We start from the raw sequence: 72,089 nt of genomic DNA, 5'->3' as shown, positions 1-72,089 counted from the left end.
AGGAGTAGTGTTAGGGCCTGAGTTGGGAGTAGTGTGAGGACATTAGTTCGGGACAGTGTCAGTGCCTGAGTTAGGGGTCGTATCAGGGCCTTAGTTACGGACAGTGACACTGCCTGAGTTAGTTGTAGTGTCACGACCTTAATTAGGGACAGTGTCAGTGTTTCAGTTAGGAGTACTGTCAAAGTCTTAGTTAGGGAAAGTGTCAGTGCCTGAGTTGGGAGTAGTGTCAGGGCCTTAGTTAGGGACAGTGTCAGGGTCTGAGTGAGGAGTAGTCTCAGGGCCTTCGTTAGGGACAGTGTCGGTGCCTGAGTAAGGAGTAGTGTCATGGCCTTACTTAGGGATGTGACAGTGCCTGTGTCGGGAGTAGTGTCAGGGCCTTAGTTATTAACAGTGTCAGTGTCTATGTTCAGAGTAGTGTTAAGGCCTTAGTTAGGGAGAGTGTCAGTGCTTGAGATGGGAGTAGTATCAAGGCCTTTGTTAGAGACAGTGTCAGGGTCTGAGGTAGGAGTAGTTTCCGGGCCATATTTAGGGACACTGTAATGCCCTGAGTAAGGAGTAGTGTCACGGACATAGTTAAGGACAGTGTCAGTGCCTGAATTAGGTGTAGTGTCAGGACCTTAGTTAGGTACAGTGTCAGGGTCTGAGTGACGAATAGTCTCAGGGCCTTAGTTAGAGAGTGTCAGTGCCTCAGTTAGGAGTAGTGTCATGGCCTTAGTTAGGGACTGTGTCAGCGGCGGTGTTGGGAGTAATGTCAGGGCCTTAGTTAGCGACAGTGTCAGTGCCAGAGTAGGGAGTAGTTTCAGGGCCTGATTTAGGAGTAGTGTCAGGGCCTTAGTTAGGGACAGTGCCAGTGCCTGTGCAAAGAGTAGTGCCCAGGCCTTATTTAGGGAGAGTGTCGGGGCCTGAGATAGGTGAAAGGTCGCGGCCTTATTAGAGACAGTGTCCGTGCCTGTGTTCAGAGTAGTGTCAGGGCCGTTGTTAGGGACCGTGTCAGAGCCTGAGTTCAGAATAGTGTCAAGGCCTTAGTTACGGACAGTGTCAGTGCCTTAGTTAGGAGTAGTGTCAGAGCCTTAATTAAGGATAGTGTATGGCCCTGAGTTAGGAGTAGTGTCAAGGACTTAGTTAGGGACATTGTCAGTGCCTGAATTAGGAGTAGTGTTAGGGCCTGAGTTGGGAGTAGTGTGAGGACATTAGTTCGGGACAGTGTCAGTGCCTGAGTTAGGCGTCGTATCAGGGCCTTAGTTACGGACAGTGACATTGCCTGAGTTAGTTGTAGTGTCACGACCTTAATTAGGGACAGTGTCAGTGTTTCAGTTAGGAGTACTGTCAAAGTCTTAGTTAGGGAAAGTGTCAGTGCCTGAGTTTGGAGTAGTGTCAGGGCCTTAGTTAGGGACAGTGTCAGGGTCTGAGTGAGGAGTAGTCTCAGGGCCTTCATTAGGGACAGTGTCATGGCCTTAGTTAGGGTCAGTGTCGGCGCCTGTGTTGGGAGTAGTGTCAGCGCCTTAGTTACGGACAGTGTCAGTGCCTGAGTTAGGAGTTGTGTCAGGGCCTTAGTTAGGGACAGTGTCAGTGCTTGAGTTAGGAGAAGTGTCATGGCCTTAGTTAGGGACAATTTCAGTGCCTGTGTTTGGAGTAGTGTCTGTGCCTTTGTTAGGGGCAGTGTCAGTGCCTGAGATAGGATTAGTGTCAGGGCCTTAGTTAGGGACAGTGTCACTGCCTGATTTGGGAGAAGTGTCAGGGCGTTAGTTAGGGAAAAGTTCAGTGCCTGAGTTGTGAGTAGTCTCTATGTCTTAGTTAGGGACAATTTCAGTGCCTGAGTTGGGAGTAGTGTTAGGGCCTGAATTACGAGTAGTGTGAGGGCCTTAGTTTGTGACATTGTAAAGCCCTGAAGTGGGAATAGTGTCACAGACTTAGATAGGGAAAGAGTCAGTGCCAGAGTTAGGAATCCTCTTAGAGCCTGAATTTGTAGTAGTGTCGATCGTTAGTTAGGGACAGTGTCAGTGCCTGAGTTAGGAGTAATGTCATGGTTTTAGTTAGGGACAGTGTCAGTGCCTGAGTCAGGAGTAGTGTCACTACCTCAATTAGGGACAGTGTCAGGGCCTGAGTTAGGTGTAGTGTGAGGGTTTTACTTACGGAAAGTGTCAGTGCCTGAGTTAGTAGTAGTGTTAGTGCCTGTGTTAGGAGTAGTTTGAGGGCCTTTGTTAGGGACTGTGTCAGTGTGTGAATTAGCAGTATTGTCAGGACCTTAGTTAGGGAGAGTGCCAGTGCCTGTGTTAAGAGTAGTATCAAGGCTTTAGTTAGGGAGAGTGTCAGTGCCTGAGTTAGGCATAGTGTCAGGGCCTTACTTAGGGACAGTGTCAGGGCCTGCGTTAGGAGTACTATCATGGCGTAATTTAGGGTCAGTGTCAGTGCCTGAGTTAGGAATAGTGTTATGGCCTAAGTTAGGAGTAGTTTGACGACCTTAGTTAGGGACAGAGTCATTGCCTGCGTTATGAGTAATGTTACAACCTTAATTAGGGACAGTGTCCGTGCCTGACCTAGGAGTAGTGCCAGGGCCTTAGTTAGGGGCAGTGTCACTGCCTGTGTTAAGAGTAGTGTCACGGCCTTAGTTAGGGACAGTGTCAGTGCCTGAGTTGAGAATAGTGTCAGGGCCTTAGTTATTGAGAGTGTCTGTGTCTGTGTTCAGAGTAGTGTTAAGGCCTTTGTTAGGGAGAGTGTCAGTGCTTGAGATGGGAGTAGTATCAAGGCCTCAGTTAGAGACAGTTTCAGGGTCTGAGGTAGGAGTAGTCTCAGGGCCATAGTTAGGGACACTGTAATGCCCTGAGTAAGCAGTAGTGTCATGGACTTAGTTAGGGACACTTTCAGTGCCTGAATTAGGTGTACAGTCAGGACCTTACTTAGGGACAGTGTCAGGGTATGAGTGAGGAATAGTCTCAGTGTTTTAGTTAGGGACAGTGTCAGTGCCTCAGTTAGGAGTAGTGTCATGGCCTTAGTGAGGGACTGTGTCAGCGGCTGTTTTGGGAGTAGTGTCAGGACCTTAGTTAGCGACAGTGTCAGTGCCAGAGTAGGGAGTAGTTTCAGGGCCTGATTTAGGAGTAGTGTCAGGGCCTTGGTTAGGGACAGTGTCAGTGCCTCTTCTAAGAGTAGTGCCCAGGCCTTATATGGGAGAGTGTCGGGGCCTGAGTTGGGTGTATTGTTAGGGCTTTACTTACGGACAGTGTCAGGGCCTGAGTTAGGTTTAGTGTCACGACCTTAATTAGGGACAGTGTCAGTGCCTGAGTTAGGCGTAGTGTGAGGGATGTACTTTCAGGAAGTGTCAGGGCCTGAGTTGGGAGAAGTTTCAGGGCCTTAGTTAGGTGCAGTGTCACTGCCTGTGTTAAGAGTAGTGTCAAGGCCTTTGTTAAGGAGAGTGTCAGTGCCTGAGTTAGCAGTAGTGTTAGGGCCTTAGTTAGGGACGGTGTCAGTGATTGTGTTAGGAGTAGTGGGAGGGCCTTAGGTAGGGACAGTGTCAGTGCCTGAGTTAAGAGTAGTTTCTGATCCTTAGTTAGGGACAGTATAAGGCCCTGAGTTAGGAGTAGTGTCACCATCTTTGTTAGGGACAGTGTCAGTGTCTGAGTTAAGAGTAGCGTTAAGGCCTAAGTTAGGAGTAGTGTGAGGGCCTTAGTTGGAGTCAGTGTCAGTGCCTGAGTAACGAGTAGTGTCATCCGTTAGTTAGGGAAACTGTCAGTGCCTGAGTTAGGAGTAGTGTCATGGCTTTAGTTAGGGACTGTCTCAGCGCCTGTTTTGGGAGAAGTGTCAGGGCCATAGTAGGGGACAGTGTCAGCGCCTGAGTAGGGAGTAGTTTTAGGTCCTGAGTTAGGAGTAGTGTCAGGGCCTTAGTTAGAGACAGTGCCAGTGCCTGAGTTGGGAGTAGTGTCAGGGCCTTAGTTAGGGACATTGTCAGGGTCTGAGTGAGGAGTAGTGTCAGGGCCTTCGTTAGGGACAGTGTCAGTGCCTGAGTTAGGAAAAGTGTCATGACCTTCGTTAGGGCCAGCGTCAGCGCCTGTGGTGGGAGACGTGTCAGGGCCTTCGTTAGGAACAGTGTCAGTGCCTGAGATATGAGTAGTGACTGGGTCTTAGTCAGGGACATTATCAGTGCCTGAGTTAGGAGAAGTGTCATGATCTTAGTTAGGGACAGCTTCAGCGCCTGTGTTGGGAGTAGTGTCAGCGCCTTAGGGACAGTGTCAGTGCCTGAGATAGCAGTAGTGTCTGGGCCTTAGTCAGGGACAGTGTCAGTGCCTGAGTTAGCAGAAGTGTCATGGCCTTAGTTAGGGACAGTGTCAGCGCCTGTGTTGGTAGTAGTGTCTGTGCCTTATTTAGGGACAGTGTCACTTCCTGAGTTTGGAGAAGTGTCAGGGCGTTAGTTAGGGACAAGTTCAGTGCCTGAGTTGTGAGTAGTGTCTAGGTCAGAGTTAGGGACAATGTTAGTGCCTAAGTTAGGAGTAGTGTTAGGGCCTGAGTTACGAGTAGTGTGAGGGCTTTAGTTTGTGACATTTCAAAGCCCTGAAGTAGGAATAGTGTCACGGACTTAGATAGGGACAGAGTCAGTGCCTGAGTTAGCAATACTCTTAGAGCCTGAATTATGAGTAGTGTCTATCCTTAGTTAGGGACAGTGTCAGTGCCTGAGTCAGGAGTAGTGTCACGACCTTAATTAGGGACAGTGTCAGTGTTTCAGTTAGGAGTACTGTCAAAGTCTTAGTTAGGGAAAGTGTCAGTGCCTGAGTTGGGAGTAGTGTCAGGGCCTTAGTTAGGGACAATGTCAGGGCATGAGTTAGGAGTAGTCTTAGGGCTTTAGTTAGGGACTGTGTCAGTGCCTGGTTTGAGAGTACTGCCAGGGCGTTTTTAGGGATAGTTTCAGTGCCTATGTTGGGAATAATGTCAGGTCCTTTGTTTGGAATAATATCAGTGCCCGAGTTTGGAGTAGTGTCAGGACATTAGTAAGGGATAGTGTCAGTGCCTGAGTAAGGAGTGGTGTCAGGGCCGTCGTTAGGGACAGTGTCTGTGGCTTAGTTGAGAGTATTGTCAGGGCCTTAGTTAGGGACAGCGTCAGTGCCTGATTTGGGAATAGTGTCAGGGCCATAGTTAGGCACAGCATCATTGCCTGAATTGGGAGTAGTGCCAGGGCTTTAGTTAGGATCAGTGTCAGTGACTGAGTTGGGACTAGTGCCAGGGCTTTGTTAGGGACAGGCTCACTGCCTATGTTGGGTGTAGTGTCATGGCCTTAGTTACGGACAGTGTCATTGCCTGAGTTGGGAGTAGTGTCAAGGCCTTAGTTACGGACAGCCTCACTGCTGGAGTTGGGCGTAGTGTCAGAGCCTTAATTAGGGACAGTGTCAGTGCCTGATTTGGGGGTAGTGTCAGGGTCTGTGTTAGGGACATTTTCAGGGCCTGAGATTAGAGTAGTTTCAAGGTCTTAGTTAAGGAGAGTGTCACTGCCTGAGGTAGGAGTACTGTCAGGGCCTAAGTTATGGATAGTGTTAGTGCCTGATTTAGGAGTAGTGTGAGGGCCTTAGGGACAGTGTCAGTGCCTGAGTTGTGAGAATTGTCAGGGCCTTATTTAGGGACAGTGTCAGTGCCTGAGTTGTGAGAATTGTCAGGGCCTTATTTAGGGACAATGTCAGTGGCTGAGTTGGCAGTAGTGTCATGGCCTTAGTTAGGGACAGTGTCTGCTCCTGAGTTATGAGTAGGGTCACAGCCTTAGTTAGGGACAGTGCCAGTGTCTGTGTTGGGAGTATTGTCAAGGCCCTAGTTAGAGACACTGTCAGTTCCTGATTTGGGAGTAGTGTCAGGGCCTTAGCTAGGGACAGTGTCAGTGCCTGAGTTTGGAGTAGAGTCTGGGCCGTAGAGCAGTGTCACTGCCTGTGTTGGGAGTAGTGTCAGAGCCTAGTTAGGGACAGTGTCAGTGCCTAAGTTGGGAGTAGTGTCAGGGCCTTGGTTAGGGACAGTGTCCGTGACTGAGTAGGAGTAGTGTCAGGGTCTTAGTTAAGCACAGTGTCAGGGCTTGATTTAATTATTGTGTCAAGGCCTTAGTTAGGGAGAGTGGCAGTTCTTGAGTTAAGAGTAGTGTATTGGCCTTAGTGAAAGTGCCAGTGCCTGATTTAGGAGTAGAGTCAGGGCCTTAATTAGGGTACTGTCAGTGCCTGAGTTAGGAGAAGTTTCAGGGCCTTAGTTAGGGATAGTGTCAGTAACTGTGTTTTGAGCAGTGTGAAGCCCCTATTTAGGGACAGTGTCAGTTCCTGTGTTGGAAGTAGTGTTAGGGCATTAGTTAGGGACAGCATCATTGCCTGAATTTGGAGTAGTGTCAGGGCATTAGTTAGGGAAGGTGTCAGTGGCTGAGATGGGAGTAGTGTCAAGGCCTTAGTTACGGACAGTGCCAGTGCCTGATTTGGGATTAGTGTCAGGGTTTTCATTAGGGCCAGTGTTAAGGCCTGCGTTAAGAGTAGCGTCAAGGCCTTTGTTAGGGAGAGTGTCAGTGCCTGAGTTGGGTTTAGTGTCCGACACTTCGTTAAGGACAGTGTTAGTGCCTGAGTTGGGAGTAGTGTCAGGTCCTTAGTTAATGACAGTGTAAATGCCTGAGTTCGGAGTAATGTCAGGGCATTAGTTAGGGACAGTGTCAGTGCCTGATTTAGGAGTAGTTTCAGGGTCTAGTTAGGGACTATGTCAGTTCCTATGTTTGGTGCAATTTCACTGCAGTATTTAGGGACAGTGTCAGGCCCTGAGTTCGGAATAGTATCAGAAACTTAGTTAGGAACAGTGTCAGTGCCTTAGTTGGGAGTAGTGTCAGGGCCTTATTTAGGGACAGTGTGAGTTTCTGACTTAAGAGTACTTTCAGGGCCTTAGTTAGGGACGAATGTCATTGCCTGAGTTAGGAATAGTGTCAAGGCCTTAGTTAGGGCGAATGTCAGGGCCTAAGTGAGGAGTATCATCAGTGCCTTCGTTAGGTATATTATCAGCGCCTGAGTTAGGAGTAGTGTCAGGGCCTTAGTTATGGACATTGTCAGTGCCAGAGTTGGGAGTAGTGTCAGGGTCTGGGGTAGGAGTAGTGTCAGGGCCTTAGTTCGGGACTGTGCCATTGCCTGAGTTAGGAGTAGTGTCAGGGCCTTAGTTAGGAGTAACATCAGTGTCTTCGTTAGGTATTGTATCAGCGCCTCAGTTAGGAATAGTTTCAGGGCCTTAGTTAAGGACAGTGTCAGTGCCTGAGTTAGGAGTTGTGTCGGCCTTAGTTAGGGACCTTTTCAGGGCCCTCCTCAGGTATTGTATCAGCGCCTGAGTTAGGAATAGTGTCAGGGCCTTAGTTAGGGACATTGCCAGGACATGATTTAGGAGTAGTGTTAGGGCGTGAGTTATGAATAGTGTCAGGGCCTTAGTTAGTGAAAGTGTCAGTGCCTGAGTTGGGAGTAGTTTCAGAGCCTTAGTTAGGGACCGCCTCCGTGCCTGAGTTCAGAGTATTTTCAGGGCATTATTTAGTGACAGCATCAGTGCCTGAATTGGGAGTAGTGTCAGGGCCTTAGTTATGGATACTGTCAGTGGCTGATATGGGAGTAGCATCAGGGCCTTAGTTACGGACAGTGCCAGTGCCTGATTTGGCATTAGTGTCAGCGTCTTCATTAGGGCCAGTGTCATGGCCTGAGTTAAGAGTAGTGTCAAGGCCTTAGTTAAGGAGAGTGTCAGTGCCTGAGTTGGGATTAGTGTCCGACCCTTCGTTAGGGACACTGTCAGTGCCTGAGGTGGGAGTAGTGTCAGGTCCTTAGTTAAGGACAGTGTCAGTGCCTGAGTTGGGAGTAATGTCAGGGCGTTAGTTAGGGACAGTGGCAGTGCCTGATTTGGGAGTAGTGTCAGGGTCTAGTCAGGGACTGTGTCAGTGCCTATGTTTGGTGCAGTTTCAATGCAATACTTAGGGACAGGGTCAGTGCCTAAGTTTGGTTTAGTCTCAGGGTCTTAGTTAGGAACAGTGTCAGTGCCTTAGTTGGGAATAATTTCAGGGTCTTAGTTAGGGACAGTGTCAGGGCCAGAGTTAGGAATAGTGTCAGGGATCTAGTTAGGGTCACTGTCAGTGCCTGAGTTAGGACTACTGTCAGAGCCTTATTTAGGAAGAGTGTCAGGGCCTTAGTTAGGAGGAGCATTAGTGCCTACGTTAGGTATTGGATCGGCACCTGAGTTAGGAATAATGTCAGGGCTTTAGTTAGGGACAGTGTCAGTGCCTGAGTTAGGAGTAGTGTTAGGGCCTTAGTTAGGGACAGTGTGACTGCCTTAGTTAGTAGTACTGTCAGGGCCTTAGTTAGGGAGAATGTCAGTTCCCGAGTTAGGAGTAGTGTCAGAGCCTTACTTAGGGACAGGGTCAGGGCCTGAGTTAGACGTAGAGTCAGGGCCTTAGTTAGGGACAGTGTCACGGCCTTAGTTAGGGCGAATGTCAGGGCCTAAGTGAGGAGTAGCATCAGTGACTTCGTTAGGTATGTTACCAGCGCCTGATTTAGGAGTAGTGTCAGAGCCTTCATTAAGTGTCGTGTCAGGGCCTTATTTTGGGACAGTGTCAGTGCCTTCATTAGGAATTGTATCAGCGCCTCCGTTAGGATTACTGTCAGGGCTTTAGTTAGGGACAGTTTCAGTGCCTGAGTTAGGAGTAGTGTGAGGGCCTTAGTTAGGGACATTGTCAGGGCATGAGCTAGGAGTAGTGTCAGGGCCTATGTTTGGAATAGTGTCAGGGCCTATGTTAAGGACAGTGTCATGGCCTGAGTTAGGAGTAGATTCAGGACCTATGTTAGGGACAGTGTCAGTGCCTGAGTTAGGAATAGTGTCAAGGCTTTTGTTAGGGACAGTGTCAGTGCCTGAGTGAGGAATAGAGTGAGTGACTTAGTTAGGGAATGTCAGGGCCTGAATTAGGAGTAGTGTCACGGCCCTAGTTAGGGACAGTGTCATTGCCTGAGTTAGGAGTAGTGTCAGGGCCTTAGTTAGGGACAGTGTCAGTGTCTGAGGTAGGAGTAGTGTCAGGACCTTACTTAGGGACAGTATCAGGGCCTGAGTTAGGAGTAATGTCAGGGCCTTAGTTAGGAGTAGTTTCAGGGTCTAAGTTAGGGACAGTATCAGTGCCTGAGATAGGAGTACTGTCAGGGTCTTAGTTAGGGAGATTGTCAGCGACTGAGTTAGGAGTAGTGTTAGGGTCTTAGTTACAGGAACTGTCAGGTCCTGAGTTAGGAAAACTGTCAAGGCCTTATTTAGGGCAAATGTCAGGGCCTAAGTGAGGAGTAGAATCCTTGCCTTCGTTAGTTATGTTATCAGTGCCTGAGTTAAGGGTCGTGTCCAGGTTTTAGTTAGGATCTCTGTCAATGCCTGTGTTAGGACTAGTTTCAGGGCCTTATTTAAGGAGGGTGTCAGGGCCTTAGTTATGAGAAGCATCAGTGCCTACGTTAGGTATTTTATCGGCGCCTGAGTTAGGAATAGTGTCAGGGCTTTAGTTAGGGACAGTGTCAGGGCCTGAGTTAGGAGTAGTGTCAGGGCCTTAGTTAGGGGCTGTGTCAGTGCCTGAGTTAGGAATAGAGTCATGGTCATAGTTAGGGACAGTGTCAGGGCTTGAGTTAGGAGTAGTGTCAGGGCCTAAGTTAGGGCCAGTGTCTGTGCCTGATTTAGGAGTAGCATTGTTGTCTTTCTTAGGTTTTGTATCAGTGCCTGAGTTAGGAGTAATGCCAGGGCCTTAGTTAGGGGGAGTGTTAGTACCTGATTTAGGAATACTGTCAGGGCCATATTTAGGGACAGTGTCAGTGCCTGTGTTAGGTGTTGAGTCAAGGCCTAAGTTAGAGACAGTGTCAGTGCTTGAGTTAGGAGTACTGTCAGTGCCTTAGTTAGGGACAGTGTGATTTCCTGACTTAAGAGTGCTTTCAGGGCCTTAGGTAGAAACAGTGTCATTGCCTGAGTTAGGAACAGTGTGAAGTCCTTAGTTAGGGCAAATATCAGGGCCTAAGTGAGGAGTAGTATCAGTGCCTTTGTTTAGGTATATTATCAGTACCTGAGTTTGGAGTAGTGTCAGGGCTTTAGTTATGGACACTGTCAGTGCCTGAGTTGTGAGTTGTGTCAGGGTCTTAGTTAGGGACAGTGTAAGGGCCTGGTGTAGGAGTAGTGTCAGGGCCTAATTTAGAGACAGTGTCAATGCCAGAGTAAGGAGTAGTGTCAGAGGCTTTTTTAGGGACAGTGTCAGGGCCTGAGTTAAGAGTAGTGTCACAGCTTTATTTAGAACCAGTGTCAGGGCCTTAGGTAAGACCAGCATCAGGGCCTATGATACGAATCAGATTGGGGCCTGTGTTACGAGTAGTGTCAGGGCCTTAGTTAAGGACAGTGTCAGGGCCTGAGTCCTGACTTACTCCTTACTCTCCTCACTAATGACTTTTGACACTACTGCTAATTCAGGCTCTGAAAATGTCCCTAACTAAGACCCTGACACATTCCCTGACTAAGGTCCTGAACTTTTCCTAAGTCAGGCCCTGATACTGTCCCTAACAATGCCCCTGACACTACATCTAACTTAGGACCCAACATGATACCTAACAAAGGCTCTGTTGCTAGATCAACCTAAAGCCCTAAAATTGGTCCTAAATAAAACCTTGACACTAATCCTAAGTGTCCCTAAGTGTCCCTAACTAAGGCCCTGACAGTATGCCTAACTCAGGCCCTCATACGATTCCTAAAAATGGCTCTGATGCTAGTCCAAACTAAGGCCCTGAAATTGGTCCTAAATAAGGCTTTGACACTAATCCTAACTCCGGCCCTAGCACTGTCCCTAACTAGGTCTCTGACAGTACACCTAACTCAGACCCTGACACTGTCCCTAAGCAAGGCCCTGACACTACTCCTAACTCAGTCCCTTACACTGTACCTAACAAAGTCTCTGATGCTAGGCCTAACTCAGGCCCTGAAACCGTCTGTAACTAAGGCCCTGCTGCCATCACTATCAAAAGTCCTGACATTATCCTGAGCTAATATCCTGACCTATGTCTTTCCAAGGTCCTGAAACTGTCCCAAAGTAAGCCCTGACGCTGTCCCTAACTCAGGCCCTGAAACTTTCCTTCACTGAAGCCTTGAAGCTGTGACTAATTCAGGCCCTGATCATGTACCTAACGAAGACCTTAATGCTGATCCAGCAAAGACGCTGATGCTGCTCAAAGTCATGCCCTGACAGTGTGCCCAGCTAAGGGCCTGACGCTAGGCCTCATTCAAGCCCTGTCACTCTCTCTAAGTCAGGCCCTGACACTGTCACTAACTAAGGCCCTGACTCTACTCCTAATTCAGTCCCGTACATTGTATCTAACAAAGGCTCTGATGCTAGTCGTAACTCAGGGCCTGACACTGTCTCTAACTAAGGGCTGCTGCCATCAACATCTAAAGTCCTGACCTTATCCGGAGCTAATAACCTGACCCATGTCTTACCAAGGTCCTGAAACTGTCCCAAAGTAAGCCCTGACGCTGTCCCTAAGTGAGGCCCTGAAGCTTTCCCTAACTAACTCAGGCCTTGATGCTGTGACTAACTCAGACCCTGATCATGTCTTTAACTAAGACCCTAAGGCTGATCCAACAGAGGCCCTGATGCTGTTCCTAAGTCATGCCCTGACAGTGTCCCCAGCTAAGGGTCTGATGCTAGGCCTCACTCAGACCCTAATGCTCTCCCTAAGTCAGGCTCTGATGCTGTCCCTACCTGAAGCCCTAACACTGGTTCTGAATAAGGCCCTGAGAGTCTCAGTAACAAAGGTCTTCACACTATCCTTAGGTCATTTCCTGACACTATCCCTAGATGTTAAACTGACACTGTCACTACCTAATGTCCTGTCTCTTATGCTAACTGAAACCCTTAGGCTGTGCCTACCTCAGGCACTGTATTTAGTCCCAAGACCGTGAAACTGTCCCGAACTAAGGCCTAGATGCTCGTCCTATATCCGGTCCTGACACTGTCCCTAACTAAGGCCCTAACACTATTGCTAACTGAGGACCTGACACTGGCCTATCAGAGGTCTGCTACTCCTAACTAACGCCTTGACACTGTCCCAAACTTAGGCCCTGCTACCATCAATATCTAAAGTCCTGACATTATCCTGAGCTAATATCCTGACCCATGTCTTACCAAGGTCCTGAAACTCTCCCAAAGTTAGCCCTGACACTGTCCGTAAGTGAGGCCCTGAGGCTGTCCCTCACAGAGGTCCTGATAATGTCTTTAACTAAGACCCTAATGCTGATCCTACAGAGACCCTTATGCTGATCCTGTCATGCCCTGACGCTGTCCCTAGCTAAGGCCCTGACTCTAGGCATCACTCAGGCCCTGTCGCTCTCCCTAAGTCAGGCTAAGACTCTGTCCCTACCTGAAGCCCTGACACTGGGCCTAAATTAGGCACTGATGCTCTAATTAGCTATGGTCTTGACACTATCCCTAGGTCATTTCCTGACACTATCCCTAGATCTTAACCAAAACTTGTCTTTAGCTATTGTCGAGCCTCTTATGCTAATTAAATCCCTGATGCTGTCTCTAACTAAGAGCCTGAAATTAGTCCCGAGGCCATCAACCTGTCCCTAACTGAGGCTTGGAGGCTCATCCTGAGGTGCTGACACTGTCCCTAACTAAAGCCCTGACACCACACCTAACTCAGTCCCTGACACTGTACTTTACAAAGGCTCTGATGCTAGTCCTAACTCAGGCCCTGACACTGTCTCTAAGTAAGGCCCAGAATTTGCCCCTAATATAGGCCCTGCTGTCAGCAATAACTAAAAACTGGACACTAGCCTGAGTTAATATCCTGACATATTTCTAACCAAGGTCCTGACACTGTCCTTAAGTAAGCCCTGTTGCTGTCCCTAAGTTAAGAACTGAGGCTGTCCATAACTCAGGCCCTGAAGCTTTCCCTAACTGAGGCCTTGACGCTGTGAGTAACTCAGGCCCTGATCATGTCTGTAACTAAGACACTAAGGCTGATCCAACAGAGGCGCTGATGCTGTTCCTAAGTCATGCCCTGACAGTGTCCTCAGCTAAGGGCCTGACGCTAGGCCTCACTCAGGCCCTGTCGCTCTCCCTAAGTCAGGCTCTGATGCTGTCCCTACCTGAAGCTCTAACACTGGTTCTAAATAAGGACCTGATACTCTCAGTAACTAAGGTTTTTGACACTAAGCCTAGGTCCTTTTCTGACACTATCCCTAGACCGTAACCTGATCCTGTCCCTAGCAAATGTCGTGCCTCTTATGCTAACTAAAGCCCTGCTGCTGTCCTTAACTAAGGCCCTGAAATTAGTCTCAAGGCCGTGATCCTGTCCCTACCTAAGGCATCGATGTTCGTCCTAAGTCAGGGCCTGACACTGTCCCTAACTAAGGCCCTGTTGCCATCAATACCTAAAGTCCTGACACTATCTGGAGCTAATTTCTTGACCCATCTCTTACCAAGGTCCTGAAACTGTCCCTAAGGAAACCCTGATGCTGTCCCGAAGTGAGGCCTTGAGGCTGTCCCTAACAGAGGCCCTGATAATATCTTTAACATAGCCCCTGAGGTTGATCCTACCGTGGCTCTTATGCTGCTCCTAAGTCATGCTCTGACACTGTCCCTAGCTAAGGCCCTGACGCTAGGCCTCACTCAGGGCCTGTCGCTCTCCCTAAGTCAGGCTCTGATGCTGTCCCTACCTGAAGCCCTGACACTCAATGGTCCTTAATTAGGCCCTGATGCTCTAAGTAACTAAGGTCTTGACACTATCCCTAGGTCATTTCCTGACACAATCCCTAGACCTTAACCTGACCTTCTCTTTAGCTAATGTAGAGATTAGCTAAAGAGATTCTTTAGAACGAGATTCTTTCATCTTCTGAAAATAGTTTTCCTCAAAACATAATTTTTATAGTGTTACTAACTTTAAACAAAATGTACTCAACTGCTGTGGAATATTCCTTCATCGGAGCATGCATGGTTCACTTCTGCATCTGCTTGTTTTGGTGTTCTGGTTGCTTTCAGCTGTAGATCCTCTTATGCTAGCTAAATCCCTGATTCTGTCCCTAAATGAGGCCCTGAATTTAGGTCCAAGGCCATGAACCTGTCCCTAACTGAGGCCTGGAGGCTCATCCTAACACAGGCCCTGACACTGTCCCTAACTAAGGCCCTGACACTACACCTAACTCAGTCACTGACACTGTACCTAACAAAGGCTCTGATGCTAGTCCTAACTTATGCCCTAACACTGCCTCTAACTAAGGCCTTGCTGCCGTCAACATCTGAACACCTGATATTATTCTGAGCTAATATCCTGACCCATGTCTTACGAAAGTCCTGAAACTTTCCCAAAGTAAGCCCTGACGCTGTCCCTAAGTGAGGCATTGAGGCTGTCCCTAACAGAGGCCCTGATAATATCTTTAATGAAGACCCTAATGCTGATCCTACAGAGGCCTTTATGCTGATCCTAAGTCATGCACTGATAGTGTCCCTTACTCAGGTCCTAAAGATAGGCCTCACTTAGGTCCTGTTGCTGTATCTTAGTTAGGCTCTGACGCTGTCCGTACATCAAGCCCTGGCAGTGGTCCTGATTAAGGCCCTCACGCTGCTGCTAAGGTCCTGATGCTCTCAATAACTAAGGTCTTCTCGTTATCCCTTGGTCATTTCCTTTCACTGTCTCTGGCCTGGAACCTGACTCTGTCCCGAGATAATCTCCTGCATCTTATGCTGACTGAAACCTTAATGCTCTCCCTAACTAAGGCCCTGACTACTCCTAACTGAGGCCATGACACTGAATCTAACAAAGGCCCGGAATCTGTCCCTAATATAGGCCCTGCTGCCAGCAATAACTAAAATCCTGACACTATCCTGAGCTAATATCCTGACCCATTTCTAACCAAGGTCCTGACACTGTCCCTAAGAAAGCCCTGTTGCTGTCTTTAAGTGAAGACCTGAGGCTGTCCGTAACTCAGGCCCTGAAGATTTCCCTAACTGAGGCCTTGACGCTGTGACTAACTAGGGCTCTGATCATGTCTTTAACTAAGAGCCTAAAGCTGATCCAACAAAGGCACTGATATTGCTCCTAAGTCATTCCCTGACAGTGTCCCTAGCTAATGGCCTGTTATTAGGCCTCACTCAGGCCCTGTCGCTCTCCCTAAATCAGGCCCCGATGCTGTGCTTACCTGAAGCCTTAACACTGGTTCTGAATAAGGCCCTGATATTCTCAGTAATAGAGGTCTTCACCCTATCCTTAGGTCATTTCCTGACACGATTCCTAGCCTTTACCCTAACCCTGTCCCGAGCTAAAATCTTACCTCTTATGCTAACTAAAGACCTTATGCTGTGCCTACCTCAGGCACTGAATTTAGTCCCAAGGCCGCTAGACTGTCCGTAACTAGGCTCCATGTGCTTATCGTCACAATGTTCTGTGACCACTGTCATCACAATGCTCCACGCCCTTATCTTCACAATGCTCCATGACGCCTTTCATCACAATGCTCCATGACCATTGTCGTCACAATGCTCCATGCCCCTTTCATCACAATGTTCCATGACAACTGTCATCACAATGCTCCATGCCCCTTGTCATCACAACGCTCCATGGCCCTTATAATCGCAAGGCTCCATGACCGTGTCATCACAATGCTCAATGAGCACTGTCATCACAACGCTCCTTGACCACTTTCATCACAATGTTCCATGCCCCCTGTCATCACAGAGCCCCATGAGCTATGTCATCACAATGCTCCATGACCTATGTCATCGCAATGATCCATGACACATTTCATCATATTGCTCCTTGACACCTGTCATCAGAATGCTCCATGGCATTTGTCATCACCATGCTCCATGGCCCCTGTAATCAGAGTGCTCCATGACCCCTTTCATCACAATGCTCCATGACCCCTGTCATCACAAGGCCCCATGAACCCTGTTGTTACAATTCTCCGTGGTCCTTGTCATCACAGTGCTCCATTACCCCTGTCATCACAATGCTCCATGACCCTCGTCATCGCATTGCTCCATGGCACTTTTGATCACAATGCTCAATGACCACTTTCATCACAGTCCTCACTGACACCTTTAATCACAATGCTCCATGGCCTTTGTCATTGCAATTCTCCAATACCTCTTTCATCACAATGCTCCATGACCCCTATCATCACAATTCTCCATGACCCTTGTCATCACAATGCTCCATGGCCCTTTTTATCACAATGCTCAATGAACACTTTCATCAGAATCCTCGCTCACACCTTTCATCATAATGCTCCATGGCACTTGTCATTACAATTCCCCATGACCCTTTTCATCACAATGCTCCATGACAACTGTCATCACAATACTCCATAGCTTTTTTCATCACAATCCTCCATGGTCCCTGTAATCACATTGCTCCATGAACCCTTTCATCAAATTGCCCCATGACACCTGTCATCAAAATGCTCCATGGCCATTGTGATCACAATGCTCCACAATCGTTGTAGTCAGAATCATCCAGGACTCCTTTCATCACAATGATCCATGCCCTTTGCCATCACAATCCTCCATGCCATTTGTCATCACAATGCTCCATGACACCTGTCATCACAGTGCTCCATGATTTTTTTCATCACAATGCTCCATGGCCCCTCTAATCACAATGCTTCATGCCCTTTGCATGACAATGCTGCAGAACCCTTGTCATCACAATGCTCCATGCCCATGTCATCACAATGCTCCCTGGCTCCTTTCATCACAATACCCAGTGATCCCCTTCACCACAAGGCTCCATGACTCCTTTCATCACAATGCTCCATGACCATTGTCATCACAATGCTCCATTATACCTGTAATCACAATGATCCATGACCCTTTTCATCACAATGCTTCATTATATCTTTAATCACAATGATCCATGACCCCTTTCATCACAATGCTCCATTAATCCTTTCATCACAATGCTCTATGACCATTGTCATCACAATGCTCCATGTCCTCCTCATCACAATGCTCCATGCCCCATGTCATAACAATGCTCTATGCTCTTGTCATTTCAATGCTCCATGACTGTGTCATCACAATGCTCCATGACACTTTTCATCACAATGCTCCATGACCCCTGTTTTCACAATGTTGAATGACCCGATTCATTACAATGTTCCATTTCCCCTTTCATCACAAGGATCCATGGCGTTTGTCATCACAATGCTCCATGATCCCTGTAATCACAATGATCCATGACCCATTACATCACAATGACCGATGCCCCTGTCATCACAATACCCCATGGCCCTTATAATCACAATGCTCCATGACACTTATCATCACAATTCTCCATGGACTTTGTCATCCCAATGCTCCTTGGCCCCTGTAATCACAGAGCTCCATGACCTCTTTCATCACAATGTTCCGTGACCACTGTCATCACAATGCTGCACGACCTTATCATCACAATGCTCCATGATGCCTTTCATCACAATGCTCCATGACCATTGTCGTCACAATGCTCCATGCCCCTTTCATCACAATGCTCCATAACAACTGTCATCACAATGCTGCATAGCGCTTGTCATAACAATGCTCCATGATCCCTGTCATCACAATGCCCCATAACCCCTTTCATCAAAATGCTCCATTGCCCTTGATATCACAATGCTCCTAGGCGCTTTTCATCACAGTCCTCTCTGATGCATTTAATCAGGATGATGCTTGAACCCTTTCATCACAATGCCCCATGACCAATTTCATCACAATGCTCCATGTCCCCTTTTCATTAAAATGCTCCATGACCCTTGTAATCTCAATGCTCCATGGCCCTTGTCATCACACAGCTCCACGCCCTTCTCATCACAATGCTCCATGGCAACTTTCATCACAATGCTCCATGGCAACTTTCATCACAATGCTCCATGATCCCCTTCATCACAATGTTCCATGGTCACCTGTCATCACAATGTTCCATGAACCATGTCATAACAATGCTCTATGATCCGTGCCATCACAATGCTCTCTGAACATTTTCATCACAATGCCCCATGACCCCTGTCATCACAGTGCTCCATGACACCCCTCATCACGATGCTCCATGGCCTTTATAATCACAATGCTCCTTGGAGCTTGTGATAACAATGCTCCGTGAACCCTGTAATCACAATGATCCATGACACTTAGATTACAAAGTTCCATTACCCATTTCATCAAAATGATCCATGGCGATTGTCATCCCAATGCTCCATGGCCCCTTTAATCACAGTGCTTCATGACCCGTTTCATCACAATGCTCCATTACACCAGTCATCACAATGCCCTGTGACGCCTGTCTTCATAATGCTCCATGGCACTTGTCATCACAGTGCTCCATGAACCCTATCATCACAATGCCCCATGAACCCTTTCATCACAATGCTCCATGGCCCTTGTCATCACAATGCCCCATGGCCCCTTTCATCACAATGCTCCCTTAACCCTTTCATCACAATGCTCCATAACCATTGTCATCACAATGCTCCATTATACATGTAATCACAATGATTCATGACCCCTTTCATCACAATGCTCCATTAATCCTTTCATTGCAATGCTCTATGACCATTATCATCACAATGCTCCATGTCCTCCTCATCACAATGCTCCATGGCCCTTGTCATCACAATGCTCCATGCCCCATGTCATAACAATGCTCCATGCCCTTGTCATCTCAATGCTCCATGACCATCTCATCACAATGCTCCATGACCCATTTCATCGCAATGCTCCATGATCATTGTCATCACCATCCTTCATGCCCTTTTCTTCACAGTGCTCCATGCCCCTTTAATCACAGTGTATGATGACGCCTTCCATCACCATGAGCCATGACCCTTGTCATCACAATGCTCCATGAACCCGGTCATCACAATGCTCCATGCCTAATTTCATCACAATGTTCCATGCCCCGTGTCATCACAATGCTCCATGGCCACTGATATCACAGTGCTCCAAGACCCCTATAATCACAATGCTCCATGCCACTTGCCATCGCAATGTTCCATGGCCCTTGTCATCACAATGCTCCATAGTGCTTGTCATAACAATGCTCCATGATCCCTGTCATCACAATGGTACATGACCACTTTCATCACAATGCCCCATAACCCCTTTCATCAAAATGCTCCATGACCCTTGTCATCACAATGATCCTAGGCACTTTTCATCACAGCCCTCCGTGATCCCTTTAATCATGATGATGCATGACCACTTTCATCACAATGCCCCATGACCACATTCATCACAATGCTCCATGGCCACATTTCATCACAATGCTCCATGACCCCGTTTTCACAATGCCTCATGACCCGATTCATTACAATGTTCCATTTCCCCTTCATCACAATGCTCCATTTCCCCTTTCATCACAATGCTCCATGATCCCTGTAATCACAATGATCCATGACCCATTTCAGCGCAATGCCCCATTACTCCTGTCATCACAATGCTTCATGGGCCTTATAATCACAATGGTCCGTGACACTTCTCATCACAATTCTCCATGGCCTTTGTCATCCCAATGCTCCATTGCCCCTGTAATCACAGAGCTCCATGACCCCTTTCATCACAACGCTCCATGAAACCTGTCATCACAATGCTCCATGACGCCTGTCATCTCAATGCTCCATGGCCCTTCTCAGCACAATGCTCCATGACACCTGTCACCACAATGTTCCATGGCCCTTGTCATCAAAATGCTCCATAACCCTGTCATCACAGTGTTCCATGACCCTTGTAATCTCAATGCTCCATGGCCCTCATCATCACAAATCTCCACACATTTGTCATCAAAAAGCTCCATGACCTCTTTCATAACAATGATCCATGACCTCTTTACTCACAATGCTCCAGTACCACTTTCATCACAATGCTCCATGCCCCCTGTCATCACAATGCCTCATGACCCCTGTCATCACAATGCTCCATGGCCTTTATCATCACAATGCTCCATGACCCCTGTCATCACAATGCTCGATGAAACTTGTCATCACATTGCTCCATGCCGTTGTCATCACAATGTTCCAGAACTCTTGTCATCATAATGCTCCATGCATGTGTCATCACAATGGTCCATGAAACTTGTCATCACAATGTTCCATGGCTTTTGTCATCAAAATGCTCCATGCCCTAGTCATCACAATGCTACATGATCCCTGTAATATCAGTGCTCCATGACCACTTTCATTACAATGCTCCATGTCCCTGTCATAACAATGCCCCATGACCCCTGTTTTCACAATGCTCCATGACATCTTTCATCACAATGCTCCATGACCATTGTGATCACAATGCTCCATACCCCTATCATCAAAATGTTCCATGACCCCTGTCAATGCAATGATCCATGACACTTTTAAACACAATGCTCGATGACACGTGGCATAACCATGCTCCATGGCTTTCATTACCACAATGCTCCATGGCACTTGCAATAACAGTGCTCCATGACCCATTTCATCACAATGCTCCATGACCACTGTCACCAAATTCCCCATGACCCCTTTCAGCAAAATTCTCAATGACACCTGTCATCACAATTCTCCATGACCCCTGTCAACACTATGCTCCATGATCCCTATAATCATAATAATCCATCACACCTTTCTCACAATGCTCCATAACCACTTACATCACAATGCTCCTTGACCCTTGTCATCACAGTGCTCCATGGACTATGTATTCACAATGCTCCATGGTCCCTGTAATCACATTGTTCCATGATCCATTTCATCACAATGCTCCATATCCTTGTCATCACAATGCTCCATGACCCCTGTAATCACCTGTCAGCACAATGTTACATGACAGATGTCATCACAATGCTCCATGACTGCTGTCATCACAAGTTTCACTGCCCTTGTCATCACAATGCTCCATGGACCCTATAATCACAATGCTCCATGCCCTTGTCAATGCAATGCTCCAGAACTCTTGTCATCATAATGTTCCATGCCCGTTTCATCACAATGCTCTATGACACTTGTCATCACAATGCTCCATAGCCTTTGTCATCACAATGCTCCATGGCCCCTGTCATCACAGTGTTCCATGGTACCTTTCATCACAATGCTATATAACCACTGTTACCACAATGCCCCTTGACACTTGTCATCGGAATTGGCCAAGGCCCTTGTCATCACAATTCTCCATGAACCATGTCTTCAGAAAGTTCCAGGACAGTTGTCATCACAATGATCCATGACCATTTTCAGCACAATGATCCATGACTACTGTCATCACGATTCTCCATGGCCTATATATTCGCAATGCTCCATGGCCCCTGTAATCACATAGATCCATGATCCTTTTCATCACAATGCTCCATGACCACTCTCATCACAATGCCCCATGATGTCGGTCATCACAACGCTCCATGACCCCTGTCATCACAATGTTCCATGACAGTTGTCTTCACAATGCTCCATTAATTCTGTCATCACAATGCTCCATGCCCTTGTCATCACAATGCTCCAGAACACTTGTTATCATACTGCTCCATGCCCATGTCATCACAATGCTCCATGGCACTTGTCATCACAATGCTCCATGACCCCAGTCATCACAATGCTCCAGGATACCATTTATCACAATTCTAGATGACCACTGTCATCAAAATGCCCCATGACACCTGTCATCACTATTGGCCATGGCCCTTGTCATCACAATGCTCCATGAACCGTGTCATCACAATGTTCCAGGACACTTGTCATCACAATGATCCATGACCAATTACACCACAATGCTCCTTGACACCTGTCATCACAATGCCCCATGACGCCTGTCATCACAATGCTCCATGGCCCTTTTAATCACAATGCTCCATGAACCCTTTTATCACAATGTTCCATGGCAGTTGTCATCACAATGTTCCATGACAACTTTCATCAAAATGTTCCCTAACCTTGTCATCACAACGCTCCAGGAACCCCGTAATCACAATGCTCCATGATCCCTGTCAGCAAAGTGTTCCATGACACTTGTCATCACAGTGCTCCATGAACACTGTCATCACAATATTCCCTGCCCATGTCATCACAATGCTCCTTGTCCCCTGTAATCACAATGCCCCATACCTTTGTCATCACAATACTCCAAGGCCCCTGTCATCACTAATGTTCCCTGCTCTTGTCATCATAATGCTCCATGGTACCTGTAATCACAATGCTCCATGCACTTATCATCACAATGCTCCAGAACTCTTGTCATCATAATGCTCCATGCCAGTGTCATCAAAATGCTCCATGACACTTGTCAGCACAATGCTCCATGGCGTTTGTCATCACAATGTTCCATGGCCCCTGTCATCACAGTGATCCATGATGCCTTTCATCACAAATCTAGATGACCACTGTCATCACAATGCCCCAGGACACTTGTCTTCACAATTCGCAATGGCCCTTGTCATCACAATGCTCCATGAACCCTGTCATCACAATGTTCCAGGACACTTGTCATCACAATGCTCCATGAACCCTGTCATCACAATGTTCCAGGACACTTGTCATCACAATGCTCCATGAAGCCTGTCATCACAATGTTCCAGGACACTTGTCATCACAATGCTCCATGACCCCTATCATCACAATGCTCTATGGCCTATGTATTCACAATGCTCCATGGCCTCTGTAATCACAATGCTCCATGATTCCATTCATCACAATGCTCCATGACCACTCTCATCACAATGACCCATGGTCCCTGTCATTACAATTCTCCAAGGCCCCTCTCATCACAATGATCCATGATCCTTGTCAGCAGAATGTTCCATGACACTTGTCATCACAATGCTCCATGACCACTGTCATCACAATGTTCCCTGCCCATGTCATCACAATGGTCCATGTCCCCTGTAATCACAATGTTCCATGTCCTTTTCATCACGGTGCTCCAGAATTATTCCCATCACAATGTTCCATGATCATGTCATCACAATGTTCCATGACCCATGTCTTCTGAATTCTCCAGGACCCTTGTTATCACAATGCTCCATGACTCTTGTCATCACAATTCTCCATTGTGTTTTTCATCACAATGACAACTTTCATAACAGTGCTCTATGCTCTCTGTCATCACAATGCCCCATGAACCCTTTCATCACAATGCTCCATGGCCCTTGTCATCACAACGATCCATGACCACTTTCATCACAATGCTCCATGACCCCAGTCATCACAATGCTCCAGCATAACTTTCATCACAATTCTAGATGACCACTGTCATCACAATCCCCCATGACACCTGTCATCACAATTGGCCATAGCCCTTGTCATCACAATGCTCCATGAATGGTGTCATCACAATGTTCCAGGACACTTGTCATCACAATGCTCCATGACCACTTACATCACAATGTTCCTTGACCCTTGACATCACAATGCTCCATGGCCTATGTATACACAATGCTCCATGGCCCCTGTAATCACATTGCTCCATGATCCCTTTAATCACAATGCTCTATGACCTCTCTCATCACAATGCCACATGATGTGTGTCATCACAATGTACCATGACACTTATAATCACAATGATCCATGAACTCTGGCAGCACAATGTTCCATGGGAGATGTCATCACAATTCTCCATGACCACTGCCATTACAATGTTCCCTGCCCTTCCTTCACAATGCTCCATGGCCCCTGTAATCACAATGCTCCATGCCCTTGTCAACGCAATGCTCCAGTACTCTTGTCATCATAATGCTCCATGCCCGTCTCATCACAATGCTCCATGACCCTTGTCATCCCAATGCTCCAGGGCCTTTGTCATCACAACGTTCCATTGCCCCTGTCATCACAGTGCTCCATGATACCTTTCATCACAATTCTCCATGACCACTGTCATCACAATGCCCCGTGACTCTTGTTATCACAATGCTCCAAGGCCCCTCTCATCACAAAGCTCCATGATCCCTGTCAGCACAATGTTCCATGATACTTTTCATCACAGTGCTCCATGACCCCTGTCATCACAATGTTCCCTTCTCATGTCATCACAATGCTCCTTGTCCCCTGTAATCACAATGTTCCATGCCCTTGTCATCACAATGTTCCAGAACTCTTGTCATCATAATCATCCATGCCCGTGTCATCAAAATGCTCCATGGCCCCTGTCATCACAGTGCTCCATGTTACCTTTCATCACAATTCTAGATAACCACTGCCATCACAATGCCCCATGACACCTGTCATCATAATTGGCCATGGCCCTTGTCATCACAATGCTCCATGAACCGTGTCATCACAATGTCCAGGAGACTTGTCATCACAATGCTCCATGACCACTTACATCACAATGCTCCTAGACCACTGTCATCACAATGTTCCATGGCTTATCTATTCACAATGATCCATGGCCCCTGTAATCACATTGCTCCATGATCACTTTCATCACAATGCACTATGACCACTGTCATAACAACGCCCCATGACGACTGTCATCACAATTCTCCATGGCCCTTTTCATCACAATGCTCCATGAACCCTGACATCACAATGTGCCATGACAGTTGTCATCACAATGGTCCATGACCCCGTCATTACAATATTCCCTGCCGTTGTCATCACAATGCTCCATGGTCCCTGTAATCAAAATGATCCATGCCATTGTCATCGCAATGCACCAGAACCATTGTCATCACAATGCACCATGCCCTTGTCAGCACTATGCTCCTTGGCCCCTGTAATCAAAATGCTCCATGCCCGTGTCAGCACAATGCTCCATAACACCTGTCATCACAATGCTCCATGACTCATGTCATCACAATGCTCCATGCCCTTCTCATCACAATGCTTCATGAACCTTGTCATCACAATGTTCCATGAACCTTGTCATCACAATGCTCCAAGGCCCCTCTCATCATAATGCTCCATGATCCCTGTCAGCACAATGTTCCTTGACACTTGTCATCACAGTGCTCCATGACGCATATCATCACCATGTTCCAGGACACTTGTCATCACAATGCTCCATGACCCCTGTCATCACAATGCCCCATGCCCTATGTATTCACAATGCTCCATGGCCCTTGTCATCACAATGCTCCAGAACCCTTGTCATCATAATGCTCCATGCCCATGTCATCAAATTGCTCCATGACACTTTTCACCAAAATGCTATATGGCCTTTGTCATCACAATGCTCCATGGCCCCTGTCATCAGAGTGCTCCATGATACTTTTCATAACAATGCTAGATGATCACTGTCATCACAATACCCCATGACTCCTGTCATCACAATGCTCCATGGCCTCTTTCATCACAATGATTCATGACACCTGTCATCACAATGTTCCCTGCCCTTGTCATCACACTGCTCCATGGTCCCTGTAATCACAATGCTCCATGCCCTTGTCATCACAATGCTCCAGAACTCTTGTCATCATAATGCTCCATGCCCGTGTCATCACAATGCTCCATGACACCTGTCATCTCAATGCTCCATGGCCCTTGTATTCACAATGCTCCATGGCACTTGTCATCACAGTGCTCATGACACCTTTCATCACAATGCTCCATGACCAAGGTCATCACAATTCCGCACAATGCTTGTCATCACAATACTCCAAGGACCCTCGCATCACAATGGTCCATGATCCCTATCAGCACAATGTTCCATGACACTTGTTATCACAATGCACCATGACCCTTGTTGTCGCAATGTTCCCTGCCCATGTCATCACAATGATCCATGTCCCCCATAATCACAATGCTCCATGCCCTTTTCATCACAATGCTCCAGAATTCTTGTCATTACCATGTTCCATAACCGTGTCGTCACAATGCTCCATGACACATGTGATCACAATTCTCCATGACCCTTCTCATCACAATGCTCCAGGACAACATTCATCACAGTGCTCCATGCCCCCTGTCATCACAATGCCCATTGCCCACTGTCATCACTATCCCCCATGACCCCTGCCATCACACTGCTCCATGGCCCTTGTGATCACAATGCCCCATGATGCTTGTAATCACAATGCTCCAAGGCCCCTCTCATCACAATGCTCCATGATACCTGTCAGCCCAATGTTCCATGACACTTGTCATCATAATTCTCCATGACCTTGTCATCACAATGCTCCATGCCACTTGTCATCGCAATGCTCCATGCCGTTATCATCACAATGCTCCATGCTCCCTGTAATCTCAATGCTCCATGCCCTTGTCATAACAATGGTCCAGAACTCTTGTCATCATAATGCTCCATGCCCGTGTCAACACAATGCTCCCTGACCCCTGTCATCACAGTGCTCCATGATACCTTTCATCACAATTCTAGGTGACCACTGTCATCACAATGCCCCATGACACTTGTCATCACAACTCGCCATGGCCCTTCTCATCACAATGCTCCATGAACCGTGTCATCACAATGTTCCAGGACACTTTTCGTCACAATGATCCTTGACCACATTCATCTGAATACTCCATGGCCTATGTATTCACAATTTTTCATGGCCCCTGAAATCAAATTGCTCCATGTTCCCTTTCTAAAAATGCTCCATGACAACTGTCAACACATTGTCCCATGACGCCTGTAATCACAATGCTCCATGGCCCCTTTCATCACTATGCTCTATGATCCCGGTCATCACAATGTTCTAGAACAATTGTCATCACAATGCTCCATGACCCCTGTAATCACAATGCTCCATTCCCTTTTCATCACAGTGCTACAGAATACTGGTCATCACAATATTCCATAACAGTGTCATCACAATGCTCTATGACCCTGTCATCACAATGCTCCACGACACTTGTCATCACAATGATCCATGACCACATTCATCAGAATGCTTCATGACCACTGTCATCACAATGCTCCATGACACTTCTCATCACAATGCACCATGCCCTTGTCAGCACAATGTTCCTTGGCCCCTGTAATCAATATGCTCCATGCCCTTGTCATCACAGTGCTTCATGAACCTTGTCATCACAATGTTCCATGACCCCTGTCATCACAATGCTTGATGACCCTTGTTATCACAATGATCCATGCAATTGTCATCACAATGCTGCATGCCCTTGTCATCACAATGCTCCATTGCCCTTGTCATCACAGGGCTCCATGATACCTTTCATCACAACTCTAGATGACCACTGTCATTACAATGCCCCATGACACTTGTCATCACAATTCGCCATGGCCCTTGTCATAACAATGCTCCATGAATCGTGTCATCACAATGTTCCAGGACACTTGTCATCACAATGATCCATGACCATATTCATAACAATGCTCCATGACCCCTGTCATCACAATGCTCCATGACCTATGTATTCACAATGCTCCATGGCCCCAGTAATCACATTGCTCCCTGATCCCTTTCATCACAATGCTCCATGACCCCTGTCATCACAATGCCCCATGACACCTCTCATCACAATGCTCCGTGGCCCTTTCATCTCAATGCTCCATAACCCTTGTCATCACAATATTCCATGACAGTTTTCTTCACAATGCTCCATGGCCCCTGTCATTACAGTGCTCCTTGATATCTTTCATCACAATTCTATGTGACCACTGTCATCACAATGCCCAAAGACACCTGTCATCACAATTCGCCATGGCCCTTGTCATTACAATGCTCCATGAACCGTGTCATCACAATGTTCCAGGACACTTGTCATCACAATGATCCATGACCACTTTCATCACAATCCTCTATGACGCCTGTCATCACAATGATCCATGGCCTTAGTATTCGCTATTCCCCATGACCCCTGTAGAACATTGCACCATGATCCCTTTCATCACAATGCTCCTTGACCCGTCATCATAATGTTGCATGAGAGTTGTCATCACAATGCTCCATGACGCCTGTCATCACAGTGTTCCCTGCCCATGTCATCACAATGCTCCATGGCCCCTGTAATCAAAATTTTCCATGCCCTTGTCATCACAATGCTCCCAAAGTCTCGTCATCAAAATGTTCCATGCCTGTGTCATCACAATGCTCCATGACACTTGTCATCACAATGCTTTATGGCCTTTGTCATCACAGAGCTCCATGATAACTTTCATCAAAATGCTAGATGACCACTGTCATCACAATGCCCCATGACACTTGTTATCACAATGCTCCATGGCCTTTGTCATCACAGTGCTCCATGATCCCTTTCATCACAATGCTCCACGACACTTGTCATCACAATGTTCCATGCCCCCTGTCATCACAATGCTCCATGTACTTGTCAGCACATTGCTCCATGACGCTTGTCATCACAATGTTCCATGCCTTTGTCATCACAATGCTCCATGCCCTTGTCATCACAGTGCTCCATGATCTCTGTAATAACAATATTCCATGACCCCTTTCATCACAATGCTCCATGCCACCTGCCATCACTATCCTCCATGGCCCTTTTCCTCACTATTCTCCATGACCGCTGTCATCACAATGCTCCATGGCCCCTGTCATCACAAATCTCCCTGTTGCTTTTCATCACAATGCTCCATGACCACTTTCATCACAATGCTTCATGATTGCTTGCATCACAATGCTCCATGGCCTTGTCATCACAATGTCCGATGACCCCTTTCATCACATTGCTCAATGACTGCTTTCATCACAAAGCATCATACAATTGTCATCACAATGCTCCATGCCCTTATCATCGCAATGCTCCATGACCCCTGTCATCACAATGCCCCATCACCTGTCATCACAATGCCCCATCACCTGTCATCACAATGCTATTTGGCCCTTGCCACCACAATTCTCCATGACTCTTGTCATCACAATGCTCCATGATCCCTATAATCACAATGAGCCATGACCACTTTCTTCACAATGCTCCAGTACCTATTTCATCATAATGTTCCTTGACACCTGTAATCACAATGCTCCATGGCCCTTGTCATCACAATGCTCCATGATCCCTGTAATCACAGTATTCCATGACCCCTTTCATCACAATGTTCCATGCCACCTGTCATCACAATTCTCCATGGCCCCTGTCATCACAATTCTCCATGAAGCCTGTCATCACAATGATTCATGACTCTTTTCATCACATTGATCCATGACAGTTGTCATCACAATGATGCATGGCCCCTGTCATCACAATGCTCCTTGGCACTTTTCATTACAATGCTCCATGACCACTTTCATCACAAGGCTCCATGCCACCTTTCATCACAATTCTCCATGGCCCTTGTCATCACAATGCCCCATGACCCTTTTCATCACAATGCCCCATAACCCCTTTCATCACAATGTTCCATGGATTTTGTCATCACAATGCTCCATGGCTCCTGTAATCACAGTGCTCCATGACCCCTGTCTCACAATGCCCCATGACCCTTGTCATCACACTGCTCCATGGCCCTTATCGTCACAATGGTCCATGGCCACTTTCATCACAATGCTCCATGCTGCTGTCAGCACAATGCCCCATGAGCCATGTCATCACACTGCCCCATGACCCTTTTCATCATAATGCTCCATTACACCTTTCATCAAAAAGCTCCATGGTCCTTGTCATCACAATGCTCCATGCCCCCTGACATCACAATGCTCCTTTACCTCTGTCATCACAGTGCTCCATGGTCCCTGTAATCACAGTGCTCCGTGACCCCTTTCATCACAATGCTCCATGACCCCTGTCATCACAATGCCCCATGACCCTTGTCATCACAAGGCCCATGTCATTTTTTAAAAATAATTAGGTAGACATACATACACACACAAAAAACTTCAATACAAACTTCACACTTCATAAAAATATGAACTAAAAATGTATTAAAGTCAAAAATGTAAAACTAGAAAATTAGAAAAAAAGAAAGAAAAAATCTTTGTGACCTTGGGTTAGGAAAAGAGTTCTTAGATATATCACAAAAACACAATCTACAATAGAAAAAAAGGAAAATTGAACTTCATCAAAATCAAAAATTTTACTCTGTGAAAGACACTGTTAACAGAATAAATTGACAAACCACAGACTGGGTGAAAATATCTGCAAATTATATACATGACTATTGACTTATATCCAGAATATATGAAGAAACTCAAAACTCAACAACAGGAAAACTAAAAACTCAATTCAAAGTGGGCAAAAGATCTGAAAGTCACTTGGCCAAAGAAGACATACAGATAATGAATAAACACATTTAAAGGTGCCCAACATCACCAGTCACCAGGGAAATGCAAATCAAAACCACAGTAAGGTACCACTACCTACCTATTAACATGGCTAAAAGTTTTTTAACTGACAATACTAAGTGCAGAGAAACAGGAACTTTTAAACATTGCTGATAGGAAGGTAAATTGGTACAACCACTATGAAAAACAGTTTGGTGGAATCTTATAAAATTAAACATGCATTTACCATTTGACAGCAATTCCAGTTTGGGGTATTTAACCAAGAGTATTGAAACATATGTACAGGTAAAATTCTGTACATAATTGTTTATAGTGACTCTGTTCATAATCACCAAAAAACTGGAAACAATGAAACTTCAACTGGTGAATAGACAAACTGTGGTATAGGCATAAAATGGAATATTATTCAACAATACAAAGAAACAAACTATTGATATGTTCAGCATGGATAAATTTCAAATACACTATAGTCAGTGGGAAAAAAAAGCCAGAATCAAAAAGCTACATACTGTGTGATACAGTATTTTGGAAAAGGTAAAAATGTAAGGATGGTTGCCAGAGACTGGGGGGTATAGAAAGTAATTGACTACAAAGGGACATTATGAGGAAGTTTTGGAGGGTGATGGAACTGCTCTATATCTTGATTTTGGGTGTGGCTACATTTGTCAAAACTTATAGAACTGTACACCACAAAGGTTGAAATTTTCTTTATATAAATTGAAAAATAAGAACAATTTTTTAAAACATCTTTATTGAAGTATAATTGCTTTACAATGGTGTGTTAGTTTCCGCTTTATAACAAAGTGAATCAGTTATACATATACATATGTTCCCATATCTCTTCCCTCTTGCATCTCCCTCCCTCCCACCCTCCCCATCCCACCCCTCTAGGTGGTCACAAAGCACCGAGCTGATCTCCCTGTGCTATGTGGCTGCTTCCCACTAGCTATCTATTTTACATTTGGTAGTGTATATATGTCCATGACACTCTCTCACCCTGTCACATCTCACCCCTCCACCTCCCCATATCCTCAAGTCCATTCTCTAGTAGGTCTGTGTCTTTATTCCCGTCTTGCCACTAGGTTCTTCATGGCCTTTTTTTCCCCTTAGATTCCATATATATATGTGTTAGCATACTGTACTTGTTTTTCTCCTTCTGACTTACTTCACTCTGTATGACAGACTCTAACTCCATCCACCTCATTACAAATACCTCCATTTCATTTCTTTTTATGGCTGAATAATATTCCATTGTATATATGTGCCACATCTTCTTTATCCATTCATCCAATGATGGACACTTAGGTTGCTTCCATGTCCTGGCTATTGTAAATAGAGCTGCAATGAACATTTTGGTACATGACTCCTTTTGAACTATGGTTTTCTCAGGGTATATGCCCAGTAGTGGGATTGCTGGGTCGTATGGTAGTTCTATTTGTAGTTTTTTTAAGGAACCTCCATACTGTTCTCCATAGTGGCTGTATCAATTTACATTCCCACCAACAGTGCAAGAGTGTTCCCTTTCCTCCACACCCTCTCCAGCATTTATTGTTTCTAGATTTTTTGATGATGGCCGTCTGACCGGTGTAAGATGATATCTCATTGTAGTTTTGATTTGCATTTCTCTAATGATTAATGATGTTGAGCATTCTTTCATGTGTCTGTTGGCAATCTATATATCTTCTTTGGAGAAATGTCTATTTAGGTCTTCTGCCCATTTTTGGATTGGGTTGTTTGTTTTTTTGTTATTGAGCTGCATGAGCTGCTTGTAAATCTTGGAGATTAATCCTTTGTCAGTTGCTCCATTTGCAAATATTTTCTCCCATTCTGAGGGTTGTCTTTTGGTCTTGTTTATGGTTTCCTTTGCTGTGCAAAAACTTTTAAGTTTCATTAGGTCCCATTTGTTTATTTGTGTTTTTTTTCCATTTCTCTAGGAGCTGGGTCAAAAAGAATCTTGCTGTGATTTATGTCTTAGAGTGTTCTGCCTATGTTTTCCTCTAAGAGTTTGATAGTGTCTGGCCTTACACTTAGGTCTTTAATCCATTTTGAGTTTATTTTTGTGCATGGTGTCAGGGAGTGTTCTAATTTCATACTTTTACATGTATCTGTCCAATTTTCCCAGCACCACTTATTGAAGAGGCTGTCTTTTCTCCACTGTATATGCTTGCTTCCTTAATCAAAGATAAGGTGACCATATGTGCGTGGGTTTATCTCTGGGCTTTCCATCCTGTTCCATTGATCTATATTTCTGTTTTTGTGCCAGTACCAAACTGTCTTGATTACTGTAGCTTTGTAATACAGTCTGAAGTCAGGGAGCCTGATTCCCCCAGCTCCATTTTTCGTTCTCAAGATTGCTTTGGCTATTCGGGGTCTTTTGGGTTTCCATACAAATTGTGAAATTTTTTGTTCTAGTTCTGTGAAAAATGCCAGTGGTAGTTTGATAGGGATTGCATTGAATCTGTAGGTTGCTTTGGGTAGTAGAGTCATTTTCACAATGTTGATTCTTCCAATCCAAGAACATGGTATATCTCTCCATCTATTTGTATCATCTTTAATTTCTTTCATCAGTGTCTTATAATTTTCTGCATACAGGTCTTTTGTCTCCTTGGGTAGGTTTATTCCTAGATATTTTATTCTTTTTGTTGCAATGGTAAACGGGAGTGTTTTCTTAATTTCACTTTCAGATTTTTCGTCATTAGTGTATAGGAATGCAAGAGATTTCTGTGCATTAATTTTGTATCCTGCTACTTTACCAAATTCATTGATTAGCTCTAGGAATTTTCTGGTAGCATCTTTAGGATTCTCTATGTATAGTATCATGTCATCTGCAAACTGTGACAGCTTTACTTCTTCTTTTCTGATTTGGATTCCTTTTATTTCTTTTTCTTCTCTGATTGCTGTGGCTAACACTTCCAAAACTATGTTGAATAGTAGTGGTGAGAGTGGGCAACCTTGTCTTCTTCCTGATCTTAGAGGAAATGGTTTCAGTTTTTCACCATTGAGGACAATGTTGGCTGTGGGTTTGTCTTATATGGCCTTTATTATGTTGAGGAAAGTTCCCTCTATGCCTACTTTCTGCAGGGCTTTTATCATAAATGGGTGTTGAATTTTGTCGAAAGCTTTCTCTGCATCTATTGAGATGATCATATGGTTTTTCTCCTTCAATTTGTTAATATGGTGTATCACGTTGATTGATTTGCGTATATTGAAGAGTCCTTGCATTCCTGGGATAAACCCCACTTGATCATGATGTATGATCCTTTTAATGTGCTGTTGGATTCTGTCTGCTAGTATTTTGTTGAGGATTTTTGCATCTATGTTCATCAGTGATATTGGCCTGTAGTTTTCTTTCTTTGTGACATCTTTGTCTGGTTTTGGTATCAGGGTGATGGTGGCCTCGTAGAATGAGTTTGGGAGTGTTCCTCCCTCTGCAATATTTTGGAAGAGTTTGAGAAGGATAGGTGTTAGCTCTTCTCTAAATGTTTGATAGAATTCACCTGTGAAGCCATCTGGTCCTGGGCTTTTGTTTGTTGGAAGATTTTTAATCACAGTTTCAATTTCAGTGCTTGTGATTGGTCTGCTCATATTTTCTCTTTCTTCCTGGTTCAGTCTCGGCAGGTTGTGCATTTCTAAGAATCTGTCCATTTCTTCCAGGTTGTCCATTTTATTGGCATAGAGTTGCTTGTAGTAATCTCTCATGATCTTTTGTATTTCTGCAGTGTCAGTGGTTACCTCTCCTTTTTCATTTCTAATTCTATTGATTTGAGTCTTCTCCCTTTTTCTCTTGATGAGTCTGGCTAATGGTTTATCAATTTTGTTTATCTTCTCAAAGAACCAGCTTTTAGTTTCGTTGATTTTTGCTATTGTTTTCTTTGTTTCTATTTCATTTATTTCTGATCTGATCTTTATGATTTCTTTCCTTCTGCTAGCTTTGGGGTTTTTTTGTTCTTCTTTCTCTAATTGCTTCAGGTGCAAGTTTAGGTTGTTTATTCGAGATGTTTCCTGTTTCTTGACGTAGGCTTGTATTGCTATAAACTTCCCTCTTAACACTGCTTTTGCTGCGTCCCATAGGTTTTGGGTCATCGTGTCTCCATTGTCATTTGTTTCTAGGTATTTTTTGATTTTCCCCTTGATTTCTTCAGTGATCACTTCGTTATTAAGTAGTGTATTGTGTAGCCTCCATGTGTTTGTATTTTTTACAGATCTTTTCCTGTAATTGATATCTAGTCTTATAGCGTTGTGGTCAGAAAAGATACTTGATACGATGTCAATTTTCTTAAATTTACCAAGGCTTGATTTGTGACCCAAGATATGATCTATCCTGGAGAATGTTCCATGAGCCCTTGAGAAAAATGTGTATTCTGTTGTTTTGGGGTGGAATGTCCTATAAATATCAATTAAGTCCATCTTGTTTAATGTATCATTTAAAGCTTGTGTTTCCTTATTTATTTTCATTTTGGATGATCTGTCCATTGGTGAAAGTGGGGTGTTAAAGTCCCCTACTATGATTGTGTTGCTGTCGATTTCCCCTTTTATGGCTGTTAGTACTTGCCTTATGTATTGAGGTGCTCCTATGTTGGGTGCATAAATAATTACAATTGTTATACCTTCCTCTTGGATCGATCCCTTGATCATTATATAGTGTCCTTCTTTGTCTCTTGTAATAGTCTTTATTTTAAAGTCTATTTTGTCTGATATGAGAATTGCTACTCCAGCTTTCTTTTGATTTCCATTTGCATGGAATATCTTTTTCCATCCCCTCACTTTCAGTATGTATGTGTCTCTAGGTCTGAAGTGGGTCTCTTGTAGACAGCATATATATGGGTCTTGTTTTTGTATCCATTCAGCCAGTCTGTGTCTTTTGGTGGGAGCATTTAATCCATTTACATTTAAGGTAATTATTGATATGTATGTTCCTATTCCCATTTTCTTAAATGTTTTGGGTTTGTTATTGTAGGTGTTTTCCTTCTCTTGTGTTTCTTGCCTAGAGAAGTTCCTTTAGCATTTGTTGTAAAGCTGGTTTGGTGGTGCTGAACTCTCTCAGCTTTTGCTTGTCTGTAAAGGTTTTAATTTCTCCATCAAATCTGAATGCGATCCTTGCTGGGTAGAGTAATCTTGGTTGTAGGTTTTTCTCCTTCATCACTTTAAGTATATCCTGCCACTCCCTTCTGGCTTGCAGAGTTTCTGCTGAAAGGTCAGATGTTAACCTTATGGGGATTCCCTTGTGTGTTATTTGTTGTTTTTCCCTTGCTTCTTTTAATATGTTTTCTTTGTATTTAATTTTTGACAGTTAGATTAATATGTGTCTTTGTGTGTTTCTCCTTGGATTTATCCTGCATGGGACTCTGTGCTTCCAGGACTTGATTAACTATTTCCTTTCCCATATTAGGGAAGTTTTCAACTATAATCTCTTCAAATATTTTCTCAGTCCCTTTCTTTTTCTCTTCTTCTTCTGGGACCCCTATAATTCGAATGTTGGTGCGTTTAATGTTGTCCTAGAGGTCTCTGAGACTGTCCTCAGTTCTTTTCATTCTTTTTTCTTTATTCTGCTCTGCAGTAGTTATTTCCACCATTTTATCTTCCAGGTAACTTATCCGTTCTTCTGCCTCAGTTATTCTGCTATTGATCCCATCTAGAGTATTTTTAATTTCATTTATTGTGTTTTTCATCGTTGCTTGGTTCCTCTTTAGTTTTTCTACGTCCTTGTTAAATGTTTCTTGCATTTTGTCTATTCTATTTCCAAGATTTTGGATCATCCTTACTATCATTATTCTGAATTCTTTTTCAGGTAGGCTACCTATTTCCTCTTCATTTGTTAGGTCTGGTGTGTTTTGACCCTGCTCCTTCATCTGCTGTGTGTTTCTCTGTCTTCTCATTTTGCTTATCTTACTGTGTTTGGGGTCTCCTTTTCACAGGCTGCAGGTTCATAGTTCCCGTAGTTTTTGGTATCTGTCCCCAGTGGCTAAGGTTGGTTCAGTGGGTAGTGTAGGCTTCCTGGTGGAGGGGACTAGTGCCTGTGTTCTGGTGGATGAGGTTGGATCTTGTCTTTCTGGTGGGCACGTCCACATCTGGTGGTGTGTTTTGGGGTGTCTGTGGCCTTATTATGATTTTAGGCAGCCTCTCTGCTAATGGATGGGGCTGTGTTCCTGTCTTGCTAGTTGTTTGGCATAGGGTGTCCAGCACTGTAGCTTGCTGGTCGTTGAGTGAAGCTGGGTCTTGATGTTGAGATGGAGATCTCTGAGAGATTTTCGCCGTTTGGTATTACATGGAGCTGGGAGGTCTCTTGTGGACCAGTGTCCTGAAGTTGGCTCTCCCACCTCAGAGGCACAGCCCTGATGCCTGGCTGGAGCACCAAGAGCCTTTCATCCACACGGCTCAGAGCAAAAGGGAGAAAAAATAGAAAGAAAGAAAGAAAGAGGATATAATATAGTGAAGTAAAATAAAGCTATTAAAAAGCAAAGCTATACAGACAAAATCTCACCCAGAAGCATATACATATACACTCACAAAAAAAGGAAAAGGGGAAAAATTAATATATCCTGCTCCCAAAGTCCACCTCCTGAATTTGGGATGATTCGTTGTCTATTCAGGTATTCAACAGATGCAGGCACATCAAGTTGTTTGTGGAGTTTTAATCCGCTGCTTCTGAGGCTGCTGGGAGAGATTTCCCTTTCTCTTCTTTGTTCACACAGCTCCCGGGGTTCAGCTTTGGATTTGGACCCGCCTCTGCATGTAGGTCACCTGGGGGCATCTGCTCTTTGCTCACACAGGACGGGGTTAAAGGAGCAGCTGCTTCAGGGGCTCTGGCTCACTCAGGCCTGGGGGAGGGAGCAGTACGGAGGAGGCAGGGCGAGCCTGCAGCAGCAGAGGCCTGCGTGACGTTGCACCAGCCGGGAAAGTTGTCCCCGGATCACGGGACCCTGGCAGTGGCAGGCTGCACCGGCTCCCGGGAGGGGCGGTGTGGAGAGTAACCTGTGCTCGCACACAGGATTTTTGGTGGCGGCTGCAGCAGCCTTAGCGTCTCATGCCCCTCTCTGGGGCCCGCACTGATCGCCACAGCTTGTGCCCGTCTCTGGAGTTCGTTTAGGCGGCGCTCTGAATCCCCTCTCCTTGCGCGCGGTGAAACAAAGAGGCAAGAAAAAGTCTCTTGCCTCTTCGGCAGCTGCAGACTTTTTCCCAGACTCCCTCCCAGCCAGCTGTGGTGCGCTAACCCCTTCAGGCTGTGTTCACGCCGCCAACCCCAGCCCTCTCCCTGTGATCTGACCAAAGCCAGAGCCTCAGCTCCCAGGCCCGCCTGCCCCGGCGGGTGAGCAGACAAGCCTCTCGGGCTGCTAAGTGCTGCTCGGCGCCCAGCCTCTGTGCAGGAATCTCTCCGTTTTTCCCTCTGCGCCCCTGTTGCTGTGGGATCCGTGCGGATAGCCACGGCTCGCGCCCGTGTCTGGAGCTCGTTTAGGCGGCACTCTGAATCCCCTCTCCTCGCGCACCAGGAAACAAAGAGGGAAGTAAAAGTCTCTTGCCTCTTCAGCAGCTACAGACTTTTTCCCGGATTCCCTCCCGGCTAGCTGTGGTGAACTAAACCCTTCAGGCTGTGTTCACGCCGCCAACCCCAGTCCTCTCCCTGCGATCCGACCAAAGCCCGAGCCTCAGCTCCCAGCCCCGCCCGCCCCGGCGGGTGAGTAGACAAGCCTCTCAGGCTGGTGAGTCCTGCTTGGCGCAGATCCTCTGTGCGGGAGTCTCTCCGCTTTGCCCTCCGCACCCCTGTGGCTGTGCTCTCCTCCGTGGCTCTGAAGCTTCCCCCCTCTGCTACCCACAGTCTCCGCCCACGAAGGGGCTTCCTAGTGTGTGGAAACCTTTCCTCCTTCACGGCTCCCTCCCACTGGTGCAGGTCACGTCCCTATTCTTTTGTCTCTGTTATTTCTTTTTTCTTTTGCCCTACCCAAGTATGTGGGGAGTTTCTTGCCTTTTGGGAGGTCTGACGTTTTCTGCCAGCGTTCAGTGGGTGTTCTGTAGGAAGAGTTCCACGTGTAGATGTATTTCTAATGTATCTGTGGGAAGGAAGGTGATCTCCACGTCTTACTCTTCCGCCATCTTCTCTCCACCCCAGCCAAGAACAATTTTTAAAAACAATATTGGGAATGAAGGAGAGAGAAAATTGAAATGAAGTAAAGATGTTTTTCAATCATAAGAAAACAATATAAATAACTTTATGTCAGTAAATTTGAAAACATTATTGACAGAGACAACTTTTGAAAAAACATAAATGACTAATATTGACTCAAAATGGAAAACTTGAAAGGACAAAGAACCATTAAATAAATTGAATGTATTTCCAGGCAAAAATCTTCTTCCTAAGTGGACAGCAAGCTCAAATATTTTACAAGCAAATCTTCCCTAGATTCTAAATATACCACACCACCTTATTAAAAATAAAAAAAAACCCTACTTCAGTGAACAGAAAAACTAAAACTATCCAATTCATGTTATAGGACTACTGTAACTTCAATACCAAAACCACATAAAGACTATACTGGAAAACAAGTAGAGACAAATTTCATCTATGAATAGAGACTTTTTAAAAAATTTAAGTTAAATATAGAAATCAAATCCAGCATTACATAATGATCAAGTGTGTGCTTTCCCAGGAATGTAAAATTTTCTAACATCAGGAAATTTTCTAATGATAATCACCATAATAAGACTAGAGGGGAGGAATAAGCACATGATCATCTTTATAGATACAGAAAAAAAGCTATTGGCTGAAATAAAAAATGCCTTCATATCTTACAAAAATATTAGCATACCAAGGCAATTTCCTTAACTGGTAAAGTTCAACCACTAAAATTTTTTGGTAAACATCATACCTCTTAGGATAATTTATTAACTTTAGAATAATTTATATTAAAGATAGTAAGAGGATAAGAATGACAATTTTGACTGCTGCTATGCAATATTTTGGTGGAGGTCCCAGTCAATTAACTAAGAAAAGATAAATAAATCAGTGGAATAAAGATTGGAAAGTAAGAGATAATTATGATTATTATTAGAAAATAAAAATTCCTACATAGAAGTTCCTACATAGTATACACACACACATATCAGGAATTCTGGATTAAAGAAAAGCATACAAAAAATAGTAGTTCTTTTAGAATCCAGCAAATAAATCATTAGAAAATGTAATTTGTAAAAGTACCATTCATAGTAGCTGAAAAAAACATAGTAGTCCATGTCATTACAGTGCTCCATGACCCCTGTCTTTACAAAGCTCCATGACCTTTGTCATTACAAGGATCCATGATCCGTGTAATCACAATGATCCATGACCCCTTTCTTCACAATGAACAATGACCCCTGTCATTACAATGCTCCATGACCCTTGTCATCACAATGCTCCATGAACCCTGTCATCACAATGCTCCATGACCCTTGTTGTCACAATGCTCCAGGGCCCCAGTCATCACAATGCTCCCTGGTGCATTTATTCACAATGTTCCATGACCACTTTCATCACAATGCTCCATGCCCCTTTTCATCACAATGCTCCAGGCCACTGTCATCACAATGCCCATTGACCCCTGGCATCACAATGCTCCATTGCCCTTGTCATCACAATGCTCCATGACCCTTGTCATCACAATAATCCACGCCCTTTTCATCACCATGCTCTATGACCACTTTCATCACAATGCCCAATGCCCACTGTCATCAAAATGCTCCATGGCCATTGTCATCACAATACTCAATGACACCTTTCATCACAATGCTCGATGACCCTTGTCATCACAATGCTCTACGGTGCTTTTCATCACAATGTTCCAGGACCATTTTCAACACAATGTTCCATGTCCCCTGTCATCACAATTCCCCATGACACCTGTCGTCACAATGCACCATGGCCTTTGTCATCACAACGCTCCATGGCCTTTTAAATCACAATTCTCCATGGTGCATTTCATCACAATGCTCCAGGACATTTTTCACCACAATTCACCTTGCCCCCTGTCATCAGAGTGCCCAATGCACCCTGTCATCACAATGCTCTATAGACTTTGTCAGCACAATACTCCATGACCCCTGTCATCACAATTCTCCATGACTTCTTTCATCACAAAGCTCCATGACCCTTGTGGTCACAATGCCACATGTCCCCTTTCATCACAATGCCCCATGACCCCTTTCCTCACATTGCTCCATGACCATTGTCATCAAAATGCACCATGCCCCTATCATCACAATGTTGCATGACCACTGTCATCGCAATGATCCATGAACACATTCATTACAATGCTCCATGGCTTTTTCATCACAATGCTCCATGGCGCCTGTAAACACATTGCTCCATGACCCCTTTCATCACAATGGTCTATGCCCACTGTCAACACAATGCCCCATGACAACTGTCATCAAAATACTCCATGGTAGTTGTCATCACAAAGCTCCATGACCCCTGTCATCACAATGATCCATGACCTCTTTCCTCACAATACTCCAGTACCCCTTTCATCACAATGCTCCATGCCACTTGTCATCACAATGCTCCATGACATTTCTCATTACAATGCTCTATGGCCTTTGTCATCACAATGCTCCATGACCCCTGTCATCACAGTGCTCTATGATACCTTTCATCACAATGCTAGATGAACAATGTCATCACAATGCCCCATGACACCTGTCATCACAATTCGCCATGGCCCTTGTCATCACAATGCTCCATGAACCGTGTCATCAAAGGTTCCAGGACACTTGTCATCACAATGATCCATGATCCCTTTGCTCACAATGCTCCAGTACCCCTTTCATCACAATGTTCCATGCCATTTGTCATCACAGTGCACCATGCCCTTATCAGCACAATGCTCCTTAGCCCCTGTAATCAAAATGCTCCATGCCCTTGTCATCACAATGTTCCAAATCTCTTCCCCTCACAATGCTCCATGCCCGTGTCAACACAATGCTCCATGACCACTGTAATTACAATGCTCGATGACCCATGTCATCACAATGCTCCATGCCCTTGTCATCACAAAGCTTCATGAAAGTCATCACCACAATGTTCCATGATCACTGTCATCACAATTCTCCGTGACCACTGATATCACAATGCTCCAGGACCATTTTCATCACAATGTCTCATACCTCCTGTAATCACAATTCCCATTACCACTGTTATCAAAATGCTCCACGGCCATTGTCCTCACAATGCTCCATGGCCCCTGTAATAACAATGCTCCATGCCCTTCTCATCACAATGCTCCAGAACACTTATCATCATAATGCTCCATGTCCGTGTCATCACAATGCTCCATGACACTTGTCATCACAATGTTCCATGGCCTTGGTCATCACAGTGCTCCATGGCCTTCTTCATCACAGTGCTCCATGATCCCTTTCATCACAATTCTAGATGACCACTGTCATCACAAGTCACCATGACACCTGTCATCACAATTCGCCATGGCCCTTTTCATCACAATGCTCCATGAACTAATTCATCACAATGTTTCAGGACACTTGTCATCACAACGATCCATGATCAATTTCAACACAATGCTCCATGACAATCTCATCACAATGCTCCATTAAACCTGTCATCACAATGTTCCCTTCCCATGTTATCACAATGCTCCATGTCCCATGTCATCACAATGCTCCATGAACTTTTCATCACAATGCTCCAGAATTATTGTCATCACAATGTTCCATGACCGTGTCATCACAGTGCTCCATGACCCACGTCATCACAATTCTCCGTGACCCTTATCTTCACAATGTTCCATGGTGCTTTTCATCACAATGCTCCAGGACAACTTTCATTACAGTGCTCCAGGCCCCCGGTCATCACAATGCCCAATGCCCCTTATCATGACAATGCCCCATGACCCCTGTCATCACAATGTTCCATGACTCCTTTCCTCACAATGCTCCAGTACCACTTTCATCACAATGCTCCATGTCACTTGTCATCACAATGCACAATGCCCTTGTCAGCACAATTCTCCTTGGCCACTGTAATCAAAATGCTCCATGCCCTTTTCATCACAATGCTTCAGAACTCTTGTCATCATAATGTTCCATGCCCATGTCATCACAATGCTCCATGACACGTCATCAAAATGTTCCATGGCCTTTGTCATCACAATGCTCCATGGCCCCTGTCATCACAGTGCTCCATGACACCTATCATCACAATTCTACATGACAACTGTCATCACAATGCTCCATGACACATGTCATCACAATGCTGCACGATCCCTGTCATCACAATTCTCCATGACCGCTGTCATCACAATGCTCCAGGACTATTTTCATCACAATGCTCCAAGCCCATTATCACAATGTCCCATGACCCCTGTCATCACAATGCACCATGATCCCTGTCATCACAATGTTCCATGCACCTTGTCTTCTCAATGCCCCATGACCCCTGTCATCACAATACTCCATGGCCCATGTCATTACAGTGCTCCATGACCCCTGTCTTTACAATGCTCCATGACCCTTGTCATTGCAATGATATATGATTCCTGTAATCACAATGATCCATGACCCATTTCATCACAATGCACCAGTTCCCCTTTCATCACAATGCTCCATGTCCACTGTCATCACAATGTTCCATGACACTTGTCATCACAATGCCCGATGGCACTTTCATCTCAATGCTCCTTGACCTATGTCATAACAATGCCCCATGCCCTTATAATCACAAAGCTTCATGACTTTTTCATGCCAGTGATCCACAACCCCTATAATCACAATGCACCATGACACCTGTCATCAAAATGCTCAATGGCCCTTGTCATGGCAATGTTCCATGACACCTCTCATCGCAATGCTCCATGACCCTTGTCATCACAAAGCTCCATGATCCCTGTAATCACAGTGATACGTGACCCCTTTCATCACAATGCTTCTGTACCATTTTCATGACAACGCTCCATGCCCATTGTCATCTCAATGCTCCATGCACTTCTCATTAAAATGTTCCATGGCCCTTGTAATCACAATGCTCCATGCCGTTGTCATCACAATGTTCCATGGTCTTTGTCATCACGGTGCTCTATGGCCCTTGTCATCACAGTGCTCCATGACAGCTTTCATCACTATTCTAGATGACCATTGTCATCACAATGCCCCATGACCCATGACACCTGTCCTCACAATTCGACATGGACCTTGTCATCACAATGCTCCATGAACCCTGTCAACGCAATGTTCCAGGACACTTGTCATCACAATGATCCATGACCAATTTCATCACAATGCTCCATGAAACATGTCATCACAATGCTCCATGGTATATGTATTCACAATGCTCCATGTCCCCTGTAATCACATTGCTCCTTGATCCCTTTCATCACAAGGCTCCATGACCCCTGTCATCAAAATGCCCCATGTCGCCTGTCATCACAATGCTCCATGGCCCCTTTCTTCACAATGCTCCATGACCCCTTTCATCACAATGCTGCATGCCCTTGTCATCACGATGCTCCAGAACGCTTGTCATCATAATGCTCCATGCCCGTGTCTTCACCATGCTCCATTACACTTGTCATCACAATTCGCCATGGCCCTTGTCATCACAATGCTCCACGAAACTTGTCATCACAAATCTCCATGATCCTGTTAATCACAATGATACTTGACCCCATTCATCAAAATGCTCCAGTACAATTTTCATGACAATGCTCCATGACCCTGTAATCAAAATCCTCCATGCCATTGTCATCACAATGCTCCATGGCCACTGTAATCACAATGCTCCATGCCTTTGCCAACACAATGCTCCACGCCTTTGTCAACACAATGCTCCACAACACTTGTCATCATAATGCTCCATGCCCGTGTCATCACAATGCTCCATGATCCCTGTCATAATAGTGCTCCATGGCACTTGTCATCACAAAGCTCCATGACCTCTGTCATCACAATGATCCATGACCCTTTTCCTTACAATGCTCCAGTACTCCTTTCATCACAATTCTCCATGACCACGCTCATCACAATGTTCCCTGCACTTGTCATCACAATGCTCCATGATACCTGTCATAATAGTGCTCCATGGCACTTGTCATCACAAAGCTCCATGACCCCTGTCATAACAATTATCCATGACCCCTTTCCTCACAATGCTCCAGTACCCTTTTCATCACAATGCTCCATGCCACCTGTCATCACAATGCCCCATGCCCTTGTCAGCACAATGCTCCTTGGCCTCTGTAATCAAAATGCTCCATGCCCTTGTCATCACAAAGCTCCAGAACTCTTGTCATCATAATGTTCCATGTACGTGTCATCACAATGCTCCATGACAATTGTCATCACAATGTTGCATGGCATTTGTCATCACAATGCTCCATGGGGCCTACCATCACAGTGCTCCATGACAGCTTTCATCACAATTCTGGATGACCACTGTCATCACAATGCCCCATGACCCCTGTTATAACAATGCTCCATGGCCTTTGTCATCACAATTCTCCATGGCCCCTTTCATCACAATGCTCGATGAACCATGTCATCACTATGGTCCATCACCTAAGTATTCACAATACTCCATGGCCCCTGTCATCACAGTGCTCCATGATAACTTTCATCACAATGCTAGATGACCAGTGTCATCACAATGCCCCACGACACCTGTCATCACAATTGGCCATGGTCCTATTCATCACAATGTTCCCTGAACCGTGTCATCCCAAGGATCCAGGACCCTTGTCATCACAGTGATCTATTACCATATTCATCACAATGAACCATGACACCTGTCATCACAATTCTCCATGGCCTATGTATTCACAAAGCTCCATGGTCCCTGTAATCACAGTGCTCCATGACCCCTTTCATCACAATGCTCCATGACCACTGTCATCTCAATGCCCCATGACGCCTGTCATCACAATGCTCCAAGGAACCTCTCATCACAATGCTCCATGATCCCTGTCAGCACAATGTTCCATGACACTTGTCATCACAATGCTCCAAGACCCCTGTCATCACAATGTTCCCTGCCCATGTCATCATAATGCTACATGTCCCCTGTAAATACAATGCTTCATGCCCTTTTCATCACAATGCTCCAGAATTCTTGTCATCACAATGTTCCATGACCGTGACATCACAATGCTGCATGACCCATGTCATCACAATTCTCCATGACACTTTTCATCACAATGCTCCATAGCTCTTGTCATCACAAGGCTCCATGGTGCTTTTCATCACAATGCTCCAGGACAACTTTCATCACAGTGCTCCATGCCCTCTGTCATCACAATATTCCCTGCCCATGTCACCACAATGCTCCATGTCCTCTTTTATCACTACGCTCCATGCCTTTTCATCACAGTGCTCCATAGCCCCTGTCATCACAGTGCACCATGATACCTTTAATCACAATGCTGGATGACCACTGTAATCACAATGCCCAATTACCCCTGTCATCACAATGCTCAATGGCTCTTGACGTCACAATGCTCCATGACCCCTGTCATCACAATGCTCCATGGCCATAGTCTTTTACAATGCTCTATGTGATCTGTAATCACAATGCTCCATGCCCTTTCATCACGATGCTCCAGAATTCTTGTCATCACAATGTGTCCTGCCCATGTCATCAGAATGCTCCATGGCCCCAGTAATCACAATGCGCCATGCCCTTGTCATCACAATGCTCTATGACCACTTTCATCAAAATGATCCATGTCCCCTGGCATCACAATGTCCCATGACCCTGTCATCACAATGCTCCATGGCAGTAGTCATCACAATGCTCCATGCCACTTGACATCACTATGCACAATGCCCTTGTCAGCACAATGGTCCTTGCATCCTGTAATGAAAATACTCCATGCCCTTGTCATCACAATGCTCCAGATCTCTTCACATCACAATACTCCAAGCCCGTGTCAGCACAATGGTCCAGGAACCCTGTCATCACAATGCTCGATGAACCATGTCATCAAAATGCTCCATACGCTTGTCATCACAATGTTCCATGACCCCTGTCATCACAATGCCTCATGCCCCCTCTCGTCACAGTGCCCCATGAACCCTGTCATCACAATGCTCCTTTGCCTTTGTCATCACAATTCTCCATGACAGCTGTCATCACATTGCTCGATGACCCTTGTCATCAAAATGCTCCATGCTGTTGTCATCACAATGCTCCATGTCTCCTCTAATCAAAATGCTCCTGTCACTTGTCATCACAATGCTCCAGAACACTTGTCATCACAATGTTCCATGACACTTGTCATCACAATGCTACATGGCCCCTGTCATCACAGTGCTCCATGATACTTTCATCAAAATGTTTTATGACCCATGTCATCACAATGCCCCATGACACTTGTCATGATAATTCGCCATGGCCCTTGTCATCACAATGCTCCATGACCCGTGTCATCACAATGATTCAGGACACTTGTCATCACAATGATCCATGGCCCATTTCATCACAATGCTCCATGCCCCTGTCATGACAGTGCTCCATGATACCTTTCATCAAAATGTTAGATGACCACTGTCATCAAAATGTCCCATGACACGCGTAATCACAATTCACCATGGCCCTTTTCATCACAATGTTCCATGTCCCGTGTCATCACAATGTTCCAGGACACTTGTCATCACAATGCTCCATGACCACTTGCATGACAGTGCTCCATGGCCTACGTATTCACAATGCTCCATGGCCCCTTTCCTCACAATGCTCCATGGCCCCTGTCATCACAGTGCTCCATGATACCTTTCATCAAAATACTAGAAGACCACTCTCATCAGAATGCCCCATGACACGTGTAATCACAATTCACCATGGCCCTTGTCATCACAATGCCCCATGACACCTGTCATCACAATGCTCCAGAACTCTTGTCATCACAATGCTCCATGGCCCCTGTAATCACAGTGCTCCGTGACCCCTTTCATCAAAGTGCTCCATGACCACTCTCATCACAATGACCCATGACGCCTGTCATCACAATGCTCCAAGGCCCCTCTCATCACAATGCTCCATGATCCCTGTCAGCACAATGTTCCATGACACTTGTCATCACAATGCTCCATGACCCCTCTCATCACAATGTTCCCTGCCCATGTCATCACAATGCTCCATGTCCCCTGTATTCACAATGCTCCATGCCCTTGTCATCACGATCCTGCATGATCCCTGTCATCACAATTCTCAGTGACTGCTGTCACCACAATGCTCCAGGACCAGTTTCATCACAATGCTCCAATTCCATTGTCGTCACAATTTCCAAATCACCCCTGTCATCACAATGCTCCATGGCCTATGTATTCACAGTGCTCCATGGCCCCTGCAATAACATTGCTCCCTGATCCCTTTCATCACAATACTCCATGACCCCTGCCATCACAATATTTCCTGCCTTTGTCATCAAAATGTTCCATGCCCTTGTCATCACAATGCTCCAGAGCACTTGTCATCATAATGCTCCATGCCTGTGTCATCACAATTCTCCATGATCACTGTCATCACAATGCCCAATGAGGCCTGTCATCACAATGCTCCAAGGCCCCTTTCATCACAATGCTCCATGATCCCTGTCAGCACAATGTTCCATGACGCTTGTCATCACAATGTTCTATGGCCTTTATCATCACAATGCTCCATGGCCCCTGTCATCACAGTGCTCCGTGATACCTTTCATCACAATTCTAGATGACCACTTTCATCACTATGCCCCATGACACCTGTCATCACAATTCGCCATGGCCCTTGTCATCACAATGCTCCATGGCCGTTGTCATCACAAAGCTCCATGAGCCCTGTCATCACAATGATCCATGACCCTTTTCATCAAAATATTCCATGACACCTGTCATCACAATGCTCCATGGCCCCTTTCATCACAATGTTCCATGAAAGTTGTCATCACAATGCTCCGTTACCACTGTCATCACAATGATCCATGACCCGTTTCCTGACAATGCTCCAGTACCGCTTTCATCACAATGTTCCATGGCCCCTGTCATCTCAATGTTCCATGAACGGTGTCATCACAAGATTCCTGGACACTTGTCATCACAATGAACCATTACCACTTTCATCACAATGATCCATGACACCTGTCATATCAATGCTCCATGGCCTTTGTATTCACAATGCTCCATGGCCCCTGTAATCAAAATGCTCCATGGCCCCTTTAATCACAGTGCTCCATGACCCCTTTCATCACAATGCTCAATGACTACTGTCATTACAATGGCCCATGATAACTGTCATCACAATGCTCCAATGACCTTCTCAACACAATGCTCCATGATCCCGGTCATCACAATGCTCCATGATCTTTTCATCATAATGCTCCAGAATTCGTGTCATCCAATGTTCCATGACCGTGTCATCACAATGCTCCATGACCCATGTCATCATAATGCTCGATGACACTTTTCATCACAATGCTCCATGGCTCTTGTCTTCACAAGGCTCCATGGTGCTTTTCATTACAATGCTCCCAGACAACTTTTATCACAGTGCTCCATGCCACCTGTAATCACAATGCCAATGCCCCCATTCATCACAATGCCCCAAGACACTTGTCATCACAATGATCCTTGACCCATTTCCTCACAATGCTCTAGAACTCTTGTCATAACAATGATACATGGCCCCTATAATCACAGTGCTCCAAGACCCCTTCATCACAATGCTCCATGCCCTTTTCATCACAATGCTCTAGAACACTTGTCATCAAAATGTTCCATGACTGTGTCAACACAAGGGTCCATGATCCATGACATCACAATTCTCCATGACCCTTGTCATCACAATGTTCCATGGCTCTATCAATCACAATGATCCATGACATCTTTCCTCCAATGCTCCTGTGCCCATTTCATCACACTGCTACATGCCACTTGTCATCACAATGCACCATGCCCTTGTCAGCACAATGCTCCTTGGCCCCTGTTATCAAAATGCTTCATGCTCTTGTCATCACAATGCTCTAGATCACTTCTCATCACAATGCCCCAGGCCCGTGTCAAGACAATGCTCCACGCCCAATGCCATCACTATTCTATATTACCCATGTCATCACAATGCTCCATGCCATTGTCATCACACTGCTTCAGGAACTTTGTCATCACAATGTTCCATGACCCCTTTCATCACAATGTTCCATGACACTTGTCATCACAATGCCCCATGACCCCTGTCATCACAATGCTCCATGGCCTTTCTCATCACAATGCTCCCTGAACCGTGTCATCACAATGTTCCAGGACTCTTTCATCAAAATGATCCATGACAACTTGTCATCACAATGCCCCATGACCCCTGCCATCACAATGCACCATGGCCTTAGTCATCACAATGCTCCCTGAACCGTGTCAACACAGTGCTTCAAGAACCTTGTTATCACAATGTTCCATGACACCTGTTATCACAATGCTATATGACCCATATCATCACAATGCTCCATGCCCTTGTTATCACAATGCCCCATGACTCCTGCCATCAAAATGCTCCATGGCATTTGTCAACACAATGCTCCATGATCCCTGTCATCACAATGCTCGATGACCCTTGGCATCACCATACTCCCTGCCGTTGTCATCACAATGCTCCAGAACCCTTGTCATCATAATGCTCCATGTCCTTGTCATCACAATGCTCCATGACACTTGTCATCACAATGTCCCATGACCCCTGTCATCACAATGCTCCATGGCCCCTGTCATCACAGTGCTCCATGATATCTTTCTTCACAATTCTAGATGACCACTGTCATCACAATGCACCATGAAACCTGTCAGCACAACTCGCCATGGCCCTTGTCATCACAATGCTACATGAATGGTGTCATCACAATATTCCAGGACACTTGTCATCACAATGATCCATGACCACATTCATCACAATGCTTCATGACCACTGTCATCACAATGCTCGATGACCCTTGTCATCACAATGCTCCATGCCATTGTCATCAGAATGCACCATGGCGCCTCTAATCACAATGGTCCATGCCCTTTTTATCACAATGCTCCAGAATTCTTGTCATCATAATGTTCCATGGCCGTGTCATCAAAATGCTCCATGACACTTGTCATCACAATGCCCCATGACCCCTGTCATCACAATGCTCCATGGCCCCTGTCATCACAGTGCTCCATGATATCTTTCTTCACAATTCTAGAGGACCACTGTCATCACAATGCCCCATGACACCTGTCTTCGCATTTCGCCATGGCCCTTGTCATCGCAATGCTCCATGAACCGTGTCATCACAATATTCCAGGACACTTGTCGTCATAATGATCCTTGACCATATTCATCTGAATACTCCATGGCCTATGTATTCACAAACTTTCGTGGCCTCTGAAATCCAATTGCTCCATGTTCCCTTTCATCACAATGCTCCATGACCACTGTCAACACAATGCCTCATGACGCCTGTCATCACAATGCTCCATGACCCCTTTCATCACTATGCTCCATGATCCCTGTCATCACAATGTTCTAGAACAATTGTCATCACAATGCTCCATGACCCCTGTCATCACAATGCTCCATTCCCATTTCATCACAGTGCTACAGAATTCTTGTCATCACAATATTCCATAACCGTGTCATCACAATGCTCCATGACCCCTGTCATCACAATGCTTCACGACACTTGTCATTACAATGCTCCATGGTCCTTGTCAGCACAGTGACCCCTGGTGCTTTTCATCCCAGAGCTCCATGACAACATTCATCACCGTGCTCCATGACCTTTTTCATCACAATGCTCCAAGGATCTTGTCGTTACAATGCCACATGTTCACTTTCATCAAAATGCTCCATGACCATTACCATCACAATGCACCATGCCATTGTCAGCACAATGCTCCTTGGACCCTGTTATCAAAATGCTTCATGCTCTTGTCATCACAATGCTCTAGATCACTTCTCATCACAATGCCCCATGCCCGTGTCAACACAATGTTCCACGCCCCCTAACATCACAGTTCTATATTACCCATGTCATCACACTGCTCCATGACCTTGTCATCACACTGTTTCAAGAACTTTGTCATCACAATGTTCCATGACCACTTTCATCACAATGTTCCATGACACTTGTCATCACAATGCCCCATGACCCCTGTCATCACAATGCACCATGGCCTTAGTGACCACAATGCTCCCTGAACCGTGCCAACACAGTGCTTCAAGAACCTTGTTATCACAATGTTCCATGACACCTGTTATCACAATGCTATATGACCCATATCATCACAATGCTCCATGCCCTTGTTATCACAATGCTCCATGACGCCTGTCATCACAATGCTGCATGACACTTGGCATCACAATGTTCAATGATCCCTGTAATCACAATGATCCATGACCCTTGTCATCACAATGTTGCATGATCCCTGTCATCAAAATTTTCCATCACCACTCTCATCCCATGGCTCCAGGACCCTATTCATCAAAATGCTCCAGGCCCCTTGACAACACAAAGCCCCATGACTCCTGTCATCACAATGCCCCATGGCATTTGTCATCACAATGCTCCATGGCATTTTGCACCACAATGTTCCATGACCACTGTCATCACAATGCTCGATGACCCTTGGCATCACAATGCTCCCTGCCGTTGTCATCACAATGCTCCAGAACTCTTGTCATCCTAATGCTCCATGTCCTTGTCATCACAATGCTCCATGACACTTGTCATCACAATGTCCCAAGACCCCTGTCATCGCAATGCTCCATGGTCCCTGTCATCACAGTGCTCCATGATATCATTCTTCACAATTCTAGATGACCACTGTCATCACAATGCGCCCTGAAACCTGTCAGCACAACTCGCCATGGCCCTTGTCATCACAATGCTACATGAATGGTGTCATCACAATATTCCAGGACACTTGTCATCACAATGATCCATGACCACATTTATCACAATGCTTCATGACCACTGTCATCACAATGCTCGATGACCTTTGTCATCACAATGCTCCATGCCGTTGTCATCAGAATGCTCCATGGCCCCTCTAATCACAATGGTCCATGCCCTTTTTATCACAATGCTCCAGAATTCTTGTCATCATAATGTTGCATGGCCGTGTCATCACAATGCTCCATGAACCCTGTCATCACAATGTTCCACGACACTTGTCATCACAATGCTCCATGGCCCTTGTCATCACAGTGACCCCTGCTGCTTTTCATGACAGTGCTCCATGACAACATTCATCACCATGATCCATGACCTTTTTCATCACAATGCTCCAAGGGTCTTGTCGTTACAATGCCACATGTCCCCTTTCATCAAAATGCTCCATGAACATTGTCATCACAATGCACCATGCCCCTATCATCGCAATACTCCCTGACGCCTGTAATCGCAATGACGATGAAGCCTTTCATCACACTGCGCCATGGCTTTGTCATCACAATGCTCCACGGCCCCTATAATCACAGTGCTCCAAGACCCCCTTCATCACAATGCTCCATGCCCTTTTCATCACAATGCTCTAGAAGTCTTGTCATCACAATATTCCATGACCGTGTTTACACAAGGGTCCATGATCCATGACATCACAATTCTCCATGACCCTTGTCATCACAATGTTCCATGGCTCCTCCAATCACAATGATCCATGACCCTTTCCTCACAATACTCCTGTGCCCCTTTCATCACACTGCTCCATGCCACCTGTCATCACAATGCACCATGCCCTTGTCAGCACAATGCTCCTTGGCCCCTGTTATCAAAATGCTTCATGCTCTTGTCATCACAATGCTCTAGATCACTTCTCATCACAATGCCCCATGCCCGTGTCAAGACAATGCTCCACGCCCCCTGCCATCACAATACTATATTACCCATGTGTTCACAATGCTCCATGCCATTGTCATCACACTGCTTCAAGAACTTTGTCATCACAATGTTCCATGACACTTGTCATCACAATGCCCATGACCCCTGTCATCACAAAGCTCCATGGCCTTTCTCATCACAATGCTCCCTGAACCTTGTCACACAATGTTCCAGGACCCTTGTCATCAAAATGATCCATGACCACTTGTCATCACAATGCCCCATGACCCCTGTCATCACAATGCACCATGGCCTTAGTCATCACAATGCTCCCTGAGCCGTGTCAACACAGTGCTTCAAGAACCTTATTATCACAATGTTCCATGACACCTGTTATCACAATGCTTTATGACCCATATCATCACAATGCTCCATGCCCTTGTTATCACAATGCTCCATGAAGCCTGTCATCACAATGCTGCATGACCCTTGGCATAACAATGTTCAATGATCCCTGTAATCACAATGATCCATGACCCTTGTCATCACAATGTTGCATGATCCCTGTCATCAAAATTTTCCATCACCACACTCATCGCATGGCTCCAGGATACTATTCATCAAAATGCTCCATACCCCTTGACATCACAATGCCCCATGACTCCTGTCATCACAATGCTCCATGGCATTTGTCAACACAATGCTCCATGACCCCTGTCATCACAATGCTCGATGACCCTTGGCATCACCATGCTCCCTGGTGTTGTCATCACAATGCCCCAGAATTCTTGTCATCATAATGCTACATGTCCTTGTCATCAAAATGCTCCATGACACTTGTCATCACAATGTCCCATGACCCCTGTCATCACAATGCTCCATGGCCCCTGTCATCACAGTGCTCCATGATATCTTTCTTCACAATTCTAGATGAACACTGTCATCACAATGCGCCATGAAACCTGTCAGCACAACTCGCCATGGCCCTTGTCATCACAATGCTACATGAATGGTGTCATCACAATATTCCAGGACACTTGTCATCACAATGATCCATGACCACATTCATCACAATGCTTCATGACCACTGTCATCACAATGCTCGATGACCCTTGCCATCACAATGCTCCCTGCCGTTGTCATCAGAATGCTCCATGGCCCCTCTAATCACAATGGTCCATGCCCTTTTTATCACAATGCTCCAGAATACTTGTCATCATAATGTTCCATGGCAGTGTCATCACAAAGCTTCATGACACTTGTCATCACAATGCCCCATGACCCCTGTCATCACAATGCTCCATGGCCCCTGTCATCACAGTGCTCCATGATATCTTTCTTCACAATTCTAGATGACCAACCTCATCACAATGCCCTATGACACCTGTTTTCGCATTTCGCCGTGGCCCTTGTCATCGCAATGCTCCATGAACCGTGTCATCACAATATTCCAGGACACTTTTCGTCACAATGATCCTTGACAACATTCATCTGAATACTCCATGGCCTATGTATTCACAATTTTTAATGGCCCCTGAAATCCAATTGCTCCATGTTCCCTTCCTTCACAATGCTCCATGACCACAGTCAACACAATGTCCCATGACCCCTGTCATCACAATGCTCCATTATCCCTTCCATCACTATGCTCCATGATCCCTGTCATCACAATGTTCTAGAACAATTGTCATCACAATGCTCCATGACCCCTGTCTTCACAATGCTCCGTTCCCTTTTCATCACAGTGCTACAGAATTCTTGTCATCACAATATTCCATAACCGTGTCATCACAATGCTCCATGAACCCTGTCATCACAATGCTTCACGACACTTGTCATCACAATGCTCCATGGCCCTTGTCATCACAGTGACCCCTGGTGCTTTTCATCACAGAGCTCTATGACAACATTCATCACCATGCTCCATGACCTTTTTCATCACAATGCTCCAAGGGTCTTGTCGTTACAATGCCACATGTCCCCTTTCATCAAAATGCTCAATGACCATTGTCATCACAATGCACCGTGCCCTTATCATCACAATACTCCCTGAAGCCTGTAATCGCAATGACCATGAAGCTTTTCATCACAATGCGCCATGGCTTTGTCATCACAATGCTCCATGGCCCCTATAATCACAGTGCGCCAAGACCCCCTTCATCACAATGCTCCACGCCCTTTTCATCACAATGCTCTAGAAGTCTTGTCATCACAATGTTCCATGACCGTGTCAACACAAGGGTCCATGATCCATGACATCACAATTCTCCATGATTCTTGTCATCACACTGTTCCATGGCTCTTCCAATCACAATGATCCATGACCCCTTTCCTCACAATGCTCCTGTGCCCCTTTCTTCACACTGCTCCATGCCACCTGTCATCAAAATGCATCATGCCCTTGTCAGCACAATGCTCCTTGGCCCCTGTCATCAAAATGCTTCATGCCCTTGTCATCACAATGCTCTAGATCACTTCTCATCACAATGCCCCATGCCCGTGTCAACACAATGTTCCTCGCCCCCTGCCATCACAGTTCTATATTACCCATGTCATCACACTGCTCCATGCCCTTGTCATCACACTGCTTCAAGAACTTTGTCATCACAATGTTCCATGACCACTTTCATCACAATGTTCCATGACACTTGTCATCACAATGCCCCATGACCCCTGTCATCACAATGCTACATGGCCTTAGTCACCACAATGCTCCCTGAACCGTGTCAACACAGTGCTTTAAGAACCTTGTTATCACAATGTTCCATGACACCTGTTATCACAATGCTATATGACCCATATCATCAAAATTCTCCATGCCCTTGTTATCACAATGCTCCATGACCCCTGTAATCACAATGCTCCATTCCCTTTTCATCACAGTGCTACAGAATTCTGGTCATCACAATATTCCTTAACCGTGTCATCACAATGCTCCATGACCCCTGTCATCACAATGCTCCATGACACTTGTGATCACAGTACTCCATGGCCCTTGTCATCACAGTGACCCCTGGTGCTTTTCATCACAGTGCTCCATGATGACATTCATCACCAGGCTCCATGACCTTTTTCATCACAATGCTCCAAGGGTCTTGTCGTTACAAAGCCACATGTCCTCTTTCATCAAAATGCTCCATGACCATTGTCATCACAATGCACCATGCCGCTATCATCAAAATACTCCCTGACGCCTGTAATCGCAATGACCATGAAGGCTTTCATCACAATGCACCATGGCTTTGTCATCATAATGCTCCATGCCCTTGTCATCACTGTGTCCCATGACCCCTGTCATCACAATGCTCGATGACCCTTGGCAACACAATGCTCCCTGCCATTGTCATCAAAATGCTCCAGAACTCTTGTCATCATAATGCTCCATGTCCTTGTCATCACAATGCTCCATGACACTTGTTATCACAATGTCCCATGAACCCTGTCATCACAATGCTCCATGGCCCCTGTCATCACAGTGCTCCATGATATCTTTCTTCACAATTCTAGATGACCACTGTCATCACAATGCACCATGAAACCTGTCGGCACAATACGCCATGGCCCTTGTCATCACAATGCTACATCAATGGTGTCATCAGAGTACTCCAGGATACTTGCCATCACAATGATCCATGACCGCATTCATCACAATGCTTCATGACCACTGTCATCACAATGCTCAATGAAAATTGTCATCACAATGCTCCATGCCGATGTCATCAGAATGCTGCATGGCCTCTCTAATCACAATGTTCCACGCCCTTATTATCACAATGCTCCGGAATTCTTGTCATCATAATGTTCTTAGCCGTGTCATCACAATGGTACATGACACTTGTCATCACAATGCCCCATGACCCCTGTCATCACAATGCACCATGGCCTCTTTCATCGCTATGCTCCATGATCCCTGTCATCACAAAGATCTAGAACAATTGTCATCACAATGCTCCATGACCCTTGTAATCACAATGCTCCATTCCATTTTCATCACAGTGCTACAGAATTCTGGTCATCACAAAATTCCATAACCGTGTCATCACAATTCTCCATGACCCCTGGAATCACAATGCTCTACGACACTTGTCATCACAATGCTCCTTGGCCCTTGTCAACACAGTGACCCCTGGTGCTTTTCATCACAGTGCTCCATGACAACATTCATCACCATGCACCATGACCTTTTTCATCACAATGTTCCAAGGGTCTTGTCGTTACAAAACCACATGTCCCTTTTCATCAACATGCTCCATGACCATTGTCATCACAATGCACCATGCCCCTATGATCACAATACTCCCTGACGCCTGTAATCGCAATGACCATGACGCCTTTCATTACAATGCGCCATGGCTTTGTCATCACAGTGCTCCATGGCCCCTTTCATCACTATGCTCCATGATCCCTGTCATCACAATATTCTAGAACAATTGCCATCACAAAGTTCCATGACCCCTGTCATCACAATGCTCCATTCCCTTTTCATCACAGTGCTACAGAATTCTGATCATCACAATATTCCATAAGCGTGTCATTACAATTCTCCATGACCCCTGTCATCACAATGCACCATGCCCCTATCATCACAATACTCCCTGACGCCTGTAATCACAATGACCATGAAGCCTTTCATCACAATGCGCCATGGCTTTGTCATCACAATGATCCATGGCCCCTATAATCACAGTGCTCCAAAACCCCCTTCATCACAATGCTCCATGCCCTTTTCATCACAATGCTCTAGAACTCTTGTCATCACAATGTTCCATGACCGTGTCAACACAAGGGTCCATGATACATGGCATCACAATTCCCCATGACACTTGTCATCACAATGCTCCATGGCCTTTCTCATCACAATGCTCCCTGAACCGTGTCAACCCAGTGCTTCAAGAACCTTGTCTTCACAATGCTCCATGACCCCTGTCATCACAAAGCTCCATGACACTTGTCATCGCAATGTCCCATGACCCATGTCATAATAATGCTCCATGGCCCCTGTCATCACAGTGCTCCATGATATCTTTCTTCACAATTCTAGATGACCACTGTCATGACAATGCGCCATGAAACCTGTCGGCACAACTCGCCATGGCCCTTGTCATCACAATGCTACATGAATGGTGTCATCACAATATTCCAGGACACTTGCCATCACAATGATCCATGACCACATTCATCACAATGCTTCATGACCACTGTCATCACAATGCTGAATGAAAATTGTCATCACAATGCTCCATGCCGTTGTCATCAGAATGCTGCATGGCCCCTCTAATCACAATGTTCCATGCCCTTATTATCACAATGCTCCAGAATTCTTGTCATCATAATGTTCCATAGCCGTGTCATCACAATGCTCCATGACACTTGTCATCACAATGCCCCATGACCCCTGTCATCACAATGCTCCATGGCCCCTTTCATCGCTATGCTCCATAATCCCTGTCATCACAAAGATCTAGAACAATTGTCATCACAATGCTCCATGACCCTTGTAATCACAATGCTCCATTCCATTTTCATCACAGTGCTACAGAATTCTGGTCATCACAAAATTCCATAACCGTGTCATCACAGTTCTCCATGACCCCTGGAATCACAATGCTCTACGACACTTGTCATCACAATGCTCCTTGGTCCTTGTCATCACAGTGACCCCTGGTGCTTTTCATCACAGTGCTCCATGACAACATTCATCACCATGCACCATGACCTTTTTCATCACAATGTTCCAAGGGTCTTGTCGTTACAAAACCACATGTCCCTTTTCATCAAAATGCTCCATGACCATTGTCATCACAATGCACCATGCCCCTATCATCACAATACTCCCTGACGCCTGTAATCACAATGACCATGAAGCCTTTCATCACAATGCGCCATGGCTTTTTCATCACAATGATCCAAGGCCCCTATAATCACAGTGCTCTAAAACCCCCTTCATCACAATGCTCCATGCCCTTTTCATCAAAATGCTCTAGAACTCTTGTCATCACAATGTTCCATGACCGTGTCAACACAAGGGTCCATGATCCGTGACATCACAATTCTACATGACACTTGTCATCACAATGTTCCATGGCTCTTCCAATCACAATGATCCATGACCCCTTTCCTCACAATGCTCCTCTGCCCCTTTCATCACAATGCACCATGCCCTTGTCAGCACAATGCTCCTTGGCCCCTGTCATCACAATGCACCATGCCCTTGTCAGCACAATGCTCTAGATCACTTCTAATCACAATGCCCCATACCCGTGTCAACACAATGCTACACGCCCCCTGCCATCACAATTCTATATTACCCATGTCATCACAATGCTCCATGCCCTTGTCATCACACTGCTTCAAGAACTTTGTCCTCAAAATGTTCCATGACCACTTTCATCACAATGTTCCATGACACTTGTCATCACAATGCCCCATGACCCCTGTAATCACAATGTTCCATTCCCTTTTCATCACACTGCTACAGAATTCTTGTCATCATAATATTCCATAACCGTGTCATCACAGTGCTCCATGACCCCTGTCATCACAGTGATCCCTGATGCTTTCCATCACAGTGCTCCATGACAACATTCATCACCCTGCCCCATGACCTTTTTCATCACAATGCTCCAAGGATCTTGTCGTTACAATGCCACATGTCCCCTTTCATCAAAATGCTCCATGACCATTGTCAACACAATGCACCATGCCCCTATCATCACAATACTCCCTGACGCCTGTAATCACAATGACCATTAAGCCTTTCATCACAATGTGCCATGGATTTGTCATCACAATGCTCCATGGCCCCTATAATCACAGTGCTCCAAGACCCCCTTTCATCACAATGCTCCATGCCCTTGTTATCACAATGCTCCATGATGCCTGTCATCACAATGCTACATGACACTTGGCATCACAATGTTCAATGATCCCTGTAATCACAATGATCCATGACCCTTGTCATCACAATGTTGCATCATCCCTGTCATCAAAATTTTCCATAACCACTCTCATCCCATGGCTCCAGGACCCCATTCATCAAAATGTTCGGTGCCCCTTGACATCACAATGCCCCATGACTCCTGTCATCACAATGCTCCATGGCATTTATCATCACAATGCTCCATGACCCCTGTCATCACAATGCTCAATGACCCTTGGCTTCACAATGCCCCCTGCCGTTGTCATCACAATTCTTCAGAACTCTTGTCATCATAATGCTCCATGTCATTGTCATCACAATGCTCCAGAGCTCTTGTCAGCATAATGCTCCATGTCCTTGTCATCACACTGCTCCATGCCACTTGTCATCACAATGCACCATGCCCTTGTCATCACAATGCTCCTTGGCCCCTGTCATCAAAATGCTTCATGCCCTTGTCATCACAATGCTCTAGATCACTTCTCATCCCAATGCCCCATGCCCGTGTCAACACAATGCTCCACGCCCCCTGCCATCACAATTCAATATTACCCATGTCATCACAATGCTCCATGCCCTTGTCATCACACTGCTTCAAGAACTTTGTCATCACAATGTTCCATGACCCCTTTTATCACAATGTTCCATGACACTTGGCATCACAATGCCCCATGACCCCTGTCATCACAATGCTCCATGGCCTTTCTCATCACAATACTCCCTGAACCGTGTCAACCCAGTGCTTCAAGAACCTTGTTATCACAATGTTCCATGACACCTGTTATCACAATGGTATATGACCCATATCATCACAATGCTCCATGCCCTTCGTATCACAATGCTCCATGACGCCTGTCATCAAAATGCTGCATGACACTTGGCATCACAATGTTCAATGATCCCTGTAATCACAATGATCCATGACCCTTGTCATCACAATGTTGCATGATACCTGTCATCAAAATTTTCCATAACCACTGTCATCCCATGGCTCCAGGACCCTATTCATCAAAATGCTCTGTGCCCCTTGACATCACAAAGCCCCATGCCTCATGTCATCACAATGCTCCCTGCCATTGTCATCACAATGCTCCAGAACTCTTGTCATCATAATGCTCCATTTCCTTGTCATCAAAATGTCCCATGACCCCTGTCATCAAAATGCTCGATGAGACTTGTCATCACATTGCTCCATGCGGTTGTCATCAGAATGCTCCATGGCCCCTCTAATCACAATGGTCCATGCCCTTTTTATCACAATGCTCCAGAATTCTTGTCATCATAATGTTCCATGGCCGTGTCATCACAATGCTCCATGACACTTATCATCACAATGCCCCATGACACCTCTCATCACAATGCTCCATGGCCCCTCTCATCACACTGCTCCATGATATCTTTCTTCACAATTCTAGATGACCACTGTCATCACAATGCCCCATGACACCTGTCTTCACATTTCTCCATTGCCCTTGACATCGTAATGCTCCATGAACCGTGTCATCACAATATTACAGGACTCTTGTCGTCACAATGATCCTTGACAACATTCATCTGAGTACTCCATTGCCTATGTATTCACAATTTTTCAGGTCCTCTGAAATCAAATTGCTAAATGTTCCCTTTCTTCACAGTGATCCATGACCACTGTCAACACAATATCCCATGAGGCCTGTCATCACAATGTTCCATGGACCCTTTCATCACTATGCTCCATGATCCCTGTCATCACAATATTCTAGAACAATTTTCATCACAATGCTCCATGACCCCTCTAATCACAATGGTCGATTCCCTTTTCATCACAGTGCTACAGAATTCTGGTCATCACAATATTCCATAACCGTGTCATCACAATGCTCCATGACCCCTGTCATCACAATGCTCCATGACACTTGTCATCACAATGCTCCATGGCCCTTGTCATCACAGTGACCCCTGGTGCTTTTCATCACAGTGCTCCATGACGACATTCATCACCAGGCTCCATGACCTTTTTTATCACAATGCTCCAAGGGTCTTGTCGTTACAAAACCACATGTCCCTTTTCATCAACATGCTCCATGACCATTGTCATCACAATGCACCATGCCCCTATCATCACAATACTCCCTGACGCCTGTAATCGCAATGACCATGAAGCCTTTCATCACAATGCACCATGGCTTTGTCATCACAATGCTCCATGGCCCCTATAATCACAGTGCTCCAAGACCCCCTTCATCACAATGCTCCATGCCCTTTTCATCACAATGCTCTAGAACACTTGTCATCACAATGTTCCATGACCGTGTCAACACAAGGGTCCATGATCCATGACATCACAATTCTCCATGACCCTTGTCATCACAATGTTGCATGGCTCTTCCAATCACAATGATCCATGACCCCTTTCCTCACAATGCTCCTGAGCCCCTTTCATCACACTGCTCCATGCCACTTGTCATCACAATGCACCATGCCCTTGTCAGCACAATGCTCCTTGGCCCCTGTCATCAAAATGCTTCATGCTCTTGTCATCACAATGCTCTAAATCACTTCTCATCACAATGCCCCATGCCCGTGTCAACACAATGCTCCACGCCCCCTGCCATCACAATTCTATATTACCCATGTCATCACACTGCTTCAAGAACTTTGTCATCACAATGTTCCATGACCCCTTTCATCACTATGTTCCATGACACTTGTCATCACAATGCCCCATCACCCCTGTCATCACAATGCTCCATGGCCTTTCTCATCACAATGCTCCCTGAACCGTGTCATCACAGTGTTCCAGAACTCTTCTCATCAAAATGATCCGTGACCACTTGTCATCACAATGCCCCATGACCCCTGTCATCACAATGCACCATGGCCTTAGTCATCACAATGCTCCCTGAACCGTGTCAACATTGTGCTTCAAGAACCTTGTTATCACAATGCTCCATGACGCCTGTAATCACAATGCTGCATGACACTTGGCATCACAATGTTCCATGATCCCTGTAATCACAGTGATCCATGACCCTTGTCATCACAATGTTGCATGATCCGTGTCATCAAAATTTTCCATCACCACTCTCATCCCATGGCTCCGGGATGCTATTCATCAAAATGCTCCATGCCCCTTCACATCACAATGCCCCATGACTCCTGTCATCACAATGCTCTAAGGCATTTGTCATCACAATGCTCCATGACCCTGTCATCACAATGCTCGATGACCATTGGCATCACAATGCTCACTGCCGTTGTCATCACAATGCTCCTGAACACTTGTCATCATAATGGTCCATGTCCTTGTCATCACAATGCTCCATGACACTTGTCATCACAATGTCCCATGACCCCTGTCATCACAATGCTCCATGGCCCCTGTCATCACAGTGCTCCATGATATCTTTCTTCACAATTCTAGATGACCACTGTCATCACAATGCCCCATGACACCTGTCTTCTCATTACGACATGGCCCTTGTCATCGCAATGCTACATGAATGGTGTCATCACAAAATTCCAGGACACTTGTCATCACAATGATCCATGACCACATTCATTACAATGCTTCATGACCACTGTCATCACAATGCTCGATGACTCTTGTCATCAGAATGCTCCATGCTGTTGTCATCAGAAAGCTCCATAACCCCTCTAATCACAATAGTGCATGCCCTTTTTATCACAATGCTCCAGAATTCTAGTCATCATAATGTTCCATGGCCGTGTCATCACAATGCTCCATGTCCCTTGTCATCACAATGCCCCATGACCCCAGTCATCACAATGCTCCATGGCCCCTGTCATCACAGTGCTCCATGATATCTTTCTTCACAATTCTAGATGACCACTGTCATCACAATGCGCCATGAAACCTGTCAGCACAACTAGCCATGGCCCTTGTCATCACAATGCTACATGAATGGTGTCATCACAATATTCCAGGACACTTGTCATCACAATGATCCATGATCACATTCATCACAATGCTTCATGACCACTGTCATCAAAATGCTCGATGACACTTGTCATCACATTGCTCCATGCCGTTGTCATCAGAATGCTCCATGGCCCCTATAATCACAATGGTCCATGCCCTTTTTATCACAATGCTCCAGAATTCTTGTCATCATAATGTTCCATGGCCGTGTCCTCACAATGCTCCATGACACTTGTCATCACAATGCCCCATGACACCTCTCATCACAATGCTCCATGGTCCCTCTCATCACACTGTCCCATGATATCTTTCTTCACAATTCTAGATGACCACTGTCATCACAATGCCCCATGACACCTGTCTTCACATTTCTCCATTGCCCTTGACACCGCAATGCTCCATGAACCGTGTCATCACAATATTACAGGACTCTTGTCGTCACAATGATCCTTGACCATATTCATCTGAGTACTGCATGGCCTATGTATTCACAATTATTCATGGCCCCTGAAATCAAATTGCTACATGTTCCCTTTCTTCACAGTGCTCCATGACCACTGTCAACACAATGTCCCATGAGGCCTGTCATCACAATGTTCCATGGACCCTTTCATCACTATGCTCCATGATCCCTGTCATCACAATATTCTAGAACAATTTTCATCACAATGCTCCTTGACCCCTGTAATCACAATGCTCCATTCCCTTTTCATCACAGTGCTACAGAATTCTGGTCATCACAATATTCCATAACCGTGTCATCAAAATGCTCCATGACCCCTGTCATCACAATGCTCCATGACACTTGTCATCACAATGCTCCATGGCCCTTGTCATCACAGTGAGCCCTGGTGCTTTTCATCACAGTGCTCCATGACGACATTCATCACCAGGTTCCATGATCTTCTTCGTCACAATGCTCCAAGGGTCTTGTCCTTACAAAGCCACATGTTCTCTTTCATCAAAATGCTCTATGACCATTGTCATCACAATGCACCATGCCCCTATCATCACAATACTCCCTGACGCCTGTAATCGCAATGACCATGAAGCCTTTCATCACAATGCACCATGGATTTGTCATCATAATGCTCCATGCCCTTGTCATCACTATGTCCCATGACCCCTTTCTTCACAATACTCGATGACCCTTGTCATCACAATGCTCCATGCCATTGTCATCACACTGCTTCAAGAACTTTGTCATCACAATGTTCCATGACCCCTTTCATCACAATGTTCCATGACACTTGTCATCACAATGCCCCATGACCACTGTCATCACAATGCTCCATGGCCTTTCTCATCCCAATGCTCCCTGAACCGTGTCATCACAATGTTCCAGGACTCTTGCCATCAAAATGATCCATGACCACTTGTCATCACAATGCCCCATGACACCTGTCATCACAATGCAGCATGGCCTTAGTCATCACAATGCTCCCTGAACCGTGTCAACACAGTGCTTCAAGAACCTTGTCATCACAATGTTCCATGACACCTGTTATCACAACGCTATATGACCCATATCATCACAATGCTCAATGCCCTTGTTATCACAATGCTCCATGACGCCTGTCATCACAATGCTGCATGACACTGGCATCACAATGTTCAATGATCCCTGTAATCACAATGGTGCATGATCCCTGTCATCAAAATTTTCCATCACCACTCTCATCCCATGGGTCCAGGACACTATACATCAGAATGTTCCATGCCCCTTGACATGACAATGCCCCATGACTCCTGTCACCACAATGCTCCATGGCATTTGTCATCACAATGCTCCATGACCCCTGTCATCACAATGCTCGATGACCCTTGGCATTACAATGCTCCCTGCCGTTGTCATCACAATGCTTGAGAACACTTGTCATCATAATGATCCATGTACTTGTCATCACAATGCTCCATGACACTTGTCATCACAATGTCCCATGACCCCTGTCATCACAAAGCTCCATGGACCCTGTCATTACAGTGCTCCATGATATCATTCTTCACAATTCTAGATGACCACTGTCATCACAATGCCCCATGACACCTGTCTTCACATTTCGACATTGCCCTTGTCATCGCAATGCTACATGAATGGTGTCATCACAAAATTCCAGAACACTTGTCATCACAAGGATCCATGACCATATTCATCACAATGCTTCATGACCACTGTCATCACAATGCTCGATGACCCTTGTCATCACACTGTTCCATGGCTCTTCCAATCAAAATGATCCATGACCCCTTTCCTCCCAATGCTCCTGTGCCCCTTTCATCACACTGCTCCATGCCACGTCTCATCACAATGCACCATGCCCTTGTCAGCGCAATGCTCCTTGGCCCCTGTCATCAAAATGCTTCATGCTCTTGTCATCACAATGCTCTAGAACATTTCTCATCACAATGCCCCATGCCCGTGTCAACACAATGCGCCACGCCCCCTGCCATCACTATTCTATATTATCCATGTGATCACAATGCTCCATGCCATTGTCATCACACTGCTTCAAGAACTGTGTCATCACAATGTTCCATGACCCCTTTCATCACAATGTTCCATGAAACTTGTCATCAAAATGCCCCATGACCCCTGTCATTACAATGCTCCATGGCCTTTCTCATCACAGTGCTCCCTGAACCGTGTCATCACAATGTTCCAGGACTCTTGTCATCAAAATGATCCATGACCACTTGTCATCACAATGCCCCATGACACCTGTCATCACAATGCTCCATGGCATTTGTCATCACAATGTTAAATGACCTCTGTCGTCACAATGCTCGATGACCCTTGGCATCACAATGCTCCCTGCTGTTGTCATCACAATGCTCCAGAACTCTTGTTATCTTAATGTTCCAAGTCCTTGTCTTCACAATGTTCCATAGACACGTGTCATCACAATGTCCCATGACCCCTGTCATCAGAATGCTCCATGGCCCCTGTCAACACAGTGCTCCATGATATCTTTCTTCACAATTCTAGATGACCACTGTCATCACAATGCCCCATGACACCTGTTTTCTCATTTCGACATGGCCGTTGTCATCGCAATGCTACATGAATTGTGTCATCACAAAATTCCAGGACACTTGTCATCACAATGATCCATGACCACATTCATCACAATGCTTCATGACCACTGTCATCACAATTCTCGATGACCCTTGTCATCAGAATGCTCCATGCCGTTGTTATCAGAATGCTCCATGACCCCTCTAATCACAATGGTGCATGCCCTTTTTATCACAATGCTCCAGAATTCTTGTCATCATAATATTCCATAACCGAATCATCACCATGCTCCATGACACCTGTCATCACAATGCTCCACGACACTTGTCATCAGAATGCTCCATGGCCCTTGTCATCACAGTAACCCCTGGTGATTTTCATCACAGTGCTCCATGACAACATTCATCACCATGCTCCATGACCTTTTTCATCACAATGCTCCAAGGGTCTTGTCGTTAAAATGCCACATGTCCCCTTTCATCAAAATGCTCCATGACCATTGTCCTTACAATGCACCATGCCCCTATCATCACAATACTCCCTGACGCCTGTAATCGCAGTGACCATGAAGCCTTTCATCACAATGCGCCATGGCTTTGTCATCACAATGCTCCATGGCCTTTCTCATCACAATGCTCCCTGAAACGTGTCATCACAATGTTCCAGGACTCTTGTCATCAAAATGATCCATGACCACTTGTCATTACAATGCCCCATGACCCCTGTCATCACAATGCACCATAGCCTTAGACATCACAATGCTCCCTGAACCGTGTCAACACAGTGCTTCAAGAACCTTGTTATTCACAATGTTCCATGACACCTGTTATCACAATGCTATATTACCAATATCGTCACAATGCTTCATGCCCTTGTTATCACAATGCTCCATGACGCCTGTCATCACAATGCTGCATGACACTTGGCATCACAATGTTCAATGATCCCTGTAATCACAATGTTGCATGATCCATGTCATCAAAATTTTCCATCACCACTCTCATCCCATGGCTCCAGGACCCTATTCATCAAAATGCGCCATGCCCGTTGACATCACAATGCCCCATGACTCCTGTCATCACAATGCTCCATGGCATTTGTCATCACAATGCTCGATGACGCTTGGCATCACAATGCTCCCTGCCTTTGTCATCACAATGCTCCAGAAGTCTTGTCATCATAATGCTCCATGTCCTTGTCATCACAATGCTCCATGACACTTGTCATCACAATGTCCCATGACCCCTGTCATCACAAAGCTCCATGACACCTGTCATCACAATGCTCCATGCCGTTGTCATCACAATGCTCCATGACCCCTCTCATCACAATGGTCCTTGCCCTTTTTATCACAATGCTCCAGAATTTTTGTCATCATAATGTTCCATGGCCGTGTCATCACAATGCCCCATTACCCCTGTCATCACAATGCCCCATGACAGCTGTCTTCACATTTCGCCATGGCACTTGTCATCGCAATGCTCTATGAACCGTGTCATCACAATATTCCAGGACACTTGTCGTCACAATGATCCTTGACCACATTCATCTGAATACTCCATGGCCTATGTATTCACAATATTTAATGGCCCCTGAATTCCAATTGCTCCATGTTCCCTTTCTTCACAATGCTCTATGACCACTGTCAACACAATGTCCCATGACGCCTGTCATCACAATGCTCCATTGCCCCTTTCATCACTATGCTCCATGGTCCCTGTCATCACAATGTTCTAGAACAATTGTCATCACAATGCCCCATGACCCCTGTCATCACAATGCTCCATGGCCTTTCTCATCACAATGCTCCCTGAACCGTGTCAACACAGTGCTTCAGGAACCTTGTTATCACAATGTTCCATGACACCTGTAATCACAATGCTATATGACCTATATCATCAAAATGCTCGATGCCCTTGTTATCGCAATGCTCCATGAGGCCTGTCATCACAATGCAGCATGACACTTGGCATCACAATGTTCAATGATCCCTGTAATCACAGTGATCCATGACCCTTGTCATCACAATGTTGCATGATCTCTTCCATCAAAATTTTCCATAACCACTCTCATCCCATTGCTCCAGGAACCTATTCATCAAAATGCTCCATGCAGCTTGACATCACAATGCCCCATAACTCCTGTCATCACAATGCTCCATGGCATTTGTCATCACAATGCTCCATGACCCCTGTCATCACAATGCTCGATGACCCTTGTCATCACAATGCTCCATGCCGTTGTCATCAGAATGCTCCATGGCCCCTCTAATCACAATAATCCATGGCCTTTTTATCAGAATGCTCCAGAATTCTTGTCATCATAATATTCCAAGGCCGTGTCATCCCATTGCTCCATGACACTTGTCATCCCAATGCCCCATGACCCCTCTCATCAGAATGTTCCATGGCCCCTCTCATCACACTGCACCATGATATCTTTCTTCACAATTTTACATGACCACTGTCATCACAATGCCCCATGACACCTGTCTTCACATTTCGCCATGGCCCATGTCATCGCAAAGCTCCATGAACCGTGTCATCAGAATATTCCAGGACACTTGTTGTCACAAGCATCCTTGACCACATTCATCTGAATACTCCATGGCCTATGTATTCACAATTTTTCATGGCCCCTGAAATTCAATTGCTCCATGTTTCCTTTCTTCACAATGCTCCATGACCACTGTCAATACAATGTCCCATGACGCCTGTCATCACAATGCTCCATGACCCCTGTCATCACAATGCTCCATTCCCTTTTCATCACAGTGCTACAGAATTCTGGTAATCACAATATTCCATAACCGAGTCATCACAACGCTCCATGACCCCTGTCATCACAATGCTACACGACACTTGTCATCACAATGCTCCATGTCCCTTGTCATCACAGTGACCCCTGGTGCTTTTCATCACAGTGCTCCATGACAACATTCATCACCATGCTCCATGACCTTTTTCATCACAATCCTCCAAGGTTCTTGTCGTTACAATGCCACATGTCCCCTTTCATCAAAATGTTACATGACCATTGTCATCACAATGCACCATGCCCCTATCATCACAATACTGCATGACGCCTGTAATCGCAATTACCATGAAGCCTTTCATCACAATGCGCCATGGCTTTGTCATCACAATGCTCCATGGCCCCTTTCATCACTATGCTCCATGATCCCTGTCATCACAATGTTCTAGAACAATTGCCATCACAAAGTTCCATGACCCCTGTCATCACAATGCTCCATTCCCTTTTCAATACAGTGCTACAGAATTCTTGTCATCACAGTATTCCATAAACCTGTCATCACAATTCTCCATGAAACCTGTCATCACAATGCTCCACGACACTTGTCCTCACAATGCTCCATGGCCCATGTCATCACAGTGACCCCTGGTGCTTTTCATCACAGTGCTCCATGACAACATTTATCACCATGCTCCGTGACCTTTTTCATCACAATGCTCCAAGGGTCTTGTCGTTACAATGCCACATGTCCCCTTTCTTCAAATGCTCCATGACCATTTTCATCACAATGCACCATGCCCCTATCATCACAATACTCCCTGACGCCTGTAATCGCAATGACCATGAAGCCTTTCATCACAATGTGCCATGGCTTTGTCATCATCATGCTCCATGTCCTTGGAATCACAATGTCCCATGACCCCTGTCATCATAATTCTCGATGACCCTTGGCTTCACAATGCTCCCTGCCATTTTCATCACAATGCTCCAGAACTCTTGTCATCATAATGGTCCATGTACTTCTCATCATAATGCTCCATGACACTTGTCATCACAATTTTCCATGACCCCTGTCATCACAATGCTCCATGGCCCCTGTCATCACAGTGCTCCATGATATCTTTCTTCACAAATCTAAATGACCACTGTCATCAAAATGCGCCATGACACCTGTCTTCACATTTCGCCATGGCCCTTGTCATCACAATGCTACATGAATGGTGGCATCACAATATTCCCAGACACTTGCCATCACAATGATCCATGACCATATTCATCACAATGCTTCATGACCACTGTCATCACAATGCTCGAAGACAATTGTCATCAAAATGCTCCATGCGGTTGTCATCAGAATGCTCCATGTCCCCTCTAATCACAATGCTCCATGCCCTTTTTATCACAAAGCTTCAGAATTCTTGTCATCATAATGTTCCATGGCCGTGACATCACAATGCCCCATGACACCTGTCATCACAATGCTCCATGGCCCCTGTCATCACAATGCTCCATGGCCCATGTCATCACAGTGCTCCATGATATCTTTCTTCACAATTCTTGATGACCACTGTCATCACAATGCCCCATGACACCTGTCATCACATTTCGCCATTGCCCTTGTGATCGCAATGCTGCATGAACCGTGTCATCACAATATTCCAGGACACTTGTCGTCACAATGATCCTTGACCACATTCATCTGAATACTCCATGGCCTATGTATTCACAATTTTTCATGGCCCCTGAAATCACTTTGCTCCATGTTCCCTTTCTAAAAATGCTCCATGACCACTGTCAACACAATGTCCCATGACGCCTGTCATCACAATGCTCCATGGCCCCTTTCATCACTATGCACCATGATCCCTGTCATCACAATGTTCTAGAACAATTGTCATCACAATGCTCCATGACCCCTGTCATCACAATACTCCATTCCCTTTTCATCACTGTGCTACAAAATTCTGGTCATCACAATATTCCATAAACGTGTCATCACAATGCTCCATGACACCTGTCATCACAATGCTCCATGACACTTGTCATCACAATGCTCCATGGCCCTTGTCATCACAGTGACCGCTGGTGCTTTTCATCACCGTCCTCCATGACGACATTCATCACCAGGCTCCATGACCTTTTTCATCACAATGCTCCAAGGGTCTTGTCGTTACAAAGGCACATGTCTTCTTTCATCAAAATGCTCCATGACCATTGTCATCACAATGCACCATGCCCCTATCATCACAATACTCCCTGACGCCTGTAATCGCAATGACCATGAAGCCTTTCATCACAATGCACCATGGCTTTGTCATCATAATGCTCCATGCCCTTGTCATCACTATGTCCCATGACCACTGTCATCACAATGCTCGATGACCCTTGGCAACACAATGCTCCCTGCCGTTGTCATCAAAATGCTCCAGAACTCTTGTCATCATAATGCTCCATGCCCTTGTCATCACAATGCTCCATGACACTTATCATCACAATGTCCCATGACCCCTGTCATCACAATGCTCCATGGCCCCTGTCATCACAGTGCTCCATGATATCTTTCTTCACAATTCTAGATGACCCCTGTCATCACAAT

This window comes from Eschrichtius robustus, unplaced genomic scaffold (genome assembly GCF_028021215.1).
Source record: "Eschrichtius robustus isolate mEscRob2 unplaced genomic scaffold, mEscRob2.pri scaffold_26, whole genome shotgun sequence".
NCBI classification, from domain to species: domain Eukaryota; kingdom Metazoa; phylum Chordata; class Mammalia; order Artiodactyla; family Eschrichtiidae; genus Eschrichtius; species Eschrichtius robustus.
The sequence above is the reverse complement of the archived record's forward strand: the minus strand, read 5'-3'. Positions refer to the sequence as shown.